This window comes from Ursus arctos, chromosome X (assembly GCF_023065955.2).
Source record: "Ursus arctos isolate Adak ecotype North America chromosome X, UrsArc2.0, whole genome shotgun sequence".
In the NCBI taxonomy this organism is placed as follows: Eukaryota; Metazoa; Chordata; class Mammalia; order Carnivora; family Ursidae; genus Ursus; species Ursus arctos.
The window spans coordinates 99974683-100046771 of record NC_079873.1 but is presented as its reverse complement, the minus strand read 5'-3'; positions in this window follow the sequence as shown (position 1 = coordinate 100046771).

Here is a 72089-nt window from a genome sequence, read left to right as displayed (position 1 = left end):
AGAAAACAAATAAGAAAATGGCAATAAGTACATAGCTATCAATAATTACTTGAAATACAAATGGTCTTGGGGCACCTGGGTGGCTCAATTGGTTAAACGTCCAACTGTAGGTTTCAGCTCAGGTCATGATCTCATGGGTCATGAGATCGAGCCCCACGTCAGGCTCTGGGCTCAGTGGGGAGTCAGCTTGAAGATTCTCTCCCTCTGCCCCTGCAATGACTCATGTGCACACTCTGTCTTTCTCTAAAATAGATATATACATCTTTAAAAATATGTAAATGACCTAAATGCTTCAATCAAAAGATATAGGGTGGTAGAATGAATTTAAAAAACAAACAAATGAACAAACAAAAACAAGACTCATCTCTGTGTTGCCTAAAGTAGACTCACAGCAGACCTGAAGATACATACAGACTGAAAGTGAAGGGATGGAAAAACATTTACCATGCAAATGGAAGTGAAAAAAAAAGAGTAGCAATACTTATATAAAACAAAATAGACTTTAAAACAAAGACTGTGGCAAGAGACAAAGAAGGGCATTGCATAATGATTAATGGATCAATCCAAAAAGAGGATCTAACAATTGTAAAAATATACATACCAACACTGGAGTATCTAAATACAAGAAGCAAATATTAACAGACATAAAGAGAGAAATTGATGGCAATATAATAATAGTAGGGTACTTTAACACCCCATTTATATCAGTGGATAGATCATCTGGGCAGAAAATTAACCAGGAAACAATGTCTTTGAACAGCACATTGGACCAGATGGACATAATGGATATATACAGAAAATTTCATCTAAAAAGAACAGAGTATACATTCTTTTCAAGTGTACATAGAACGTTCTCCAGAATAGATCACGTATCAGGCCACAAAACAAGCCTCAATACATTTAACAATATTGAAACCATACCTTGCATCCTTTTTTATCCCAACTACATGAAATTAGAAACAAATCCCAAGAAAATAAGTGGAAAAAAGCAAGAAAACATATGGGGTCTAACCACCATGCTACTTAACAACTAATGGATCATGAAGCAATCAAAGAAGAAATTTTTAAAAATACATGGAGACAAATGAAAATGAAAACACATTGGTCCAAAACCCTTGGGAAACTGAAACCAGTTCTAAGAGGGAAAAATATAGCACTAGAAGCCTACCTTAAGAAACAAGGAAAAAGCTAAAATAATCTGACCTTATACATAAAGGAACTAGAAAAAAAGAAAACAAACCCTAAAGGAAGACTCAGCATAGTGTTATAAGTTCTAGTCATGGCAATCAGACAAGAAAAATAAATAAGAGGTATAAAAAATGGTAAAAAAAAAAGAAGTTAAACTTCACTATTTGCAGATAACGTGATACTATATTTAGAAAATCATAAAGACTCTGCCAAAAAAAACCTACCAGACTAAATAAATTTAGTAAAGTTGCAGGATAAAAAATTAATACCCAGAAATCAGTAGCATTTCTATACACTAATAATCAAGTAGCAGAAAGAAAATTTTAAAAAATCAATTTACAGTTACATGGAAAAGAATAAAATAGGGACACCTGGGTGGCTCAGTCAGTTAAGCGTCTGCCTTCAGCTTATGTCATGATCCCAGGGTCCTGTGACAGAGCCCCGTTTCAGGCTCCTGCTCAGAAGGGAGTCTACTTCTCTCTCTCCCTCTGCCCGTCCCTCCTGTTCATGTACTCACTCTCTCTCTCTCTCTCAAATAAATAAAATATGTAAATAAATAAATAAAAATAAATAATTGAGGAATAAACTTAACCAAGAGGGTGGAAGACTTATATTTCAAAAACTATAAAACATTAATGAATGAAATTGAAGATGACATAGACAAGTGGAAAGATCATCCATCCATGCTCATGGATGGATATAATTTATATTGTTAAGATGTCCATACTATGTAAAGTGATCTACAGATTCAGTGCACTCTCTATCAAAATACAGAATTTTTCACAGAAGTAGAAGAAATATCTGAAAATCTGTATGGAACCACAAAAGACCCTGAATAGCCAAACTCATCTTGAGAAAGAGAAGAAAGCTAGAGGTATCACAATTTCAGATTTTAAGATATATACTACAAACCCATAGTAACCAAAACAGCATAATGCTGGCACAAAAATAGATACATAGATCAATAGAACAGAATCCAGAAATAGACCACCACTTATATGGTCAATTAATGTATGACAAAGGAGACAAGAATATACAATGGGGGAAAAGACTCTCTTCAACAAATGGTGCTAGGAAAACTGGACAGCCACATGTAAAATAATGAAATTGGGCCACTTTCTTATACCACACAAAAAAAATAAACTCAGAAATGAATTGAAGACATAACTGTGAGACCTGAAACCATGAAAATCCTAGAAAATAACACAGACAGTAATTTCTCTGACATTGGCCATAGCAACATTTTTCTAGGTATGTCTCTTAAGGCAAGGAAACAAAAGCAAAAATAAACTACTGGTACTACACCAAAATAAAAACTATTTGCAGAGTGAAAATGAAAAGGCAGCCTAATGAATGGGAGAAGATATTTAAAAATGATATATCTGATAAAGGGTAAGTGTCCAAAATATATTAAGAATTCATACAACTCAACACCAAAAGAACCCCAATCCAATTAAAAAGTGGGCAAAGGGCCTGAACAGACATTTTCCCAAAGAAAATATACGGTTAGACAACAGATGCATGAAAAGATGCTCAACAGCACTAATTATCAGGGAAATGCAAATCAAAACCACAGTGAGAAATCACCTTATATCTATTAGAATAGCTAAAATCAGAAAGACAACAAATAACCAGTGTTGACTAGGATGTGGGGAAAAAGGAAACCCTCATGCGCTGTTAGTAGGAATGTAAAGTGGTATAGTCACAGTGGAAAACAGTGTGGAAGTTCCTCATAAAATAAAAATAATAGAAATATCATATGATCTAGTAATTCCACTGCTAGATGTTTACCCAAAGAAAATGAAAACATTAATTCAAAAAGATATATGTACCTTTATGTTTATTGCAGCATTACAGTAGCCAAGATATGAAAGCAACCTAAGTGTTCACTGATAGATGAATAGATAAGGAAGTTTTGGTATATAAATATAATGGGATATTACTCAGTAATGAGAAAGAATGAGATTGTGCTATTTGACACAACATGGATGGACCTAGTGGGTATTATGCTAAGTGAAATAAGTGAGATTGAGGAAGACAAATACCATGATTTCACTCATGTCGGGAATTTAAACACACACACACACACACACACACACACACAACAACAAATGAATAAACAAACAAAAAGCAGAATCAGCCCTATAAATACAGAGAACAAACTGAGGTTGCCAGAGCAGGGATGTGGGGTGGTGGGCAAAATAAATGAAAGGGAGTGGGAGATACAGGCTTCCAGTTGTGGAGTGAATAACTCATGGAAATAAAAGGCACAGTGTAAGGAATATAGTCAGTGATACCATGATAGCATTGTGTGGTGTCTGATGGTAACTACACTTGTGGTGAAAATAGCGTAAGTATAGAGAAGTTGAATCACTATGCTTTATGGTTGAAACTAAGGTAACATTCTCTGTCAAGTATTCACAAATAAAATAATTAAAAAAAATTAAAACTACAGAAAATCAGAAGAGATGGGAAGTGTCCAAATACTCACTCATGAATGTAACTTGTGTGTTGTAACTAAAATGATCATAGGTGGGATGTATCCAAATAAACACCCCTGAAAGTGACTTATATGTTGGAAGAAGGCTGGAAAAGGAAAGGAGTAAGTATGCTCTGAATATTGCACTTATGAGTTTGTTTAGATGTCATCCAAAATCATTGAAAAGAATGAACAGACCTATACACCAAATCCCAGAACCATGTTTGAGTTGTTCAGCATATTTTCCAGACTGAGAATCAATGTTACAAACAGTTACAACTGCCAGCAGCTTTGAGAATAACTTGAAAACATGACATTTTGGATTTTAGAAATACTTTTCATGGCAATAGAGATGGGTAAAACATACAAACGTTATATAGCACACCGCTTTGCCTTGTGTCAGTAATTTCGCTTGGGTTTCTGAGATGTCTCTATCAATCGTTTTACAATAAAGTTAGAAGTGAACATTCTATGGGTGAACAAAATTTTTGTATTTAAAATATCTAAATGTTTGAAGTGCATTATTTCTGACTCATTTACCCTGACTTTTAAAAATTATTTTATTTTGAGATAATTGTAGACTCACATGCAGTTGTAAGAAATAATACAAAGAGATACAATGTATCATTTAACTAGTTTCTTCCAATGGTAACATTTTTGCACATCTAGAATACAATATTACAAAGATACTAACATTGATCCAATGAAGATGCAAGATACTTTCATCACTGTAAAGAGTTTTTAGTTGCCTGTTACAGTGTTGTTACTTTTCCCCCATATTACCTTACTCCTAACCTCTAGAAACCTCTAATCTGTTCTCCATTTCTATAAATTTGTCATTCCCAGTTTCTTTGAAGAGATAATTTCTATTGGTTCCTACTTTCCTATTTTTCTGCCCTTTTTTGGTGACTTTTATCAAGTAACTTTCCACTAAAGCACTTTAGGTTCAATGTAAGCTCCCCCTTTTCTGAAAGAAATAATTGCCCAGGAAATGTAAGCCAAGTTTAGGTAGAAATATCAAAAGTTTAATTCATTAATTCAACAATTATTTATTGAGTGTTATATGCAGGATACTGTTCTACACATTAGGGGATGTGGTGAATAAGACCCGAAAGTTTCTAGTCCACATGGATCTTTAATTCTAATGGGGAGAAATACACAATGAACAAATTTTAAAATATTAAAAGTACAGAATTTAAAGGCAGATATCTTATTTGTGTTGTTCACTTTTTTATTTTTAAAAAAGATGCTTGGAACATAGTAGTTAGTTACTTATCCAAGCACTATTTATAGAGTCCATATAATGGTCCCAGGGACTGAGAGTATGGCAGTAATCAGACAAGACTCCCAGCTCTCACAAAGCTTATGTGAACCCCAAAGATAGCTGGCGAAAATGTCTTCAGTAACCTGTTGCTGCCCCTTTTGCTATTGCCATTCCTTTTACAGTTGTTAATATTTACTTTAGCTTATTCATAAATGTAATTGCTATGATGACCCTTGGAACACAATAACAGATATATGAGAAAATCCAGTGCACAATGATATAAATGTTAAAGTTAATATAGTATAATCTTTCCTCTCATAACACAAAAGGTACTTGAATTTTATTCCTTGTGAGCAGTATTCTAGCCTTCTTTCATGCAATGGACATGCCTAGTCAACTATCAGGTCACTCTTTATTCCGAGCACACCATGGGCATGCTGGTGGTCATTTGAATGCAGAATACCTTTACTGACAATATTAAACAGTTAGTGCTGTAGAAAATAACAAAAAACAAACAAACAAAAACTGTTTTGTAATACATCATTGTTTTCAGCTAATTAAAGTTTCTATTTGCTTTTGGGAAATTATAATTATATATACATACCTTTCTTATATATATATACATATACATACACACACACACACACATATATATATATACATATATATATGTGTATATATATATATATATACACACACATACATTTCTTTGCATTTCTTAATATCTCCTAGGTTGATTTTGGCACAGTTCATTGTGTTGATTGGGTAAAGCACACAAGTGTATGTAGCACATCGCTTTGTTTTAGGTAATTGCTGACTTAGAATATACTAAATCAAATTATTATGACATAACTCAATTCCCAAAGTTTTCCATTCTTTGGGAAGAATGTTCAGGATTGGGCCAGGTACAAAGAGCACTCGCCAAGGATATCTGATTGAAAATGTATAATAGCAAGTTGCTACTCAATATCAACATGCTTAGACATACTTTCATGGGTGTTTTGGGGCTGCTTTTTCCTCTTGATGAAATGATAGTGCTTTCATCTAATATGGCTCCTATTCCAAGAGTAATGTGTAATATTATTTTGTACATAAATGGATGCGATGCTCTTATCTGAGATTTTTCTCTCCTGACCTTGCTTATCTTCTCCCCTCTGTTTGGGTGTTGGTTGTTTGCAGAAAGCATTTGTTGAGGATTTTTTTTTCTCTTTTTAACCTTATTTATTTATTTATTTATTGTAGAAACATAAAGATTTGAGGATCAAATATAATCTCTGGGAAGTCCAAGCTTTTCGTATACTGAAAGGCTCTTCAAAGCAGAATCTAGGCCAATAGGATGACATTTCTAAGTGTTAGAATTTCTGGTGGTTTATTCTATACAGATGTAAATTTAACATTATCTGGCCTTTAAAGGAAGAACACATGAGAGCAGAACAAAACCAAACCAATATAGCAGAGGGAAACACTTCTGTGGAAATGTCTGACATGAGTAACATGCTCTTTCATCACCATTGCCCCTATCCTAATCTTGGCACTCACCTTCATGCCTAAAACCATATTAAAAACCACTTACCCAGAATACCTGCTTCTACTGCTTCTCAATAGACTCATCTGTCCTCACTCTATCTTCACATCAGTGATTTTTGTACATTTACCTGGAATTGTCTTCTTAAAACACTTTTGCCCTTTCATCAAGTTACGATAAAAAATAAATCAAAGCAAAAAAAAATTGAATGGCTACCTTCGCTATTCAATCTGGGTTGGAGTCTTGGAATTTGTATTTTTAAAGCTCCCAGGTCACCCTGAAGTGTGGGAAAGATTAAAGAATTGCTGGACTGCAAGTTCAAAATCTTCAATTTGATATCTGAAGTCCAATTTAATCCGACATGGAAGTTGTTATATTTACCTGAAAATATATTTTGAAAAACAGTAAATTGTATCAATTTTAATATCTGCTAACTTGAATGTGAACAAGATTTCCTTTCACTTATCCAAAACAAGTGAAATTTTAATGCAGACCTGAATTTCACATGGGGAGGATATGAAATGCTAAACTATCAATTTCACAATAACCTAACTTGAAAAGGCAGATTTTTTTTCTCATTTTGTGGAGTGCTAGAAGGCTTTTGGCTATTGTTTTGTACATAACAGAAAGAAATGAAACAATGCAATAAATGATACGGCTAAAGTAAAACCTTCATTTTAGGGCTGCTTAAGACAGACTGCTAAAATTTGCGTCAACTTTGAGTATGTTTGATTGCTTATTCAAAATATACTTACAGGAACAACAGGCTTATGGTGAAAGCCTTGTTGCACTAAACAAACATATGGAACCCATTTCATTACCTGAGTAGTCTAAAGGAAGATTAAGGTATTGAGTGGAACAACTTACTGAAAATATTGATGGCTTAGAATGAGCAAGTTATCTTCATTTAAAATTGTCCTGATTGACGACAAAAAGGGATCAAAGGTATTCAAATCGGCAAAGAAGAAGTCAAAATGTCTCTCTTCGCAGATGACATGATACTCTATATGGAAAACCCAAAAGAAGTCACTCCCAAACTATTAGAAGTTATAGAGCAATTCAGTAACGTGGCGGGATACAAAATCAGTTGCATTTCTATACACGAATAACGAGACCGAAGAAAGAGAAATTCGGGAATCCATCCCATTTACAATAGCACCAAAAACCATACGTTACCTTGGAATTAACTTAACCAGAGATGTAAAGGACCTATATTCTAGAAACTATAAAGCACTCTTGAAAGACATTGAGGAAGACATAAAAAGATGGAAAGATATTCCATGCTCATGGATCGGAAGAATTAACATAGTTAAAATGTCCATGCTACCCAGAGCAATCTACACTTTCAATGCTATCCCGATCAAAATACCGAGGACATTTTTCAAAGAACAGGAACAAATAGTCTTTAAATTTGTATGGAAACAGAAAAGGCCCCGAATCTCCAAGGAACTGTTGAAAAGGAAAAACAAAGCTGGGGGCGTCACAATGCCGGATTTCGAGCTGTACTACAAAGCTGTGATCACAAAGACAGCATGGTACTGGCACAAAAACAGACACATAGACCAATGGAACAGAATAGAGAGCCCAGAAATGGACCCTCGGCTCTTTGGGCAACTAATATTTGATAAAGCAGGAAAAAACATCCGGTGGGAAAAAGACAGTCTCTTCAATAAATGGTGCTGGGAAAATTGGACAGCTACATGCAAAAGAATGAAACTTGACCACGATCTCACACCATACACAAAAATAAACTCCAAATGGATGAAAGACCTCAATGTGAGGCAGGAATCCATCAAAATCCTAGAGGAGAACATAGGCAGCAACCTCTACATCGGCCAAAGCAACCTTTTTCATGATACATCCCCAAAGGCAAGAGAAACAAAAGATAAAATGAATTTATGGGACTTCATCAAGATTAAAAGTTTCTGCACAGCCAAGGAAACAGTCAGAAAAACTAAGAGGCAGCCCACGGAATGGGAGAATATATTTGCAAATGACACTACAGATAAAGGACTGGTATCCAAGATCTACAAAGAACTTCTCAAACTCAATACACAAGAAACAAATAAACAAATCAAAAAATGGGCAGAAGATATGAACAGACACTTTTCCAATGAAGACATACAAATGGCTAACAGACACATGAAAAAATGTTCAAAATCATTAGCCATCAGGGAAATTCAAATCAAAACCACACTGAGATACCACCTTACACCAGTTAGAATGGCAAAAATAGACAAGGCAAGAAACAATTGTTGGAGAGGATGTGGAGAAAGGGGATCCCTCCTACATTGTTGGTGGGAATGCAAGTTGGTACAGCCACTCTGGAAAACAGTGTGGAGGTCCCTTAAAAAGGTAAAAATTGAGCTACCCTATGATCCAGCCATTGCACTACTGGGTGTTTACCCCAAAGATACAGACATAGTGAAGAGAAGGGCCATATGCACCCCAATGTTCATAGCAGCAATGTCCACAATAGCTAAATCGTGGAAGGAGCCGAGATGCCCTTCAACAGATGACTGGATTAAGAAGTTGTGGTCCATATATACAATGGAATATTACTCAGCAATCAGAAAGAACGAGTTCTCAACATTTGCTGCAACATGGACGGCACTGGAGGAGATAATGCTAAGTGAAATAAGTCAAGCAGAGAAAGACAACTATCATATGATTTCTCTCATCTATGGAACATAAGAACTAGGATGATCGGTAGGGGAAGAAAGGGATAAAGAAAGGGGGGGGTAATCAGAGGGGGAATGAAACATGAGAGCCTGTGGACTATGAGAAACAAACTGAGGGCCTCAGAGGGGAGGGGGGCAGGGGAATGGGATAGACCGATGATGGGTAGTAAGGAGGGCACGTATTGCATGGTGCACTGGGTGTTATACACAACTAATGAATCATCGAGCCTTACATCGGAAACCGGGGATGTACTGTATGGTGACTAACATAATATAATAAAAAATCATAAAAAATAATAAAATAAAATAAAATAAAATAAAATTGTCCTGATTAATCAATTTCTTCAGCAGTAAATTCTGAAGGTGTCAGAAGATTTTGGTGTTTATCTGACCAATAATGTTTATTTGTTCTCTTTTAAATCCTAAGCCTTTGTTGAAAACTTCATTATTGATGTTTTATATTTTTAAAATTTCATAGAACTTTGGCACATGTAACTTACTGGTAATTATGGTCCACAATCACATTGAGTATATTTTCATACTAAGTACTTGGGCTGAACAACTACATAAAAGGGAGTTTTTATGAAATGGGAGTGTCTTCCTCCATTTCTTCAACTGTAAAATGGATAATGTATTAGTTATTTGTTGCTGTGTAAAACTTATCTCAAAGTAGTGTTTAAAACAATCAGTATGTATTATTATCACAGTATTTGTGAGCTAATAACTTGGGAAAAGCTAAACTGGGTGATTCTGGCTCAATGTTCTGAATGAGGAGGTGACCAATAGTCCTGTTTTCCTTAGAACTGGGGGAATTCTCAAGATATGGGATTTTAGTTTTAAAATTGGGACAGTTTCTGGATAACTGACACAACTTGGTCATGAATATTGGAGGCCTGGGATGTAAGATTTTCATGCTAAGACCCAACAAGGTCCTGAATAAACTGGAATAATTTAGTGATAACACTCATGAGACTGCAATCAAGATGAAGCCTGGGGCTGCAGTCTTCTGCAGGATTAACTGGGCCTGGAGGATCTACTTCCAAACACACCCACATAATTGTTGGTGGGAGGCCTCAGGTTCATTGATGGCCATTTACAGGAGTCCTCAGTACTTCATCACATGAACCCTTCTATAGGGTGGCTTGAGTGTCCTCATGATATGGCTGCTGAATTACTGCAAGATGACTGCTATGGGGAGAGATAACAGAAGAAAACTTTTTGACCAAATCTCAGAAATATACACTGTCATTTCTGTCTTACTTTATTATTAGGTAGTTACTAAGTCCAGATCACACACAGGGGAGAATGAAACTTCACCTCTTGAATGGAAGAATATTAAAGTGTTTGTGGCCATATTTGAAAACTACCACAGAAATTATGATAATGATACCTATTTCATGGATTGTTGTCAGTATCCAATGAACTAATAAAGAATTTAATACTATTTGGCACACAGAAAACATTATTTTAGTGTTTGATATTTTTCCCTTCCATCAAATAACAGAGTATTACAAAAATTAGCTTTGTCTAAATTATGAGAACCACATTGATATTATTTTTTATAATACTTTTTTTATTATGTTACATTAGTCACCATACAGTATATCCTTAGTTTTTGATGTAGTGTTCCATGATTCATTATTTGTGTGCAACACCCAGTGCACCATGCAATATGTGCCCTCCCTAATACCCATCACCGGCCTATCCCAGTCCCCCACCCCTCTCCCGTCTGAAGCCCTCAGTTTGTTTCCCAGGGTCCATAGTCTCTCATAGTTCATCCCCCCTCCTGTTTACCCCCTCTTCATTCTTCCCTTCCTTCTACTACTGATCTTCCTGCTATTTCTTATGTTCCATAAATGAGTGAAATCATATGATAATTGTCTTTCACTTACCATAATCTCCTCCAGTCCTGTCCATGTTGCTGCAAATGTTGGGTAATCATTCTTTCTGATGGCTGAGTAATATTCCATTGTATATATGGACCACATTTTCTTAACACAGTCATCTGTTGAAGGGCATCTTGGCTCCTTCCACAATTCAGCTAGTGTGGACAATGCTGCTATGAACATTGGGGGGCATATGGCCCTTCTCTTCACTATGTCTGTATCATTGGGGTAAATACCCAGTAGTGAAATGGCTGGATCATAGGGTAGCTCTATTTTTAATTTTTTAAGGGAACTCCACGCTGTTTTCCAAAGTGGCTGTACCACTTTTGAGATCTAAATAAAGTTTTATAATTCCTGAGAATGAGCTAATTACTGTAAAATCTAGCCATCCACTTAAATGGATGGCCATTTATTTAGAAATACAGATAGTCATCAATATTTCAAATAAGAATAGCTCCCAGTGAGCTTATTATATAATTTGAACGTGCATTTATACTTCATCTAGTAATCCTGGATGTCCTGATATATAAGTATATCCTGAATAAATCCTGCATTTATTTTTTAAATGAATCACCCAGAAATCTGTCTTTAAAAATCTACTAGGGGCCAGGATTACTTGAAACGTTTTTCATGACACATTTCCAAAGGCAAGAGAAATAAAAGAAATATGAACTTGTGGGACTTCATCAAGATAAAAAGCTTCTGCACAGCCAAGGAAACAGTCAAAAATCTAAGGGGCAGCCCACAGAATGGGAGAAGATATTTGTAAATGACACTACAGCTAAAAGATTAGTATCCAAGATCTACAAAGAACTTCGCAAACTCAAACGTGAAACAAATAATCAAATCAAAAAATGGGCAGAAGATATGAACACTTTTCCAACGAAGACATACAAATGGCTAACAGACACATGAAAAAATGTTCAACATCGTTAGCCATCAGGGAAATTCAAATCAAAACCACACTAAGATACCACCTTATGCCAGTTAGAATGGCAAAAATTGACAAGTCAAGAGAAACAAAAGAAAACATGAACTTGTGGGACTTCATCAAGATAAAAAGCTTCTGCACAGCCAAGGAAACAGTCAAAAAAAACTAAGAGGCAGCCCACAGAATGGGAGAAGATATTTGCAAATGACACTACAGATGAAAGACTTGTATCCAAGATCTACAAAGAACTTCTCAAACTCAATACACGTGAAACAAATAATCAAATTAATAAATGGGCAGAAGATACGAACAAAGACTTTTCCAATGAAGCCATACAAATGGCTAACAGACACATGAAAAAAATGTTCAAAATCATTAGCCATCAGGGAAATTAAAATCAAAACCACACTGAGATACCACCTTATGCCAGTTAGAATGGCAAAAATTGACAAGACAGGAAAAAACAAATGTTGGAGAGGATTTGGAGAAAGGGGATCCCTCTTACACTGTTGGTGGGAATGCAAGTTGGTGCAGCCACTTTGGAAAACAGTGTGGAGGTCCCTTAAAAAGTTAAAAATAGAGCTACCCTATGATCCATCAATTACACTACTGGGTATTTACCCCAAAGATACAGACGTAGTGAAGAGAAGGGCCATATGCACCCCAATGTTCACAACAGCTTTGTCCACAATAGCTAAATCATGGAAGGAGCCGAGATGCCCTTCAACAGATGACTGGATTAAGAAGATGTGGTCCATATATACAATGGAATATTACTCAGCTGTCAAAAAGAACAATTTCTCAACATTTGCAGCAACATGGATGGGACTGGAGGAGATAATGCTAAGTGAAATAAGTCAAGCAGAGAAAGACAATTATCATATGGTTTCTCTCATCTATGGAACATAAGAACTAGGAAGATCAGAAGGGGAAGAAAGGGATAAAGAAAGGGGGGGTAATCAGAAGGGGAATGAAGCATGAGAGACTATGGACTATGAGAAACAAACTGTGGGCCTCAGAGGGGAGAGGGGTGGGGGAATGGGATAGGCTGGTGATGTGTATTAAGGAGGGCACGTATTGCATGGTGCATTGGGTGTTATATGCAAGTAATGAATCATGGAACTTTACATCAAAAACTAGGGATGTAGTGTATGGTGACTAACATAACATAATAAAGAATTATTACAAAAAAATACAAGAAATGTTCATCAGTATCAAAATACTATAGTCAATGTATAATACTATTCTTAGACAACTGCATTTGTTTGTTAATGATTTATCATTAGTTTTAGTGTTCTCTCTCATGCATTGGCTGTAGTGACTTACTTTTGATACTATATCTCATTGAAACCATCTCTGCTGTCCTAAAGTTAGGAATGTTCTAGGTGTCAATCCTTTCTTTGAAAACAACAGTATATCGGCTGAGTGTGAAGGAAACTGTCTAGTAGTTAATCCCTATCAGATAGCAGTTTATCAACATATTCAGATTCTCCATTTGGGCAACTGTGTTAGAGTTACAAATGAAAGATAGTTATAAATAGAAGACAGAGTTACAAATATGCCGGGAAAAGGCACACTGAGCAAAATTTCCAGTTTTCATAAAGTTTCATACTTATTTTTTTAAAGATTTATTTATTCATGTTAGAGAGAGAGAGAGGAGAGGGGCAGAGTGAGAAAGTGGAATGAATCCCAGACTAGAAGGTTGATGAAGTGGCCTTTCATAATAAATTATTCTTGAATATTGTTACAACAAATCTCCAAAGCTAAAAGTAAGCTAGTTTATCTCTTCCGTGCAACCTCAAAAAGTTTGACTACCATATCTTTCCACTAGATCCTATATATCCTTCTTATTTTCTGCATCATTATCTTTAAAAAGTAGTTTATGTACCTAGTCAAATGATCAAATATGTTTTCTGGAGTGACCTAAATTAAAATGTAGGTATTGGGGCGCCTGGGTGGCACAGTGGTTAAGCGTCTGCCTTCGGCTCAGGGCGTGATCCTGGCATTATGGGATCGAGCCCCACATCAGGCTCCTCCGCTATGAGCCTGCTTCTTCCTCTCCCACTCCCCCTGCTTGTGTTCCCTCTCTCGCTAGCTGTCTCTATCTCTGTCGAATAAATAAATAAAATCTTTAAAAAAATAAATAAATAAATAAATAAATAAATAAATAAATAAAAAAATAAAATGTAGGTATTAATGTTACCTTCATTATATTCATAAGTTAAATGACTTGCCCACTACTGGCAAATATAGGGACTGAAAAGTAAACCTAACTGGCTCCAAATTCTGAGTTTTGCTTATCGCTACTGTATTACCAGAGTATATGTTATATTTTAATAATCTTCAAAGATTAACTCACAACAAGCCCTCTGAAAATCAAGAAATAGTACTCCTTTAAAGGGACTAATGGTTCTTTATTAATATGTGGGTGTGAATGCCAGAAGAGATGTATTACTCTTGAGAGAGTGTTACTTTCATGTCTTCTCAATAATTCTGAAGCTCAACATTATTACCTTAAATTATAGAAGGGATACAGCAAAGGATAAATGCATTCACTATATACAGAATGAAGAAATATTAACATTAATATTGTATCCCTGGTCCTGAAGGGCATTGTAGAATTAATACATAATAGGGAAAGAAAATAATCCATTAAAGGAATTAGAAAAGGGAAAAAAAGAATGCATTTTCAATAATATTACCATGGGGATGATCTTCACGTAGCCTCTATTACTTTTTTTTTTTTTACTTAATAAGCAAAATAAGAATCCTGAATGTATTCTCAAACATTCTTGTCTTTCAACACATTGATTCCATCATTAAAAGGAATCACAGGTCTACAGTACCTTCTTATATCACTTTTGGTTGTCTGAGAATTTCCCATTTGGCTCTCTTTCAAAGGGAATAGGTTCTTGACCAGTTAGAGATTGTCTTCTTGGAAAAGATGTTTCCAAAGTCCTCAGCATGGCACATAATGACACAGTGAGCTACAAACATTTACTTATTTTTTTAAAGATTTATTTATTCACGTTAGAGAGAGAGAGAGGAGAGGGGCAGAGGGAGAAGGAAAGAGAAATTTCAGCATACTCCTCACTGAGCTCAAAGCACAATGTGGGGCTTGATCTCAAGACCCTGAGATCATGAGTTGAGCCAAAACCAAGAGTTGGATGCTCAACCAACAGTGCCACCCAAGAGTCCCTACAAGCATTCATTTAAATAGAAATATGATTGAGGCACTTGGGTGGCACAGTCAGTTAAACGTCAGACTCTTGGTTTCCGCTCAGGTTGTGATCTCAGGGTCATGCGTGGGGCTCCATGCTCACATGGAGTCTGCTTAGGTTTCTCTCTCCATCTCCCTCTACCTCTCCCTCCCCCTCTCAGTTGTGCTCTCTCCCTTTCTCTCTGTTTCTTTCTCTCTCTCTCAAATAAATAAATAAATATTTTTAAAAATATAGTATATAGATGAGTTGGCAAGAAACTCCCATACCAAATGAAGGATTTCTAGTAAAAACATTACTGCTGAGAAGAAATATTAACTTTGCCATATTTTATATTCATCTGCCTCCTCTTAATTGTCAAAGAATTAAACAAAAAACCTAATGTGGCAAACACTATCTTCTCTCTCCTCTGAATTATCTCTGGTAAGATATAAAGGATGAAAGATGTTAACATTCTCATCCATTAGTCATGGCTTGATCCAGGAGGACAGATATGTCACCCAACCTAAAACAGAAAGATTGCTGAGGCTGTCAGAGAGAACTTGATAAGCTCGATCTGAAACTTGCTCAATTTGTATGTTCATGAGATATACTGTCAGATTAAAGACAGATGCCCCATTTGAGTACACAAGCAAAGATAATATACACACAAATGTACCATCAATCCAGATAGATTCATATTTTTTCAAAGTTTAAAATCTATTTCAAAAGTACATGAACTGCCTTCTTCCTGCTGTATGTGTTGTATATTACCAGGAAAGGGATAAAGCCCTTCTCTTGGGTACTGTACCAAGGACATAATACCATTCCAAATAACATATTGGAAAGGTAAACTTGTTTCTGGATATGTCAAAAACTAGCCAGAAGTCCTATCTGTTATCAAAGATTTTGGTTTGGAAAAATAAGAAAACTAACCTATTTTGAGTTGTCTTTCTCTCTCTGACTGATTCTCTGTCTTTGCTACACCTAGGAGCAAATATAGTATTATTGATGATAAATAAAATTGTGCAAGGACCACTATGCATGAAGGCTAGACTCAATTTTCTGATATATTCAAAGCTTATACATTAACTGTAATACTTAATTGAAAAATATTTATTTTTATAGTGTATGGGATAGAATACAAAAATAGAATATGTCAAACAGATACAATTCCCTTCAAAAAGTATGTCATATATTAGGAAAGAAGTGGAAAACCTTTAAAAATAAGTTTGGATTTTAGATGAATAGAGTGAGAGAGTTTGCTATCTTTAGCATAAACTTTTTTAAAAAGTCAATAACATCTCTATTTTTTTTGAAAATTCCAAGGCTATGATATTGTAATCCAGAGGAAAATATTATAATAAGAAATAATAGGTATTCTTTATCATGTTTATTACTGTGTATATGTTTAAGACACTGCCACAGTCACACCGGCTGATTTCAGCTGACCTTTTAAAGTAAGTTTATGCATTTGCTTGCTTATCCACCATTGTGTATTGAAGGGAAAATTGATCCTATTCATTTCCTTGAACCTCAGTGTATAAAGGGGGCTATCTAATCACCCATGAGATATGACTTTAATCCTGTTCAAAAAGGAGAACATTTGTAAGTTGCACAGCATAAGAAGTACATGAGTTATGGAAAATTACTGTGGTGGTATGGAGTTGTCTTTTCCAATTAGAATTTTTCTATAAAAGTGTAATGCATAAAGTACACTTATGATGTTCCTTAAAATAGATATCTAAGAAGCAGATATCATTAGGTTGCTTGATTTTTGAATGATGATATACTCACAGTGAGTTAAAAACAACAACAACAACAACAAAAACTATGCCCCTTCCAGTTTTCCTTCTTTGGCACCCATTAACAGGTGGGACTGTAATGCACCCTCATGAGATATTATAACATTTATACCCACTAAATTTTTAAATAACTTCTGTTAATGTAATTACAAAAAATATGCACCTGTATTAAATGAATTTCCAATAAGTCAGTTTTCAGCCCCGCTATCAGAGTTTTTTTTTTTAATCTTGACATACATTTTTTACAGAGACCTTGGTAAGAAAGTGGCATTTAGAAATGTTTACAAGCTATATTTGGACAGCTCCTACCCTCTTGTTAGAATATAATTTTACTTAGCCTATGGTGAAAGTTGAGATTATCTTTTTGTTTACTTGTGAAACCATATTATGTTTTATCTGAAACCAAGTTGAGCAGAATGTTTTGAAATGTTTTAAATGAAGATATTTTAAATAAATCCTAACTAAGGGAGTCAGTAAAACTTAACTTTTACAAAAATGTTATATGTTAAAATATGTAATAAAGACCTATACTATGGACTGAATTGTCCTCCCTGAAATACATATGTTGAAGACATAAAGATGGGGCCTTTGGGAAGTAATTATTGTTAGATGAGGTCGTGAAGGTAGAGCCTTCATGGTGGGATTAGTAGCTTAATAAGAGGAAGAGAGAGAGATTGTTTTCTCCTTGCCATGTGAGGACACAGTGAGAAGACAGTTGTAGCAAGCCAGAAACAGGAACCTCTCACAAAGCAAGCACTTTGTTATTGGAATTTTGGCCCCCAGAACTGTGAGAAATCAATGTCTGTTGAGTCAGAGAAAGACAAATACCATATGATTTCATTCATATGTGGAATTTAAGAAACAAAACAGATGAGCATAGGGGAAGGGAAGGAAAAAATAAAATAAGATAAAAACAGAGAGGGAGGCAAGCCATAAGAGATTCTTAACTATAGAGAACAAACAGGGTTACCAGAGGAGAGGTGGATGGGGGGGATGGGCTAAATGGGTGATGGGTATTAAGGAGGGCGTTTGATGTAATGAGCACTGGGTGTTATATGCAACTGATAAATCACTAAATTCTACCCCTGAAACTAATAATACACTATATGTTAACTAAATTCAATTTAAATTAAAATAAATAAATAAATAAATAAATAAATAAATAAATAAATATCTGTTGCTTAATCCACCCAGCTTATGATATTATGTTATAGCAGCCCTAGTAGACTAATACACAGCCTTAAATGAATAGTGATAGAAATGACTTACCAGGTCTTATCAAGTATGTCTCTTATAAATATGTATATGTATTGAGAGAGTTAGACTATCACTACCTCTAATGATAAGTCCCATGATTAATAACCACTCTGAACAGTAATTGTCACAAAGCTGCCATCTTGGAAGAGTTTTCTTCTGTATTGTTTTAGCATTTATAAAGTCTCAGTATTTCTGCTATTTCACTTGCACTTTTGATATGTTACTAGAAAATGACAGTACGGGGCCTCAATTATAAGAAGATAAATTGCACCATGAAAATGTTTTCTTCTTTTTAATGCTGTTCATTAGCTAACTAAATTTTTATATATTCACTTCTAATAATTTTCAATTGTTATTGATTTATATTTCTGAAGATTCCAAGAGGAAAGCTAAAGTAGAAAGCTTTTCACAAAAATCAACTTCAATTTATCTTTCCAGTCATTCTGACCCCAATACCTCCTCAAGCAGCTACATAGAATTACTGCTTTTCTAAGGATACTATGGTCTTTCACACCTCTATGACTTTGAATGTGCTTTCCCCTGTGTATGGAGTACCTTTTGGAATCTCATAAAATCCCACTAATCTTTTAAAGTTCAGGTCAAAATTCCATTCTAAAGACTTTCTAGGCCACCTAAAAAGCTTAGGTAATAATAATGTATCAATATTGGTTCATTAAATGTGAAAAATGTGCTATATTAATGTGTGACATTATTAATATGGAAAGTCTCTGTACAATCTTTGCAATGATGCTGTAATTTAAAACTGTTCTAAATTTTTAAAAATGCATTAAAGAACAATAATAATCACAAAGCAGTTTTCCTCCAACAGAACAACTACAGAGCTCTCTTTAGCGTTCACTGAAATGTGTTTTAGGTACTTGTTTCCTTTTGTTCCTCCCTATACTCAAGATCCTTTATATCCGGTATATAGTACATTTGACACACAGGTCTATGGAATGAGTTAGAAATATGTATTCAGATACACAAGTAGTGAAGGAATCATTGCAACATTCTGAGAGATTTTTTAACCAGAGAAGTAATATGAATTAGCAATATTATTTGTAATAAACTATACAAATCTCAATAATAAAAAGTGAATTTATTAAAGTCATGTTTCTTTTGATCTTTCATGCACACATACAGACATGAACTTGAATTTGGTTTCTCTAAAATCAAAATATTTTTAAATGGTGCTTGAATGCATTTGGAAAATAACCCTCAAGTTGTCATCTATGTAACTGTGTCCCAAATCCTCCGTAAGTGGTGAGCTGCAGAATGATTGAAGGCATTGACCCTTCAGCTAGTCTACTTAAATAGATCTGTTGCTTTACAGTCAAATGAGTCTGGATAACTTATTAACCTCTATAAACCTCAGTTTCCTCATTTGTAAAATGAAGAAAATCATAGTACATGCCTTCCAGGGTTATTGTGAGGATTAAATAAATTAATGCTTGTCAATGGTTTAGGGCGCTTTGTAGCAAGTGGTAGGTATCATTAAATATCAGCTATTATTATTATTACAATTAGCAGAATAATTATTCTTTTTTTAAATGATTTTTTATTTATTATGTTAGTCACCATACAGTACATCCCCGGTTTCCGATGTAAGGTTCGATGATTCATTAGTTGTGTATAACACCCAGTGCACCATGCAATATGTGCCCTCCTTACTACCATTCACCAGTCTATCCCATTCCCCCACCCCCCTCCCCTCTGGGGTATAGTGTCCTATATATATGTATGAGGTCCATCTGGTCTAGTATGTCATTCAAAGCTCTTGTTTCTTTGCTGATTTTCTGCTTAGGTGATCTGTCTATTGCTGAGAGCGGAGAGTTGAGGTCCCCTACTATTAACGTATTTTATCTATATGTCTTTTTATTCTGGTTAAGAGTTGGCTTGTGTATCTTGCTGCTCCCCTGTTGGGGGAATATATATTTATAATTGTCATATCCACTTGTTGGATACATCCTTTAAGAATAATATAGTGTCCTTCTGTATCTCTAACTACAGCCTTTAGTTTAAAATCTAATCTGTCTGATAGGAGAATTGCTACCCCAGCTTTCTTTTCAGGTCCTTTGGCATGAAAAATGGTTTTGCAACCCTTTCCTTTCAGTCTGGATGTATCTTTAGGTTCAAAATGAGTCTCTTGTAGACAGCAAATATATGGGTCATGTCTTTTTATCCAATCTGCCACCCTGTGGCATTTTATGGGACCATTAGGCCATTCACATTGAGAGTGATTATTGAGAGAGATGATTTTAATGATATCATGTTGCCTGTAAAGTCTTTCTTTCTATAGATTGTGACTTTCTGTTCTGTATCACTCTTGGACCTTTTAACTTTTATAGAACCCCCCCCCTTAATATCTACTGTAGGGCTGGTTTCCTGGTTATGTAATTGGTCAGTGACTGGTAATTTTGAAAGGTCCTTATCTCTCCATCAATTCTAATGACAGCCTTGCTGGATAAAGGATTCTTGGCTGCATGTTTTTCTCTGAAAGAGCTTTAAAAATGCCCCCCAACCCTTTCTCTCATTCCAGGTCTGTATAGACAGGTCTGACATAATCCTGATACTTTTGCCTTGGTACATGAGAAATTTCTTTGCCCTGGCCACTTTCAACACTGTATTCTTGGATCTAATATTTATAGATTTCACTGTGACGTAACGTGGCATAAGTTTGCCGTGATTGAACTTGGGAAGGGTCCTCTCTGCCTCTTTGACATGATTGCTCGTTTCTTTTGCTAGATTAGGGAAGTTTTCAGCTACAATTTGTTCAAATATCTCTTCTAGACCTCTGTTTTTCTCCATCCCCTTGGGGATGCCGATGATTCTGACATTGGAACATTTCATTGAGTCAGCAATCTCCCGTAACCTACATTCTTGAGATTGGATTTTTTTGAGCCAAGTTTCTGTTTTAGCTTTCTCTTCTACCATCCCATCCTCCAATTCGTTAATTCGTTCTTCTGACTCATTTACCCTGGCCGTCAGAGCATCTAGTTTAGACTGCATTTTGATTCATAGCATGTTTAATTTCTGCCAGCTTTGCTCTCATTTCTGCCCTTAGAGATTCTATATTCTCTTTAATATTTTCATTAATATTTTTTCAAGTCTACACATCATCTTGACCATTGTTACTCTGAACTGCATTTCTGATAATTTGGTTATATCTATATCCATCAGTTCTGTGGCAGAGGCCACAGACTCATTGTCTTTTCTTTGCTGGGGGTATTTCTCCTTCTCGTCATTCTGATGAGGAAAGGTTGTGGAAATGCACGGAGCCCAAATTATTGACCAGGACCCAGGCAGTGTGCACTTGTTTCATAGGGATCTTAGGGATGTGGGCTTCTTGATTTTTCAGCCTGCCTTCTGGGGGAGGGGCCAGCTGTGCTGAAACTCAGGCAACCCTGTTTGGGTAGAGTCTCCCTGTACCCTGTGAGGGGGGATGGGGATGGGCACAATGTGAGCAGGTATTTCCAGGCTTTTGTTCTCTGGTGGCTTTCCTTGGCAGTTTGCTGTGCTCTTCTGAGTGTCAGAGCAGCAGTGGCCAAATCCCACCCTCTGTCTCAGAACAGAGAGATCGCAGTCCGCTCTCCACTGAGCTCTTCTGGCCTCTTTAACACTATTTCTGTTGGTGCTGCTAAACCCTGCAGCATCCCGGGATGTGCGCCCCACAGCTGGCATCCCAGCCCTCACTTCCAGGGCCAGCATGTCTCCTTCCTTTGTGTTTCTTTTTTTTTTTTAATTTTTTTTATTATTTTTTTAAGATTTTATTTATTTATTCGACAGAGATAGAGACAGCCAGCGAGAGAGGGAACACAGGCAGGGGGAGTGGGAGAGGAAGAAGCAGGCTCATAGCGGAGGAGCCTGATGTGGGGCTTGATTCCATAACGCTGGGATCACGCCCTGAGCCGAAGGCAGACGCTTAACCGCTGTGCCACCCAGGTGCCCGCTTCCTTTGTGTTTCTAACACTGCCAGCCACCAGCTGCCCCCGCGCACTCCAGAGCTCCGTTTCAGTGTGGTTCGTGTACACTCTGGAGCTCCAGTTTTCAGACTGGTCGTGCACATTCCCAGGCTCACGGTCTCAGTCTGCTCTCTCACAGGTGCGGGTCTGTGAGCCTGCCGGCTCCCCAGTGCAGGTGACTTCCGCTTCCCGGCCCCCGAACGCAGAGGCTCCCTCCCCTTTCCGTTTATCTTCTGGTATCTTGTGCGGATTCACGGCTCCCCGCTTCGTACCTCAATACTCAGTGCTGGAGATGTTCATTTGTATAGGTCAAGGTGTATCTTTCTACATCTCAGGCTAATTCTGTGGGTGTTCAAGATGGTCTGGTATCTATCCAGCTCGACTCAGGGGACCAGCTGAAAAAGGGGTCCCCTACTCCTCCGCCATCTTAACTCCTCCTCCCTGCCATCGTAACTCCTCCTCCTGTATTACATGTGTTTTGATTTCCAAATACTGGATTTTCTGTAAGCTATGCCTCATAACACTTTCACTCAAGTCAGCACTGTCAGGTTGTAAATATGTAGAAGGCAAAAACCATGAATGGGAGGTCTGCTTTGTAATACCTCAAAGTTGTAGTACGCACAATTCTGTATTATAGCATAAAAGTTTAAATGATTTTTTCATTATAAAATTTAATACAGAGGGGAGAGAGTTAAGATGGCGGAGGAGTAGGGGACCCCTTTTTCAGCCGGTCCCCTGAGTTGAGCTGGATAGGTACCAGACCAGCCTAAATAACCACGGAATCAGCCTGAGACCCAGGATGATGCATCTGGATCTCTACAAATGAACATCTCCAGCGCTGAGTATTGAGGTACGAAGAGGGGAGCTGTAAACCGTGCACGGATTTCGGAGGATAAACGGAAGGGGGAGGGAGCCGCCGCATTTGGGCGCCGGGAAGCAGCAGCCACCTGCACGGGGGAGCGGGCGGACTCACAGAGGGCACCCGCGAGAGAGTGGACTGAGACCGGTGAGCCGTGAACACGCGCGCCACCAGGCATCTCCCGGAACACCGGAATCCCGGTGTGCTCACGGGATCCAGACTGAGACCGGGAACTCCCGGAGCGCGCGTGGGGCGGCTGGCGGCTGGCGGGCCACCTGCACGGGGGAGCGGGCGGACTCGCGGTCGGCACCCGCGAAACAGCAGACTGAGACCCTGAACCGGGTGCGCGCGCCACCAGGCTTCTCACGAAACTCCGGAATCGAGGTGTGCTCACCGGGCATAGACTGAGACCGGGAGACCCGGGAGCGCGCGGGGCGGCCGGTGGCTGGCGGCATTAGAAACACAAAGGACAGAGACGCGCCGGCCCTGGAAGTGAGGGCAGGGTCGCTGAGTTGGTGCACACATCCCGGGACGCTGCAGGGTTGAGCAGCACCAACAGTAATAGAGTTAAAGTGGCCAGAACATCAGTGGAGAACGGTCTGCAATCCCTCTGTTCTGAGACAATGCAGCCTCTGCTGCTCTGACCCTCAGAAGAGGCATAGCTGGCCGCCAGGGAAAGCCGCCAGAGAACAAAAGCCTGGAAATACCAGCTCAGAGAGTGCCCATCCCCATCCTCCCTCGCAGGGGACACGGAGACTCTACCCAAACAGGGTTGCCTGAGTATCGGCGCGGCAGGCCCCTCCCCCAGAACACAGAAGGCAGGCTGAAAAATCAAGAAGCCCACAACCGGAGGCGCCTGGGTGGCACAGTCATTGAGCGCCTGTCTCCGGCTTAGGGCGTGATCCCGGCATTATGGAAAGGAGTCCCTCATCGGGCTCCTCCGCTGGGAGCCTGCGTCTTCCTCTCTCACTCCCCTGCTTCTGTTCCGTTCTTGCTGACTGTCTGTCTCCCTCTCTCAGATAAGTAAATAAATAAAATCTTTAAAGAAGAAGCCCACATCTCTAAGATCCCTATAAAACAAGGGGCACGGCCTGGGACCCAGTCAATAATTTTGGGCTCTGGACAACCCCGCAAACTCCCCTCATTAAAATGACAAGAAGGAGAAGCCACCCCCAGCAAAGAAAAGACAGTGAGTCAGTGACCTCTGCCACAGAAGTAACGGATATGGATGTAACCAAATTATCAGAAATGGAATTCAGAGTAACAATGGTCAAGATAATGAGTAGACTTGAAAAAAGTATTCAGGAAAATATTACTGAGAATATAGAATCCCTAAGGGCGGAAATGAGAGCGAATTTGACAGAAATTAAAAATTCTATGAGCCAAATGCAGGCAAAACTAGAGGCTCTGACGGCCAGGGTCACCGAAGCGGAGGAAAGGGTTAGTGAATTGGAGGATGGGTTAATAGAGGAAAAAATAAAAATAGAAGATGGTCTTAAAAAAATCCACGCCCACGAATGTTGGCTACGGGAGATTACTGACTCAACGAAACGATCCAATGTTAGAATCATCGGCATCCCCGAGGGGGTGGAGAAAAACAGAGGTCTAGAAGAGATATTTGAACAAATTGTAGCTGAAAACTTCCCTAATCTAGCAAGGGAAACAAAAATTCGTGTCCAAGAGGCAGAGAGGACACCTCCCAAGCTCAACCATGACAGACCTACACCACGTCACGTCATAGTGCAATTCGCAAATATGAGATCCAAGGATACAGTATTGAAAGCGGCCAGGGCAAAGAAATTTCTCACGTACCAAGGCAAAGGCATCAGAATTACGTCAGACCTGTCTACACAGACCTGGAATGAGAGAAAGGGTTGGGGGAGCATTTTTAAAGCTCTTTCAGAGAAAAACATGCAGCCAAGGATCCTTTATCCAGCAAGGCTGTCATTCAGAATTGATGGAGAAATAAAGACATTTCAGAATCGACAGTCACTAGCCAATTTCGTAACCACGAAACCAGCCCTACAGGAGGTATTACGGGGGGTTCTATAAAAGTAAAAAGGCCCCAAGAGTGATACAAAACAGAAAGTCACAGCCAATACAAACAAAGACTTTACTGACAACATGGCAGAATTAAAAGCATATCTCTCAGTACTCAGCCTTAACATTAATGGTTTAAATTCTTGCTTTAGACGCCACAGGGTTGCAGATTGGATAAAAAGAAATGACCCATCCATTTGCTGTCTACAAGAGACTCATTTCGAACCCAAAGATGCATTCAGACTGAGAGTAAGGGGATGGAGTACCATCTTTCACGCAAATGGACCTCAAAAGAAAGCTGGGGTAGCAATTCTCATATCAGATAAATTGGATTTTAAACTACAGACTATAGTTAGAGATGCAGAAGGGCACTATATTATTCTTAAAGGATGTATCCAACAAGTGGATATGACAATTATAAATATATATGCCCCCAACAGGGGAGCAGCAAGATACACAAGCCAACTCTTAACCAGAATAAAGAGACATATAGATAAAAATACATTAATAGTAGGGGACCTCAACACTCCACTCTCAGAAATAGACAGAACACCCTGGCAAAAACAAAGCAAAGAATCAAAGGCTTTGAATGCCATACTCGACGAGTTGGACCTCTTAGATATATATAGAACACTACACCCCAGAACCAAAGAATACTCATTCTATTCTAATGCCCATGGAACATTTTCAAGAATAGACCATGTTCTGGGACACAAAACAGGTCTCAACCGATACCAAAAGATTGAAATTATCCCCTGCATATTCTCAGACCACAACGCTCTGAAATTGGAACTCAACCACAAGGAAAAATTTGGAAGAAACTCAAACACTTGGAGACTAAGAACCATCCTGCTCAGGAATGACTCGATAAACCAGGAAATCAAAAATCAAATTAAACAACTTATGGAGACCAATGAGAATGAAAATACAACAGTCCAAACCCTATGGGATACTGCAAAGGCAGTCCTAAGGGGGAAATACATAGCCATCCAAGCCTCACTCAAAAGAATAGAAAAATCTAAAATGCAGTTTTTCTATTCTCACCTCAAGAAGCTGGAACAGCAACAGAGGGACAGGCCTAATCCACGCACGAGGAAGCAGTTGACCAAAATTAGAGCTGAAATCAATCAAGCAGAAACCAGAAGTACAGTAGAGCAGATCAACAGGACTAGAAGCTGGTTCTTTGAGAGAATCAATAAAATTGACAGACCACTGGCAAGACTTATCCAAAAGAAAAGAGAAAGGACCCAGATTATTAAAATTATGAATGAAAAAGGAGAGGTCACGACGAGCACCATTGAAATTGGAAGGATTATTAGAAATTTTTATCAACAGCTATATGCCAATAAACTAAGCAATCTGGAAGAGATGGAATCCTTCCTGGAAACCGATAAACTACCAAGATTGAAAAAGGAAGAAATTGATTTCTTAAACAGGCCAATTAATTATGAAGAAATTGAGTCAGTGATAAACAAGCTTCCAAATAACAAAACTCCAGGCCCGGACGGTTTTCCTGGGGAATTCTACCAAACATTCAAAGAAGAAATAATACCTATTCTCCTAAAGCTATTTCAAAAAATAGAAACAGAAGGAAAGCTACCAAACTCATTCTATGAGGCCAATATTACCTTGATCCCCAAACCAGGCAAAGACCCCCTCAAAAAGGAGAATTACAGACCGATTTCCCTAATGAATATGGACGCCAAAATCCTCAACAAGATACTTGCTAATAGAATCCAACAGTTCATTAAAAGGATTATCCACCATGATCAAGTGGGATTCATACCTGGGATGCAAGCGTGCTTCAATATTCGCAAATCAATCAGCGTGATACATCATATCAACAAGAAAAGACTCAAGAACCATATGATCCTCTCAATCGATGCCGAAAAAGCATTTGACAAAATACAGCATCCTTTCCTGATTAAAACCCTTCAGAGTGTAGGAATAGAAGGTACATTTCTCAATCTCATAAAAGCCATCTATGAAAAGCCTACTGCAAATATTATTCTCAATGGGGAAAAGCTGGAAGCCTTTCCCTTAAGATCAGGAACACGACAAGGATGCCCACTCTCGCCACTATTATTCAACATAGTACTAGAAGTCCTTGCAACAGCAATCAGACAACAAAAAGGGATCAAAGGTATTCAAATCGGCAAAGAAGAAGTCAAAATGTCTCTCTTCGCAGACGACATGATACTCTATATGGAAAACCCAAAAGAAGCCACTCCCAAACTATTAGAAGTTATAGAGCAATTCAGTAACGTGGCGGGATACAAAATCAATGCTCAGAAATCAGTTGCATTTCTGTACACGAATATCGAAAACGAAGAAAGAGAAATCAGGGAATCCATCCCATTTATAATAGCACCAAAAACCATACTTACCTTGGAATTAACTTAACCAGAGACGTAAAGGACCTTTATTCTAGAAACTATAAATCACTCTTAAAAGACATTGAGGAAGACATAAAAAGATGGAAAGATATTCCATGCTCATGGATCGGAAGAATTAACATAGTTAAAATGTCCATGCTACCCAGAGCAATCTACACTTTCAATGCTATCCCGATCAAAATACCGAGAACTTTTTTCAAAGAACTGGAACAAATAGTCCTTAAATTTTATGGAACCAGAAAAGACCCCGAATCTCCAAGGAACTGTTGAAAAGGAAAAACAAAGCTGGGGGCATCACAATGCCGGATTTCGAGCTGTACTACAAAGCTGTGATCACAAAGACAGCATGGTACTGGCACCAAAACAGACACATAGACCAATGGAACAGAATAGAGAGCCCAGAAATGGACCCTCAGCTCTTTGGGCAACTAATATTTGATAAAGCAGGAAAAAACATCCGGTGGGAAAAAGACAGTCTCTTCAATAAATGGTGCTGGGAAAATTGGACAGCTACATGCAAAAGAATGAAACTTGACCACTATCTCACACCATACACAAAAATAAACTCCAAATGGATGAAAGACCTCGATGTGAGACAGGAATCCATCAAAATTCTAGAGGAGAACATAGGCAGCAACCTCTATGACATCGGCCAAAGCAACCTTTTTCATGACACATCCCCAAAGGCAAGAGAAACAAAAGATAAAATGAATTTATGGGACTTCATCAAGATTAAAAGTTTCTGCACAGCCAAGGAAACAGTCAGAAAAACTAAGAGGCAGCCCACGGAATGGGAGAAGATATTTGCAAATGACACTACAGATAAAGGACTGGTATCCAAGATCTACAAAGAACTTCTCAAACTCAATACACGAGAAACAAATAAACAAATCAAAAAATGGGCAGAAGATATGAACAGACACTTTTCCAATGAAGACATACAAATGGCTAACAGACACATGAAAAAATGTTCAAAATCATTAGCCATCAAGGAAATTCAAATCAAAACCACACTGAGATACCACCTTACACCAGTTAGAATGGCAAAAATAGACAAGGCAAGAAACAATTGTTGGAGAGGATGTGGAGAAAGGGGATCCCTCCTACATTGTTGGTGGGAATGCAAGTTGGTACAGCCACTCTGGAAAACCGTGTGGAGGTCCCTTAAAAAGTTAAAAATTGAGCTACCCTATGATCCAGCCATTGCACTACTGGGTGTTTACCCCAAAGATACAGACGTAGTGAAGAGAAGGGCCATATGCACCCCAATGTTCATAGCAGCAATGTCCACAATAGCTAAATCGTGGAAGGAGCCGAGATGCCCTGCAACAGATGACTGGATTAAGAAGTTGTGGTCCATATATACAATGGAATATTACTCAGCAATCAGAAAGAATGAGTTCTCAACATTTGCTACAACATGGACGGCACTGGAAGAGATAATGCTTAGTGAAATAAGTCAAGCAGAGAAAGACAACTATCATATGATTTCTCTCATCTATGGAACATAAGAACTAGAATGATCAGTAGGGGAAGAAAGGGATAAAGAAAGGGGGGGTAATCAGAAGGGGGAATGAAACATGAGAGACTATGGACTATGAGAAACAAACTGAGGGCTACAGAGGGGAGGGGGGTGGGGGAATGGGATAGACCGGTGATGGGTAGTAAGGAGGGCACATATTGCATGGTGCACTGGGTGTTATACACAACTAATGAATCATCGAGCCTTACATCGAAATCCGGGGATGTACTGTATGGTGACTAACATAATATAATAAAAAATCATTATTAAAAAAAAAAAGAACATTACATAAACATGTTTGAATAGAAAAAAAATAATAAAATTTAATACAATACATAAATATGGACCCCAAATTATCTCTGCTTTCTAAATCAGAGCCAACTTGATAAAGTCTAATCTTCCTTCAAAAGTCAGCTAAAGTTATACCTACTCTTTATTTTTTAAAGATTTACTTGTTTATTATTTTAAAGAAAGAGAGAGGTGAGTGGGGGGAGGAGCAGAGGGAGAGGGAGAGGAGCCCGATGTGGGGCTCAATCCCAGGACCCTGAGATCATGACCTGAGCTGAAACCAAGAGTTGGCCATTTAACCAACTGAGACACCCAGGTACCCCATGCCTACTCTTTAGATATATATTTTTTCTTTTTTTTTTTCTAAGATGAGTGTATACTTTTTACCAAAAAATTTAATAGTTTCAAATAGAAAAAAAGTGTCAAAAACTTAAGATCTGTTTATTTCTATTCACAATGCATACTATACAGCTTATTTTTATTTTTGCAAATTTTGACTAGTATAAAATTATTTTTGCTTGTATATGCATTTCTGTAAGATTTGAAATTCCATGAGAATGGTAGTATTTTTGTTTCACCTATACATGCACATTGTTATTTAATAGTACTCACCATAATTATTGAATGAATGACTGAATAGATAAGAAAGAAACTTTTCATTATTCTGCATTCAAATGAATAATTCTGGCAAATGGCAGTTAAGATGGCGGAGGAGTAGGGGACCCCTTTTTCAGCTGGTCCCCTGAGTTGAGCTGGATAGGTACCAGACCATCCTGAACATTGACAGAATCAGCATGAGATGCAGGAAGATACATCTGGATCTCTACAAATGAACATCTCCAGTGATGAGTATTGAGGTACGAAGCAGGGAGCCGTGAAACCGCACACAGATATCAGAAGATAAACGGAAGGGGGAGGGAGCCGCCGTGTTCGGGCACCAGGAAGATGTAGCCACCTGCACAGGGGAGCGGGCAGACTCACAGACCAGCACCCGCGAGAGAGCAGACTGAGACCATGAGCCGGGGAACGCGCACAACCACTCAGAATACCAGAGCCCTGGAGCGCCCGCGAACCACACTAAAATGGAGCTCCGCAGCTCACGGGGGTGACTGGTGGCTGGCGGCCGGCAGTGTTAGAAACACAAAAGACAGAGACATGCCGGCCCTGGAAGTGAGGGCTGGGAAGCTGGCTGTGCGGCGCACATCCAGGGACGCTGCAGGGTTGAGGAGCACCAACAGAAACAGAGTTAAAGTGGCCAGAACATCAGTGGAGAATGGTCTGCGATCCCTCTGTTGGGAGACAGAGGCTGAGATTCGGCTACTGCTGCTCTGACTCTCAGAAGAGGCACAGCAAACCGCCAGGGAAAGCCACCAGAGAACAAAAGCCTGGAAATACCTGCTCACATTGTGCCCATCCCCATCCCCCCTCACAGGGTACAGGGAGACTCTACCCAAACAGGGTTGCCTGAGTATCAGCACAGCTGGCCCCTCCCCCAGAAGGCAGGCTGAAAAATCAAGAAGCCCACAACCCGGGCACCTGGGTGGCACAGTCATGGAGCGCCTGTCTTCGGCTTAGGGCGTGATCCCAGCATTCCGGAAAGGAGTCCCTCATTGGGCTCCTCCGCTGGGAGTCTGCTTCTTCTTCTCCCACTCCCCTGCTTCTGTTCCCTCTCTCGCTGGTTGGCTGCCACATAAATAAATAAATAAAATCTTTAAAGAAGAAGCCCACATCCCTAAGATCCCTATAAAACAAGGGGCACGGCCTGGACCCAGTCAATAATTTGGGCTCTGGACAACCCCGCAACCTCTCCTCATCAGAATGACAAGAAGGAGAAGCACCCCCCAGCAAAGAAAAGACAGTCAGTCTGTGGCCTCTGCCACAGAAATAATGGATATGGATGTAACCAAAGTATCAGAAATGGAATTTAGAGTAACGATGGTCAAAATGATGAGTAGAATTGAAAAAACTATTAACGAAAAGGTTACTGAGAATATAGAAACCCTAAGGACAGAAATGAGAGTGAATCTGACAGAAATTAAAAATTCTATGAGCCAAATGCAGGCAAAACTAGAGGCTCTGATGGCCAGGGTCACAGAAGCAGAGGAACGGGTTAGTGAATTGGAGGATGGGTTAATAGAGGAAAAAACCAAAATAGAAGCTGCTCTTAAAAACATCCAAGCCCACGAATGTAGATTACGGGAGATTACTGACTCAATGAAACGATCCAATGTTAAAATCATCGGTATCCCCGAGGGGGTGGAGAAAAACAGAGGTCTAGAAGAGATATTTGAACAAATTGTAGCTGAAAACTTCCCTAATCTAGCGAGGGAAACAAACATTTGTGTCCAAGAGGCAGAGAGGACCCCTCCCAAGCTCAACCACGACAAACCTACGCCACGTCACATCATAGTGCTTTTCGCAAATATTAGATCCAAGGATACAGTATTGAAAGCGGCCAGGGCAAAGAAATTTCTCACGTACCAAGGCAAAGGCAACAGAATTACATCAGACCTGTCTACACAGACCTGGAAGGAGAGAAAGGGTTGGAGGAGCATATTTAAAGCTCTTTCAGAGAAAAACATACAGCCAAGGATCCTTTATCCAGCAAGGCTGTCATTCAGAAATTATGGAGAAATAAAGACATTTCAGAATCGCCAGTCACTAACCAATTTCGTAACCACAAAACCAGCCCTACAGGAGATATTACGGGGGGTTCTATAAAAGTAAAAAGGCCCCAAGAGGGATACAGAACCGAAAGTCACAGCCAATACAAACAAAGACTTTACTGGCAACATGGCATCATTAAAATCATATCTCTCAGTACTCAGTCTTAATGTGAATGGCTTAAATGCACCCATAAAGTGCCACAGGGTTGCAGATTGGATAAAAAGAAATGACCCATCCCTTTGCTGTCTACAAGAGACTCATTTCGAACCCAAAGATGCATTCAGACTGAGAGTAAGGGGATGGAGTACCATCTTTCACGCAAATGGACCTCAAAAGAAAGCTGGGGTAGCAATTCTCATATCAGATAAATTGGATTTTAAACTACAGACTATAGTTAGAGACGCAGAAGGGCACTATATTATTCTTAAGGGAAGTATTCAACAAGAGGATATCACAATTATAAATATATATGCCCCCAACAGGGGAACAGCAAGATACACAAGCCAACTCTTAACCAGAATAAAGAGACATATAAATAAAAATACATTAATAGTAGGGGACCTCAACACTTCACTATCAGAAATAGACAGAACACCCTGGCAAAAACAAAGCAAAGAATCAAAGGCTTTGAATGCCATACTCGACGAGTTGGACCTCATAGATATATATAGAACACTACACCAAGGACCAAAGAATACTCATTCTATTCTAATGCCCATGGAACATTCTCAAGAATAGACCATGTTCTGGGACACAAAACAGGTCTCAACTGATACCAAAAGATTGAAATTATCCCCTGCATATTCTCAGACCACAACGCTCTGAAATTGGAACTCAACCACAAGGAAAAATTTGGAAGAAACTCAAACACTTGGAGACTAAGAACCATCCTGCTCAGGAATGACTCGATAAACCAGGAAATCAAAAATCAAATTAAACAACTTATGGAGACCAATGAGAATGAAAATACAATAGTCCAAACCCTATGGGATACTGCAAAGGCAGTCCTAAGGGGGAAATACATAGCCATCCAAGCCTCACTCAAAAGAATAGAAAAATCTAAAATGCAGTTTTTCTATTCTCACCTCAAGAAGCTGGAACAGCAACAGAGGGACAGGCCTAATCCACGCACGAGGAAGCAGTTGACCAAAATTAGAGCTGAAATCAATCAAGCAGAAACCAGAAGTACAGTAGAGCAGATCAACAGGACTAGAAGCTGGTTCTTTGAGAGAATCAATAAAATTGACAGACCACTGGCAAGACTTATCCAAAAGAGAAAGGACCCAGATTATTAAAATTATGAATGAAAAAGGAGAGGTCACGACGAACACCATTGAAATTGGAAGGATTATTAGAAATTTTTATCAATAGCTATATGCCAATAAACTAAGCAATCTGGAAGAGATGGAATCCTTCTTGGAAACCTATAAACTACCAAGATTGAAACCGGAAGAAATTGATTTCTTAAACAGGCCAATTAATTATGAAGAAATTGAGACAGTGATAAACAACCTTCAAATAACAAAACTCCAGGCCCGGACGGTTTTCCTGGGGAATTCTACCAAACATTCAAAAAAGAAATAATACCTAGTCTCCTAAAGCTATTTCAAAAAACAGAAACAGAAGGAAAGCTACCAAACTCATTCTATGAGGCCAATATTACCTTGATCCCCAAACCAGGCAAAGACCCCCTCAAAAAGGAGAATTACAGACCGATCTCCCTAATGAATATGGACGCCAAAATCCTCAACAAAATACTTGCTAATAGAACCCAACAGTACATTAAAAGGATTATCCATCACGATCAAGTGGGATTCATACCTGGGATGCAAACGTGGTTCAATATTCGCAAATCAATCAGCGTGATACATCATATCAACAAGAAAAGACTCAGGAACCATATGATCCTCTCAATCGATGCCGAAAAAGCATTTGACAAAATACAGCATCCTTTCCTGATTAAAACCCTTCAGAGTGTAGCAATAGAAGGTACATTTCTCAATCTCATAAAAGCCATCTATGAAAAGCCTACTGCAAATATTATTCTCAATGGGGAAAAGCTGGAAGCCTTTCCCTTAAGATCAGGAACTCAACAAGGATGCGCACTCTCGCCACTATTATTCAACATAGTACTAGAAGTCCTTGCAACAGCAATCAAACGACAAAAAGGGATCAAAGGTATTCAAATAGGCAAAGAAGAAGTCAAAATGTCTCTCTTCGCAGATGACATGATACTCTATATGGAAAACCCAAAAGAAGCCACTCCCAAACTATTAGAAGTTATAGAGCAATTCAGTAACGTGGCGGGATACAAAATCAATGCTCAGAAATCAGTTGCATTTCTATACATGAATAACGAGACTGAAGAAAGAGAAATTAGGGAATCCATCCCATTTACAGTAGCACCAAAAACCATACTTACCTTGGAATTAACTTTACCAGAGACGTAAAGGACCTATATTCTAGAAACTATAAATCACTCTTGAGTGTCATTGAGGAAGACATAAAAAGATGGAAAGATATTCCATGCTCATGGATCGGAAGAATTAACATAGTTAAAATGTCCATGCTACCCAGAGCAATCTACACTTTCAATGCTATCCCGGTCAAAATACCGAGGACATTTTTCAAAGAACAGGAACAAATAATCCTTAAATTTGTATGGAAACAGAAAAGACCCCGAATCTCCAAGGAACTGTTGAAAAGGAAAAACAAAGCTGGGGGCGTCACAATGCCGGATTTCGAGATGTACTAAAAAGCTGTGATCACAAAGACAGCATGGTACTGGCACAAAAACAGACACATAGACCAATGGAACAGAATAGAGAGCCCAGAAATAGACCCTCGGCTCTTTGGGCAACTAATATTTGATAAAGCAGGAAAAAACATCCGGTGGGAAAAAGACAGTGTCTTTAATAAATGGTGCTGGGAAAATTGGACAGCTACATGCAAAAGAATGAAACTTGACCACTATCTCACACCATACACAAAAATAAACTCCAAATGGATGAAAGGCCTTGATGTGACACAGGAATCCATCAAAATCCTAGAGGAGAACATAGGCAGCAACCTCTACGACATCAGCCAAAGCAACCTTTTTCATGACACATCACCAAAAGCAAGAGAAACAAAAGATAACATGAATTTATGGGACTTCATCAAGATTAAAAGTTTCTGCACAGCCAAGGAAACAGAAAAACTAAGAGGCAGTCCACGGAATGGGAGAATATATTTGCAAATGATACTACAGATAAAGGACTGGTATCCAAGATCTACAAAGAACTTCTCAAACTCAATACACAAGAAACAAATAAATAAATCAAAACATGGGCAGAAGATATGAACAGACACTTTTCCAATGAAGACATACAAATGGCTAACAGACACATGAAAAAATGTTCAAAATCATTAGCCATCAGGGAAATTCAAATCAAAACCACACTGAGATACCACCTTACGCCAGTTAGAATGGCAAAAATAGACAAGGCAAGAAACAATTGTTGGAGAGGATGTGGAGAAAGGGGATCCCTCCTACATTGTTGGTGGGAATGCAAGTTGGTACAGCCACTCTGGAAAACAGTGTGGAAGTCCCTTAAAAAGTTCAAAATTGAGCTACCCTATGATCCAGCCATTGCACTACTGGGTGTTTACCCCAAAGATACAGACATAGTGAAGAGAAGGGCCATATGCACCCCAATGTTCATAGCAGCCATGTCCACAATAGCTAAATCGTGGAAGGAGCCGAGATGCCCTTCAACTGATGACTGGATTAAGAAGTTGTGGTCCATATACACAATGGAATATTACTCAGCTATGAGAAAGAACGAGTTCTCAACATTTGCTGCAACATGGACGGCACTGGAGGAGATAATGCTAAGTGAAATAAGTCAAGCAGAGAAAGACAACTATCATATGATTTCTCTCATCTATGGAACATAAGAACTAGGATGATCGGTAGGGGAAGAAAGGGATAAAGAAAGGGGGGGTAGTCAGAAGGCGGAATGAAACATGAGAGACTGTGTACTATGAGAAACAAACTGAGGGCCTCAGAGGGGAGGGGGGTGGGAGAATGGGATAGACCGGTGATGGATAGTGAGGAGGGCACGTATTGCATGGTGCACTGGGTGGTATACACAACTAATGAATCATCGAGCCTTACATCGGAAACCGGGGATGTACTGTATGGTGACTAACATAATATAGTAAAAAATCATTTAAAAAAAATAAAATAAAATAAGTATGCATGAGTCCAGAAATTAAAATAAATAAATAAATAAATAAATAAATAAATAAATAAATACCTTACAGAAGAATTTCAAAGAATTTGTGAAGATATAACTCCTCTAAGAGGTAGAGATTAACTGTCTCTTTGAGAGTGGGCTGTATTGAGTATCTTCTATAGAATAAAGAAGACTTTCAAGTATCACTTTAAATGTGAGATGAATGTTAAAGAACCACCAATGTCATGGAGATATCATATATCCTCTTACAAGGTATGATAAGGCTAATTTACTTCTGTGGTATTCTTCCCCAAATCCATAACCTCAGTCTTATCATGAGTAAAACACCAAATTGTAGACATTATACAAAATACCTGACCAGTACTCCTCAAAATTGTCAAGCTCATCAAAAACAAGAAAAAAATTATGAGAAAGAGTCACAATCAAGAGGCCTAAGCAGACTAAACTTAATTTGGTATCCTGAATAGGATCCTTAGATTACAAACAAAAAAGATAGTATTCTAGAGAGTAAAGTTAATAATGGGGGAGACTATGCATGTGTGGGGAAGGGGGTATATGGGAAATCTTTGTACCTTCATCTCAATTTGGCTGTAAACCCAAAACTGCTCTTTAAAAAAAAGTCTTTTATAAAAAAGGGCCATAAGAAAAGAGTAGTGAAACCCCAAAATGTGTAATTTTTAATTAATATGCCAATGCCACTTTTTCTTAGTTTTGACAAATGAATCATGGTAATATAAGATGTTAACATTAAGAGAAACTGGATGAAGAATATGTTAAATTTTCTGTACTAGATTTGCAGCTTCTCTATAAATCTATTTTTTAAAGATTTTATTTTATTTATTTATTTGACAGAGAGAGAAAGACAGCCAGTGAGAGAGGGTACACAAGCAGGGGGAGTGGGAGAGGAAGAAGCAGGCTCCCTGCAGAGCAGGGAGCCCAATGCAGGGCTGGATCCCAGGACTCTGGGATCATGCCCTGAGCCGAAGGTAGATGCTTAATGACTGAACCACCCAGGCGCCCCTGTATAATTCTATTTTGTTTTTAATGTTTATTAAAAGAAAAAACAAACATGACGTCAGCAATGACAAGGTACAGAATTCCAAGGACTAGTCCCTCCACAGATATATCAAAAATGGTAAGCAAAAACCATCAGAATGAAGTCATCAGAACTGTAGGAAGTAGTCAAAGTTTTATAGCATTCAAATGAATGCTCAACCAAGAAAAGGGTGACCTAAATATGTTAAGAGAGCTTTGTGACATTTTAACTTAGACTTGCCTCACCTCCATCACCAGGATGAGGATGAGAGTTCATGTTCTTGGTGTGGTTACCTGGCACTCACAGTAGCAGAATAGACCATGTTCCAAAAAATTGTGTTTATGTGTTGTCCTGTCTGGAGGTTTCATGAAGGACTAAAACAGGACACTTGCATTTGTTGCTACTAACTTGGAACTCTCTCAAGGCAGAAAAGTGGCTAAGCATAAATCATGCCTCAAGACACTGAAAGGCAAATAAGCAAGCTGCTGCTTCCAGTGGCAAAAGTTTACAGTTGGCACAAACAAGAGGTCAAAAAGCCAGAGAGAGAGAGTTACTTTGGAGAAAGAGGGCTTTGAGGAACACCTGCATATAATGGGGAATCTAGAAAGCCTGGACTCAAGTCCAGGGAAGGACACATGTTTAGAAAAGACCTGAGAAAACCCTAGCCTTTACCTCCAGCAGAACTTAAGTTAGGTTCTAACAGAAAGTGAAGTTTAAGGAAGTGTTGCAAAGGACCTAACTAAGCTTTGAAACACTGCCCTAACACAGAGTTAATCTGAAAAGACTGGTAGTGCATTTTCTTTTCTTTTCTCTATTTTGTTCTATTTTACTATTTGGCTTCATGTATTTAAAGATATCTCTGTCAAACCACTAACTGACTACAAACTAACATAAGAGAAACTGCAAAGACCACATACACAAAAAAAGAGTTTTGAAAAATTACTAAATGAACAACTATAACTCACAGTAAGCAAGAACAATAACCCTGAGGAAAGAAAGAACTGTATTTCCAGAGTGACCATATTAAAATATCCAAAATGTCCAGTTTTGAACAAAGAAACAAGAAAGTATGGTCCATTCCCAGGGAAGAAAAAAATAGAACCTGACCCTTTCAATGTAGAAACATTGTAATTACTAGGAAATGACTGTAAACCAACTATTGCAAGTATGCTCAAGGAGCTAAAGTAAACCTTAGATAAAGAATTAAAGTAAACCGGGAGGGGCGCCTGGGTGGCACAGCGGTTAAGCGTCTGCCTTGCCTTCGGCTCAGGGCGTGATCCCGGCATTATGGGATCGAGCCCCACATCAGGCTCCTCCGCTATGAGCCTGCTTCTTCCTCTCGCACTCCCCCTGCTTGTGTTCCCTCTCTCGCTGGCTGTCTATCTCTGTCAAATAAATAAATAAAATCTTAAAAAAAAAAAGTAAACCGGGAGAATGATTCCTCAATAAAAAGAGAATAATGATAAATACAGAGAAATTATAAAACAGAAGCAAACAGAAATTCTGACACTGAAAAGTATGATAACTGTAATGAAATATAAATCACTAAATGGTTTCAACAGATCAAAAGAAAAAAATCAATGAACTTGAAGGTAGGTCAATTTAAATTATCTAGTCTGAGGAACAGAAGAAAAATATAATGCAGAAAAATGAATGAATCCCAAGAAACATGTGGGAAGACTATCAAGGATACCAACATATGCTTAACAAGATTCCTGGAAGGAGAAAAGAGACAGAAAGGAACAAAAAGAATACTTAAAAAATTACTGACCATATACTTCATAGATTTTATAAAGGTATAAACCTACACATTCAAGAATCTCAACATACTTCAAGTAGGAAAACATAAAGAGATCCCCACTGAGACACATTATAACCAAATGGTCAAAAGACAGAGAATCTTGGAAGTCGAGAGAGAAGCAACTTCTTACGTACAAGGGATGCTCAATTAGATTACAATTTCTCATTAGACATTGGGTGCCAGAAACCAGTGTGATGACATATTTAAACTGCTATAAGAAAAATATATTTCACCAAAGGATTCCATTTCTGGCAAAAACTATCCTTCAATCATGAAGGCAAAATTAAGGCATTCCCACATAAACAAAAGCTGAGAACATTTGTGGCCAGGAAAACTTCCCTACAGGAATTACCTCAGGCCACAATGAACAGACATTAGACAGCAACTGAAAATCATATGAAAAAAAATTATAAAAGTAACTACAAAGGTAAAATAAAACACAGTATCATTGTATTTCTGGTTTGTAACTCCTTATTTTTCTATTTGATTTAAAATTCCGATGAATTAAATAATAATTATATATCTACGTTAATGGGCAGACATTCTGTGAAGATGCAACTTGTGACAACAACATAATGAGGATAAATGAAGCTGTATGAGTTTTTGTATACTATTAAAGCTAAATTAGTATTAATTCCAACTAGATTATCATAAGTGTAATATGTTAATTGTAATCCCCACAGTCATGACTAAAAAAAAATTAACTAAAAGTATATGGAAAAGGAACTGAGAACAGTGTCAAAATGGTACACAGCAAAAACTCAAACAAACACAAAAGAATTCAGCTACACAGGAAATAGGAACTAAAAATTGTAAAATGTATAAAACACAAATAGCAAAATGGCAGAAGTCTTTCCTTATCAGAAATCACTTTAAATATAAATGACTTAAATATTCTGGTTAAAAAAACAGATTGGGGGGCACCTGGGTGGCTCAGTTGGTTAAGCTTCCAATTCTTTTTTTTTTTTTTTAAAGATTTTATTTATTTATTCGACAGAGAGAGAGACAGCCAGCGAGAGAGGGAACACAAGCAGGGGGAGTGGGAGAGAAAGAAGCAGGCTCATAGCGGAAGAGCCTGATGTGGGGCTCGATCCCGTAACGCCGGGATCACACCCTGAGCCGAAGGCAGATGCTTAACCGCTGTGCCACCCAGGCGCCCCTAAGCTTCCAATTCTTGATTTTGGCTCAGGTCATGATCTCAGGGTCATCAGATTGAGCCCCACATCAGGCTCCATGTTCAGCGAGGAGTGTGCTTGAGATTCTCTCCCACTCCCTTTGCCCCTTCCCCCACTTGTACACGCACATTCTCTCTCTCTCTCTCGATCAAATAAAAAAATAAATCTTTAAAAAAACAGATTGGCAGAATGGTTAAAATAACATGATCTAGCTATATGCTGTGTGTTAGACATTCTATATACAAAGGCACAAATAAGTTGAAAATGAAAAATAAATAAATAAATAAATTCCATGCAAATTATAATTAAGAGAGCAGAGATGGTTAAACTAGTATTACTTAAGAAAGGCTTAAATCAAAAAGTGTTACCAGGGACAAAGAGGGACATTTTATATTGATAAAAAGGTCAACTTATCAAAAAGATATCACAATTATAAACATGTACATCTAACCAGAGTGCTCCAAAAAGTACGAGAGAATTGAAGTGAAAAAAAATGAACAGTTCTACAATGATAATTGGAGATTTCAATAACCCACTTACAATAATTGATAGTACAATGAAATATATGATCAGTAAAAAAAAATAGGAGACTTGGAAAAACTAGAGGACTTGAATAACATTGTACAACAAGACCTAGTGAACATAGACAGAACCACTCTCCCTGGAAAGAGTAAGAAAAGCATTCTTCTTAAGCACACATGGAACATTATCCATGAAGGATCTTGTGTTAGTCTACAAAACAAATCTAAGTAAATTTTAAAAGATTAAAATGATACAAATTATTTTCTCTGACAACAATGAATTTTGTTGAATGAAAATAAAGTCGATATCAGACAAAACCTGTAAAATTTACAAATATATAAAAATTAAACAAAATAAGCAATGAGTTGAAGAAATCACAAGGGAAATTAGAAAATATTTAAAGGCCAATCAAAACAAAAGCACAATATACCAAAACATATTGGATGCAGCAGAGGAAGTGCTCATATGGAAATACATACTGTAAATAACTGAATTAAGAAAGGTGAAAGATCTCAAACCAAAAACCTAACTTTATACCTTGATGAACTAGAAAAAGCAAACTAAACCAAAACTGGCAGAGGGAAAAAAAATTATAAAAGATAGAGAAGAGACAAGGAATTAAAAAAAAAAACTAATCAATGAAACCAGAAGTTTGTTCTTTGAAAATATCAGCAAAATTGATAACTCTTCAGCTAGAATGTTGAAGAAAAAGGAGAGAAAATATAAATAATTGAAATTAGAAATTAAAAAGGAGACATTACCACTGACCATATAGAAAGAAAAAGAATTATAAGAGAATACAAAGAACAATTGTACACCAGCAAATTATATAACCGAGATGAAATGGACAAACTTCAAGAAATACACAACTTACCAAAACCAACTTAAAAAATAAAGAATCTGAACATGTCTAAAAGTATGGAGATTAACTCAGCAAACAAAAACTTCCCAACAACAAAAAGCCCAAGAGCAGATGGCTTCACTTGTGATAGTTAAGGAAGAATTAACACAAACCCTACTAAAAATTTTTTCCCAAAAAATAGAAAAGGAGGTAACTTTCCCTGTTTATTCTATGAAGCCAGCATCACCCTGATATCAAAGCCAGACAAGGACAAAACAAGAAAGTACAGAGCAATATCTCTCATGAAAAAATATGTAAAATCCTCTACTAAACACTAGCAAATGGAGTCCAGCAGCATACTAAAAGAACTATGTATCATGACTAAGTGGGTTATCCCAAAATACAAGGGTAATGCAACATGGGAAGATCAATTAATATAATATACCACAATAATAGAATGAAGGGAAAAAATTATGATCTCAATTGATGAAAAAAACTCATTTGAAAAAAATCCAATACTCTTTCATGATAAAAATACTTAAAAAACTAGAAATGGAAGGGACCTTTTTCAATAAGATAAAGGTAACCATGAAAAAACCCACAGCTAACATTATACTAAGTAGTGAAAGACTGGAAGTCTTTCCTCTACAATCAAGAACAAGACTAGGAAGCCCACTTCTACCCTGTTATTCAACATAGTACTGGAAGTTCTAGCTAGAGAAGTTGAGCAAGAGTAAGAAATAGAATTATCTAAATTGGAAAGAAGTAAAACTAAATCTGTTCACCTTCCCTCCCCCACCCAAAATAATGATAAAGACATGCTGGAGCTAGATTGCTGATGGTTTCTTCCTAAGTGCCTAGGTAACAAAGTAAAATTCACAGCAGACTCTTATTAATGAAGGATATTAAATGTTTCACTTATCCACTTAAGTACTTTTTAAAGCCCTTTTAACTTTGACAAGCATAAAGGAAAAAAATATTGACAATGATCAAGAGTGAAAAAACATGCATGCAATTTGGTTGACTGCCAAATAAATGAAGTACACACTAAATAACCCCTTCATGTTAATAGAGATGATAAGACAGCTTGAAAAGGAGTCCAATAGTATCTGAGTTTAAATATATTTACTTCATAGAAAACAGATTGAATCTTCAGGTTTTAAAAGAAATAGAAAAAATAAAGATGTTTTGCTTAGTGTAAGGAAGATAGTCTTAGTGTAAGGAAGATAGTCTAATGGGATCAGCCCATTATTTTTGTACCTTGAACCCACCTTTCTCATACAGCAGGAGTCATTCTTTCTCTACCCATGTAATTTGCTGGTGTACAATTGTTCTTTGTATTCTTTTGTAATTCTTTTTCTTTCTATATGGTCAGTGGTAATGTCTCCTTTTCTCTAACCCCCAAAAACCTGCAACCCAGAAAACAACAAAAATCCTCTATGGTTAAGATAATTATCTTAAATCCCACTAAAGGAAAAACATAAAAACAACAGTTAATATGTATATAGATATAGATGATAGATATAGATATAGATAGATCGATCTAAAATCAACACAACTTGTCTTAATGTATAGGAATCCAACATTTTCCTTGATCATTTGCATTTAAATAGCATGGTGTGGTTTCCAATGCACTTTTAAATAAACTCATCTTGCCCTAACATAGAAGCTCTTTGAAGTTGGGCAGGGGGCTGGAAATGTTAGCATTCTCATTTCACAAGAGAAGACTTAAAGAGGTGAGACAACTCACTCAAGATAACACATCTAGGAAGTGGCAAAGCTAGAACCATAATTAAGGTCTCCTGACTCTAAATCCTGTCTTTTCCCCCCATTGTGAACCATCACCTGCTTCATAGTAACATCTTATATTTGTATAGAATTTTTAGTTTCTAATGTGCTTTCACATATATTAGGTGGAATCACATGGAATTGTCTATATCCACCTATTTTTTTTTTACCAACTAAAATGACAATTTCATATGGTTCAAACTTTTTCAATTTCACAAGGCTTCTTGCTATCCTCCTACCTTCCTGTAGTCACCATTTCTCACATCACCCTCATCTGCAAACACTTACACTAACATAACCAGGGACTACTGTTGCCAGGGGCTCTCAATTTAGGAAGAGACACATACTGTGAATTTTTTAACTACTCCCTCCTTCCTAATTTATTCACTCCTTGCCCTCTTCCACTTAGATCCTCTAAGTGACTGATAAACAAGTCTACACAAAGAGTTCTAATAACTAAGATGAGCAACATGTTACCTCTCCAAAAGGCATTTGCCCTAGTCATTGTAGGCCATTAATTCAACAGAATAAATCTATAATGAATCTCCAAACTGGTATTCCAGTACAATGGTAGTACTCCTTACAATGCTGTCACTCATTTCCACCAACTAAGCTAATGTTAATTCAGCCTGTGAAAGACTTCCTAATAGATTACTCCCACTTTTCTCTCTCCATGCTTTCCATTCTTCCCCCTTTCCTCTCTCTCCTTTCTTTCTCATTCTCTCTTCCACCTTTTTCTCTACTGTCATTCTCCTCAATAGCTTTCCTTCCCTTCTTTCCTCTCCTCCTTATCCAGAGTACCCTCTTCCTACTTCAGGCCTTCTTTCTCCCTACCTATAAAAAGTTGACGTGTCAGTAGCCAAAGGGCAACACTTTAACATCTAATTTTCCTCTGTCCTAAAGAAATGACTGGCTTTAAATTAAAAACTATTCAGTGTGCTCCTGGCAATACGTGCATCTGTCTCTTGCTTCAACAGTGTTTGTAGGGAACAAACCCAGGAGGATGCCCCTTCTCCCAGCCTCCAACCACCCTCCAACCTCTTGCAACCTCCAGGACCATCATCTCAGCCATCTCCTACCTCCAGGACCGACCAACACCATTTTTTGCTTAGCTCCTTATTGCTGACCAATGATGGGCTCCCAGATTTGTCAGAATTGTTCCACAAAGTGGGTAGAGACCACCAATGAATGGCCTAGTCAACTTGCATCTGCAGGCCTCTGATACCTACCCCTCTCTTGGCTTCTATTTCCACCCTGACAATGTAGCTCTGGAGAGCATAGGCCACTTCCTCAGCAGCCACTTCTTCTAGGAGTTGGCCCAGTGTTTTTGAAGATGCAAAACCAGTGTGGCAACCATGCCCTCTTTCAGGATGTGCAGCAGTTGTCCCTAAGTGACTGGGGCAAAACCCTAGATGCCACAGAAGCCACCATGGCCCTGGAAAAGAACCTGAACCAGGCCTTTTTGGATCTGCATGCCCTGGGTTCAGCCTGTACAGACTCCTGCCTGTGCAGATCTCTGTGAATTGCTGGAGAGCCACTTCCTGGTTGAAGAGGTAAAATACATCAAGAAAATGGGAACCATCTCACTAATCTCCATAGGTTGGCCGGCCCCTAGGCTCAGCTGGGTGAGTAGCTCTTCCAAAGGCTCACCCTCAAACACAACTAAAGCTTCTGGAGTCCAGGAGCCTCTGAAGGGTCTCTCTGCCTCCCCCTGATGTCAGGGCTTCTGCCTGAACCTCTCCTTAGAGCCACTAGGTGGCTTTTTAACTCCCCTGGGTCTCTTGCTCAAGCTGTAAACCAAATGGAAATGAAGCTTTTTACAGGCAGGTGCCTGGGTGGCTCAGTTGGTTGAGAATCTGCCTTTGGCTCAGGTCATGATCCCAGGATCCTGGGATCAAGTCCCATGGGATCAAGTCCCATATCAAGCTCCCTGATCTGTAGGTGGCCTGCTTCTCCCTCTCCCTCTGCCTGCAGCTCTCCCTGCTTGTGTGCTCTCTTGCTCTGTCAAATAAATACAATCTTTTTTTTTAAAAAAAGCTTTTTACAGAAAAACAGAGAACTATTCAACTACCTCCTCTGTGTAGTAAATATTGACAATGTTCTATACGCAGGCACTGAGTTGGTTACTGTGCCAAGACATTCACTTAGCACTTTCTGGTTGTTAGTCATGGTACTAATCATTCCACATGTATTTGTTTTACTTAATTTACTTTTAGATGATTGAAGATTCACATGCACCTATAATAGGGTTCCCGTGTGTATGCTTTACACATTTTCCCCAATGGTAACATCTACCAAAACTGTAGTATAATACCACAACCAAGATACTGAGATTAATTTGGTCAAGATGCAGAACATTTTGATCACCACAGGGATTCCTTATTTTGCCCTTTTATAGTCACACCCACACTCTTCCCTGACCTCTGGTAATCATTAATCAGTTCTCCATCTGTAATTTTGCAATTTCAAGAATGTTATATAAATCGAATCATATACTATGTAAGGTTTTAGCATCAGTTTTTTTTTCCCCACAAAGCATAATTATCTGAAGATTCATTTAGGTTGTTACTTGTATAAATATTCCATACCTTTTATTGCTAAGTAGTATTCCAAGGTATCGTTGTACTGTAGTTTGTTTAACCATTCATCCATTGCAGGACATTTGGGTTATTTCCAATTAGGGGCTATTACAAATAAGTCTGCTGTAAATATCCATGTACAAGTTTTTGTTAGAACCTAAGTTTTCATTTTCTGAGATAAATGTCTAAGTACAATTGCTGAACTATACACTCATCACACAAATATTTGCTTGTTCTTTTGAAAGAAACCGTTTTTCAGTGTTGCTATAACATTCCACATTTCACTATCAATATATGAGCAATCCAACTTCTTTGCATTCTTGCCAGCATTTGATGTTGTCACTATTTTTATAGTTTATATATTTTATATAGTATATATTTAACCATTCTGATTAAGTGTAATATCTTATTGTAGTTTTCATTTGCATTTGCCTAATGGCTAATATGTTGAACACTTTTTTCATGTGCTTACTGGTCATCTGTGTGTCTTATTTTGTGAATTGTGTCTTCATGTCTTTTGTCCATTTTCTTTTTTTTTTTTAACTGATGCATTTTGAGAGTTCTTTATATATCCTAGATATGAATCCTTTGTCAGATATGTGGTTTGAAAACATTTTCTTTTAATCTATAACTTATATTTTTATCCTTTCAAGTAGGTTTTTCACAGAGCTAAAATTTTTAATTCTATGAATTTCAATTTATTAAGAGTTTCTTTTAACAAAGTTTCTTGGAGGATGCTATTTTAATTTCTATAAAGCTAAAAATACACATGTATCTGTATGGAGTATAGCATACATATACAAAATATACTGATTATTTATATGTGGAACTGTTCTTGCATTCCTGGGATAAATCCCAGTTGAGCATGGTGTATAATCCTTTTAATATGCTATTGGATTTAGTATTTCATTAAGGATTTTGCATACATATTCATAAAAGATATTAGTACAGTTTTTTACATTATCTTTGTCTAGTTTTAGTATCAGAGTAACAGTAGCTTCATAAAATAAATTGGCAAGTGTTCTTTCCTTATATTTTTTAGAAGAGATTGTGTGGAATTGGTATTAATTCTATTTGAACACATGGTGCAATTCTCCAGTAAAACCATCTGGTCCTGAAGACTTCTTTTGGGAGAATTTTTAACTTATGAATTCAATTTCCTTAATATTTATGTGGCTCTTCCAGCTACACATTCAAGCTTATATATATTAAGTCTTGAAATTTTTTTTCAAAGAATTAATCCATTTTGTGAAATTGCCAAATTTATTTTTGAATAGTTGTTCTTAGTGTTCCCTTATCTTTTTCATGTCTTTAGTAACATCCTGCTTAACTCCTGATAATTATAAATTTACATCTTATTACTTCTTTTTGTAAGTATTGCTAGAAATTTGAAATTGTTGTTGGTCTTTTCAAAAAATCATCTCACTTATTTTCTCTATTGTTTTCCCATTTTCAATTGTATTGATTTCAGCTCTTTATTATTTTCCTCTTTTAGCTGGTTTTGGGATTATTTTGCTCTTCTTTTTTTCTAGGTCCTTAAAATAAAAGATTAGCTTATTGCTTTGAAATGTTTCTTCTTTTCTAAAGTATGCTTAAGTGGTATAAATTTCCCTCCCAACACTGCTTTAGTGGTGTAACACAAATTTAAATATGTTGTATTTTAAACTTTATTAAATTCAACATGTTATTTTTTATTAGTTCCTCTTTGACCCATGGATTTATTTAGAAGTGTATTGTCTGTTTTCCAAGTATCTTGGGATTTTCTTGATATCCTTCTGTTATTGATTTCCAGTTTAATTCCATAGAAGTCAGAAAACATATTTTTTATGAGTTCGATTATTTTAAAAATCGTGAGGTTTGGGGGTGCCTGAGTAGTGCAGTCGGTTAAGCATCTGACTCTTGGTTTCAGCTAAGGTTGTGATCTCAAGGTTGTGAGATCCAGCCCGGCTTCATGCTCCACTCTCTGCATGGAGTCTGCTTGAGATTCTTTCTTTCCCTCTCCCTATGCCACTCCCCAGTTAAAATACATAAATCTTTTTTTTTAATTTTTCTGATGTGTGTTTTATGGTTCAAGTATGGTCTGTCTTGGTATATCTTCTACGGGAACTTGAAAATAATGTGTTTTCTGCTTTGGGAGAATGAAGTGCTCTATAAATATTAATTACATCTGCTTATTTGATGTTACTATTGAGTTCTATATACTTGAGAATTTTCTGTGCAGTTGTTCTGTCACTTGTTGAGAAGAGATGTTGAAGTTTTTTTTATTATAATTATGGAATTGTCTACTTCTTTCAGCTCCATCAGTTTTTGCCTAATATATATTGCTGTTTAGTTTTTTGATGCATACACATCTAAGATTGCTATATATTTTTGAATTGACGATTTTATATAATGTCTCTGTCTCTGGAAATTTTCTTGGCTCTGAAATTTACTTTATCTAATATTAATATGCTCACCCTGGCTCTTCTTTTTTAAAAAGATTTTATTTATTTATTTGAGAGTGAGCGAGAGAGAGAGCACAGGAGCAGGGGCAGAGGGAGAAGCAGACTTCCCTGCTAAGCAGGGAGCCAGATGCAGGGCTGGATCCCAGGACCCTGAGATCATGACCTGAGCCGAAGGCAGATGCTTAACTGACTGAGCCACCCAGGTACCCCCCCACACACACACTGTTCTCCTTTGATTAATGTTTGCATTATAATTTTTTTCCATCCTCTTACTTTTAACCTGCCTATACTATTACATTTGTAGTGAGTTTCTCGTAGACAGTGTATAATTGGATTGTTTCTTAATCCAATGTGCCATCTTCTGTCTTTTAATTGTCTTTTAACTCAGCCATTTATTTTTCTGTTTGTTCTGCTTTTAATTTTTCTGTTTGCTTTTTCTTGCCTTCCTGTGGGTTAAACATTTCTTTAAATTTCCTTTTTATTTAATTATAGTGTTTTTGAGTGTATCTATTTCTTTAGCTTTTTTAATGGTTGTTCTAGGTATTGCATTATGTACATAACTTATTCTGGTCCCTGTTAAACAGGGTGGGTGTTCTAGCTACAAGGTGGTAAAAGTCCTGACTCTTTACTAGGCCTTCTCTGATGCTACGCAAATGGGGTAGGGAGAGGGTACATCATTATTGCCAGGCTGAAGTAGCAGAACTGTCTCCCCAGACAGTTTCTACTGGCACCACTGTGTGGAGGAGGTTGCTTGTTGCCACCATTTGGGGGTAAAAGTCTTAGCACTTTATTTGGCCTTCATTAACACCACCACAAAGTGGACAGGAAGGATTGGGATACCCCATGACAGTTTAGCAAGCCTTCCAAATTTGCTGGTGGAAGTGGGTCCACAATTTGTTCTGTGGTGGCTGGCTAGAGTTGAGTGGTTATTATCTGAAAGTTTTCTGTCTTGCTAGGCTGACCCTTTCCTGGTCTTTTGGCTGTAGAAAGCAGCCTTTTTATTTTTTGTCTATGCCTCTTGATGTGTGTGGGTTGCAGATTTCTTCAGGAGTGAGTCTAAAAGGTAAAGCAAAAATAAAACCAAGGTATCTCACTATTACGTCATTCTTCGAGTTCACAGCTCACTAGCTCATATGCCTTTTATCCATCTTTCAAATTCTTCTTATGTTTGTTTCATATATTAAATTCAAGGCTTTTTGTTGTACTTAGCAGGAAAAATAGGGAAAAGCATGTCTACTCCTTCTTGGAAGTGAAAGTTGTCCAGTAATATTATTTTAACTCTAACCCAAAATGTTGATGCTTATTTTCATTGTATACTTAAAAAAATGTGAGACCCATAGAAGTTAAGTAAATTCCCTAAGGCTACCAGCTAACAAATGGTGATGATTCCAAAGCTCACATAATTAACTGATGTATTGGGTCACATAAGAATTGTTGTTTTTCCCCACCAGGAACTGATGGTTTACTATTTAATATGGTAACCACTATCCATGTATGAATAACTAAATTTATATTAATTAAAATTAAATAAAATTTAAAATTCAGTTCCTCAGTCACATTAGATACATCTCAAGTGTTTAATAGCCACATGTTGTTAATGGCTACTATATTAGACATTACATTATAGAATATTTCCATCATCATAGAATGTTCTATGAATAGTATTGGTCTAAGGAGTAAGCATATAATCAAATACAAACTATGATGGATGATATAATAGATGAGCAAAGTTGTATGCAGCTGAATACTGATGAATGATTCTAGCTAGTATAATCTAAGATGTTCATGGAAGATATTTAGAGATCTATAGACATATTTAGGGCAATTGGACAATGGGTTTTGTTTGTTTTGTTCCAAATGATACATCACTAACATCGAGAACAGAACCTGGCATATAGTAGATGCTCAACAAATATTTCTAGTAAATGCCTGAATTAATAAATAAATTATAGGGCACTGTTAATAAGAAAAACTACTACTTCTGGTCAAAAACAGAAAAGGAAATGAGCAGGTTTTTCTCAGAGAACAATAAGTATCAAGCACAGGGGCACCTGTGTATCTCAGTGGGTTAAGGGTCTGCCTTCAGCTCAGGTCATGGTCCCAGGGTCCTGGGATTGAGCCCTGCATCAGGCTCCCTGCTCAGTGGAGAGCCTGCTTCTCCCTCTCCCTCTGCTGCTCCCCCTGCTTGTGCTCACTCTCCCCCCACACATCAAAATAACAAAATCTTTAAAAAAATATATGACCAATATATTTGGGGAATGATGTAGTAGGAGATGAGGCTGGAAAGGAGAGTGGGAGCCAGATCATGGAGGACCTTATTGGCATCAGTAAAAAATCATCTCCAAACTTCAAATGTACAAATTCGAAGTAGTCCTCTCCCCCCCACCAATGCATTCCTTTATCTATATTTCCTATACCTCTTACTTAGTGTTATCAGAATCAGAAATGAGAAGATCATCTTAGAGACTTATCCTTTCAATACATCCTGCCTCCAGTCAGCCCCAACAGCTTTTCATTTCTACTTTCCAAATCTATAATAAACCATTTCCACCACTGCTACCAAAGTTCATGCCTTTAGCTTCTTGACTGAAACACTGCAATTTCTTTTCTTGCCTCTACTTTCTTCTAGTCCTAAGACTTACCAATTTGAAAAAAACAAGTCTATTCATATAAGGACCCTGCTTAAACCCCTGGCATCATATTTAAGTCCCTTCATGACCTAGACCTTGCTTAACCAGATTTACCACCAGTCACCTCCATTGCATCCTGTTTCCTTTGAGATAACAAAACTAATTCCATTTCTCAAATGTCTCAAGTTTTAATACAAGTATAACTTGTTGTTTCATAGACTGGTTCCATTACCAGTAATAAATAAACTCTCCAATTTGTCTTAAGAATACCTATTGAGGGGCACCTGGGTGGCACAGTCGTTAAGTGTCTGCCTTCAGCTCAGGGCGTGATCCCGGTGCTCTGGGATCGAGCCCCACATCAGGCTCCTCTGCTAGGAGCCTACTTCTTCCTCTCGCACTCCCCCTGCTTGTGTTCCCTCTCTCGCTGGCTGTCTCTCTCTGTCAAATAAATAAATAAAATCTTTAAAAAAAAAAGAATACCTACTGAGTTAATATGACCCAGCTCTACTATCATCAATTTTGTGAAGATCTATCTTATCCCTGATTCATATTTTTCCCATTCCTAACCATGGATTCTATTAAATTACTCTATCCTCTATGGTCACATAGTATCTCAAGTGTATTTCCTCACTTAATGACACTAAATTTACATTACTTTTTATACAACTGTGAGTCATGAAAGGGTTTGAACAGGGGTGTGACATCATACTGTGTTTCAAGGATATTGTCTTGGTAGCAGTGTGGAGAATGGGTTAGATATCTAAGAATAAATGTACTAACAGCCCCTTAAATGAGCGTTAAAACAAATTTGCTTCAAATTGAGGTTTTCCATTGTCAATAGCAGTTTTGTTTTTTTTTACTCAGCTTTTAATGATAATATACAATCACCCACGTAAAGACCAGGAGAGCTAAAATCATGCTCTTATACTGGGTGATGGGCCTTAAGAAGGGCACTTGCACAGTTTGTTTCTAAAAAGGAGTACTTTATTGTTGTAAAGGCAGATCTCCTAGGGGTCAGAGAGAAAGATCAAAAGGGATACCACCACCTTTAAGGTTTGGAAGTAATAGGTTACTAATTAGCATTTCCCAAACACATACCCCAGATATAGACACACGGATAGAAATAAAGAAAATAATAGAATCTACTAAGCTATGGTTCCCAAGAGAATAATTAACCTGTAGAATTTGTGACACTTCTGTATCCTATGAATTCCTGACACTGGTCTGTGTAAGAAAGATGTGAAAATTACAGAGATCACAGCAGCTCAATGTGAATCACTGTGCTTGGAAAAGTGGTTTTAGTGTTAATGTTCATTCAGGGGAAAGGAAGAGAGTGATACTGTTGACATTGTTATTTTTGTTTGTATATAAATAAAGTTTGCTCCCTGGGTCTTTTGACAAGTTAAGCTTCTGTGAGCAAATCTATTAGGTATGCAAAGAAAAGGACATAAACTGGAATTAAGGGCTAATATCTGTAATATGCTAATTTTGTATTCAGGAAGAAGAATTGCTTTAAAAAGCTTATATATAGGGATACATTTTGTATATGTGTGCCATACCCCATACTGATAAATGTACGCTTTTAGTTTTATAGAAGTTAAAATTATTTACTCCAAGAATTTTTCTTATATTATTATTAATTCACAATATAAATACAGGGTGTTAAAGTTTGCTAATATGGAATGTGATTCCTTTGCCCCATACTACTTCTGGGATCTTTTTTGATTAAAGCACTAGTTTTCTTGTACCACATAGTAGTAGGTTAACTGGAAAAGCTAGGCTCTTGAAGAAAGATTTGAAGAAAATGTCTCTTTATATTTAGCTAACCAAAATTAAAGCCACTTCCAAGTGTTATTTTAATTCTTCAACTTTAGGGGTGATAATTCTTCTAATGGGAGAAAAAAGTAGGACAGCTGACAGAACCCATTTTCTACCTTCTTGACTCTCCTCACACTACATTCTCTTTGTACTAGCCTCCTACAGCACAGAGCACTGCAAGAAACAGATCCTCAACAAAGGAAACACTTGGTCTCAGCCAGTGAGTACTCTCAAAGTTTTAATTGAAGTGAGTACTTTATGTTTAAGCTGAGTTTTATGAACTTTTGACAAATTCCCTGATCACAATTTAATCCTTTTTTTGCCATCCAGACTGACTCCTTTGTGCCTCAATCTGACAAATGCTGCTGTTTCAAAGCAAAAGTTGTGGCAATGTGTCTAGGACAAACCTCTTTATTTGTCCTTGCCTCAGTTTTCTCAGCTACAAAATGGCACTGATAATTCCTGGTTGGCTCTGAAAAAAGTTGTTTAAAAATAGATAAGTCATGACTCATTTAAAAACATGTGTACCCTTGTAACTATACACCGCTATAATGATTTTTTTTAAGATTTTATTTATTTATTTGACAGAGATAGAGACAGCCAGCAAGAGAGGGAACACAAGCAGGGGGAGTGGGAGAGGAAGAAGCAGGCTCATAGCGGAGGAGCCTGATGTGGGGCTCGATCCCAGAATGCCGGGATCACGCCCTGAGCCCAAGGCAGACGCTTAACCACTGTGCCACCCAGGCGCCCCCGCTATAATGATTCTTATTAATATAAACTGGTTAGTGTGTGTGAGTATAATATGTGGTACAGACAATTTTGAATTATGTTAATAATTTAGAATTTCAGCACAGAATTACTTCAACTCTAGAACCATCTGTCCATTCTGCACAACCCGCTGACCTAGCCTCTGGAATCCAGCAGAGCTGTGAACCTGTATTCACAACAAATGGGAGCTATGTGTTTGTAGCTTGCCATACTCTGTTTTGAATCTTCTTCCCCAAATCTAATTGTTCCAAAGATATTGTCAGAGACCTAAATTGCCTTATTTTTCTTCCCTCCTCCCTGCTTTATGAGGTGCTGAGCAGTAATTCTGAGTCTAAGGGTAGGCAGCCTGAGATAAGCTATAGCCATATATAGGTAAAAACTTGTTAATTGGACCTCAGATAATCAACAGTTGATAGAAAATTTAATATATTGATATCCACTGAGTTTTACTATAACTACACAATTCTTGTTTTGCAGTCATCAATCCATAAAGAAAAGAAATTAGCTTTCAGAGTGCAGAACTAAATGGAAGGACAGCTTTGCTTAGGGGGATATTTTCTTATTCTCTTCTAATATAATGTTTATTGAAAGTATCCTCAAATGAAATGGAATCCCTTAAAACATTATGAAAATTAATGATGAATTAAATGAAAGATCAAATAAAAATTGTAATGCTTTATAAGAAAATACTATACAGTATAAATATGAAGCTTTGTAGCCATCCATTTAAAAAGCAACACTAATATTAGTTTCAGGTGTAGGATTTACTGATTGATCACTTGCATACAGTGCCAGGTGCTCATCACAACAACTGCCCTCCTAAATACACATCATTCATTTAACCAATCCACCACCCCCCTCCCACCCATTTCCCTTCCAGCAACCCTTATTTGTTCTTTAGAGTTAAGAGTCTGTTTTATGGTTTGTTTCTTCTCTCATTCCTATGTTCATCTGTTATGTTTCTTAAAGTCCACATATGAGTGAAATCATATGGTATTTGTCTTTCTCTGACTAACTTATTTCAGTTAGCATAATAGTCTCTAGGTCCATCTGCATCATCGCAGATGGCAAGATTTCATTCTCTTTTATGGCTGAGTAATATTACATTGTGTATATATACCATCTCTTCTTTTTTTTCAAATGTTTATTTAAATTCTAGTTAATTAACATACAGTGTAATATTAGTTTCAGGAGTAGAATTTAGTGGTTCATCACTTACATATAACACCTAGTGTTCATCACAGCAAATGTCCTCCTTAATACCCATCAGCCATTTAGCCCATCCCCCAACCACCTCCCTCCATCAACCCTCAGTTTGTTCTCTACTGTTAAGAAACTCTTATGGTTTGTTTCCCTCTCTTTTTTTCATCTGGGTTTTTTTTTCCCTTAAATTCCACATATGAGTGAAATCATACGGTATTTGTCTTTCTCTGACTAATGTATTTCACTTAGCATGATGTACTCTACCTCTATCCACATCATTGCAAATGGCAAGATTTCATTCTTTTTGATGGCTGAGTAATATTCTGTTGTATATTTATACCACCTCTTCTTTATCCATTCATCAGGCAGTGGACATTTGGGCTCTTTCCATAGTTTGGCTATTGTTGATAATGCTGTTATAAACATAGGGATGATGTACCCCTTAAAATCTGTATTTTTGTATCTTTCGGGTAAATACCTAGTAGTGTAATTGCTGGGTCATGAGGTAGCTCTACTTTTAACTTTTTGAGGAACCTTCATACTATTTTACAGAGTGGCTGCCCCAGTTTGCATTCTCACCAACAGCGTGAGAAGGTTCCCCTTTCTCTGCAACTTCTCAACATCTGTTGTTTCTTGTGTTGTTGATTTTAGCCATTTTGACAGGTGTGAGGTGATATTTCATTGTGTTTTTTATTTGTATTTTCCTGATGAGTGATGTTGAGCATCTTTTCATGTGTCTATTAGCCATCCGGATGTCTTCTGTGGAAAAATGTCTATTCATGTCTTCTTTATTTTAAAAAATTTTTTATTATGTTATGTTAGTCACCATACAGTACATGATTAGTTTTTGATGTAGTGTTCCATGATTCATTGTTTGTGTATAACACCCAGTGCTCCATGCGATACGTGCCCTCTTTAATACCCATCACCAGCCTAGCCCAATCCCCCACCCCCCTCCCCTCTGAAACCCTCAGTTTTTTTCCCAGAGTCCATAGTCTCTCATGGTTCATTCCCCCTTCTGTTTCCCCCCCTTCATTCTTCCCTTCCTTCTCCTACTGCTCTCCCTGCTATTCCTTATGTTCCACAAATGAGTGAAACCATGTAATAATTGTCTTTCTCTGTTTGACTTATTTCACTTAGCATAATCTCCTCGAGACCCGTCCATATTGCTGCAAATGTTGGGTAATCGTTCTTTCTGATGGCTGAGTAATATTCCATTGTTCTTCTGCCCATTATTTAACTGGATTATTTGTTTTTTGGGTGTTAAGTTTGATAAATTCTTCATAGATTTTGGATACTAACCCTTTATCAGATATGTCATTTGCAAATATCTTCTCCCATTCCATAAATTGTCTTTTAGTTCAGTTGGTTGTTTTCTTTGCTCTGTAGATTTTTATCTTGATGAAGTCCCAATAGTTTATTTTTGGTTTTGTTTCCCTTGCCTCCGATGACATGTCTAGTAAGAAGTTACTGCAGCCAATGTCAAAGAGGTTGCTTCCTGTGTTCTCTTCTGGGATTTTGATGGTTTCCTGTCTCACATTTAGTTCTTTCATCCATTTGGAATTTATTTTTGTGTGTAGTGTAAGAAAGTGGTCCACTTTCTTTTTTTTTTAATATTTTTTTATTATATTATGTTAGTCACCATACAGTACATCCCTGGTTCTTGACGCAAAGTTCGATGATTCATTAGTTGCATATAACACACAGTGCACCATGCAATACGTGCCCTCCCTACCACCCGTCACCAGCCTATCCCATTCCCCCACCCCCCTCCCCTCTGAAGCCCTCAGTTTGTTTCTCAGAGTCCATAGTCTCTCATGCTTCATTCCCCCTTCTGATTACCCCCCCTTTCTTTATCATATATGTTTTCTCTCATCTATGGAACATAAGAACTAGGAAGATCAGTAGGAGAAGAAAGGGATATTGAAAGTGATCCACTTTCATTCTTCCACATGTTGTTCTCCAGTTTTCCCAGAACCATTTGTTAAAGAGACTTTTTTCCACTGGACCATCTTTCCTGCTTTGTTGAAGAATAGTTGACCATATAGTTGTGAGTCCATTTCTGGGTTTTCTATTCTGTTTCACCAATCTATATGTCTGTTTTTGTCCCAGGACCATACTGCCTTGGTCACTACAGCTTTGTAATACAGCTTGGAGTCTAGAATTGTGATACCTCCAGCTTTGCTTTGCTTTTTCAGGATTTCTTTGTCTATTCGGGGTCTTTTGTGATTCCATATAAACTTTAGGAGTGTTTGTTCTAGCTCTGTGAAAAATGCTGGTGGTATTTTGATAGGAATTGCATTAAATGTGTAGATTGCTTTGAGTTGTATAGACATTTTAATGGTATTTGTTCTTCCAATCCATGAGCATGGAATGTCTTTCCATTTCTTTGTGTCATCTTCAATTTTTTTCATCATTGTTTTTATAGTTTTCAGAGTACAGATCTCTTACCTCTTTGTTTAGGTTCCTAGGTATCTAATGGTTTTTGGTGCAATTGTAAATGGGATTTATTCCTCGATTTCTCTTACTGCTGCTTCATTATTGGTGTATGGAAATGCAACAGATTTCTGTGTGTTGATCTTATACCCTGTGACTTTGCTGAAGTTATTATATACCACATCTTCTTTAGCCATCACAGTTCTTGACTCACAGCTCCCCAAACCCTCGGGATTTCTGTAGTAATAAGAACAATGGGAACATCTTCTAATATTTGTTCTCTTCTCCTCAGTTCCTAAAATTGCTTTGGAGCCATAAAGGAAAAAAGTGTTTTGTTCTTCATAACAAGTCCCTTTCCACAGCAACTGGGTTTATGTTAATGAGGTAACTTCTGGAAAGCACCTGAGAATAGGGGCTCACTGCCAGGGGAACCAAACAAGAATAGAGGGTTGGAGCTTTCAGTCCTATCCCCTCATCTCCAGGGAGAAAAAGAGTCTGAAGGTTGATTTGATAGCCAACAGCCAATGATTAATCAATCATGCCTATGTAATGAAGCCTCCATAAAGCTCAAAAGAACTGGGTTCAGAGAGCTTCCTGGTTGGTGAAAATGGGGAAATTTGAGGATAGTGGGGCACAGGAGAGTACATGAAAGCTCTGTGCCCTTTTCCCATACCTTGCCCTGTGTATCTCTTCAATCTGATGGTTCTGAGTTATATTGTTTTATAATAAACTGAGAATCTAGTAAGTAAAATGTTTCTCTGAGTTCTGTGAGATGGTCTAGCAAATTAAACCCAAGGGGGGGGGTCATGGGAACCTCCAATCTGTAGTAGGTCAGTAGAAGTACAAGTAACAACCTGGGCTTTTGGTTGCTATCCAAACTAGAGGGCGGTCTTGTGGAACTGAGTCCTTAACTTGTGGAATCTGATTCTATCTCTGGGTAGATAGTGGTGTTTGGAGACTTGGTGGTGTGGAGAAATCACACTATCACCCACCACACACATTGGGATTGGTTCTAGAACTTTTATTATCAATACATTACTTAAATGTAAACTATCAATATATAAATACATATTTCATAATATTGAAGAAAATAATAGTGTTGCTTTTATTTTCTTCCAAGGTTTTGTTTAAATTCCAGTCAACATACAGTGTAACATTAGTTACAAATCAAAACTACAGTGAGATATCATCTTATACCTGTCAGAGGGCTAAAATTAACAATAGGAAACAGCAGATGTTGGCAAGGATGCAGAGAAAGGAGAACACTCTTCCACTGCTGGTGGGAATGGAAACTGGTGCAGCCACTCTGGAAATTAGTATTGAGGTTCCTCAAACACTTAAAAACAGAACTACCCTACAATCCAGCAATTGCACTCTTAGGTATTTACACAAAGGTTACAAAATTACTGAACATATAAAGGTTGTATGTGCCTAAATGTATAGTAATACATGATGAGTTTATATGAAACTTAATGATAATTAAATGTTTTCTTAAAATATATCATTGAATAAAGAGGACAGTTTAGTATTATGGAAGCCAAAGAATTGAATGTTCCCTGATTTTCTGAATTCGGAACAATTTCATACTAAATTGAGATCCATATTCAATTTACATTCAAAAACCTGTACAAAACCCAAAAATAACTTTCAACCTTATTTTTTAAATAAATCTAGTTCAACTTAAGAAAAAGAAACCTAGCTCAACTTCGATTAAGTTTATTCTCTGATTATTTATTTTATTCAACAGATATGCATTAAGATTTTCCTAGATATCAAGCACCATGCTAGACACTTGGAATCAAAATATAATTAGACAGATATCTGGCTATCAAAGACTCTAAGTTCTAGAGGGACAAAGGAACGTAGAATCTCTTAAGAACAAAAAAACAATGTGGCAGTGCAGCATTTGAGAGATGTGCAGAATATTAGGAAATTACAGAAAGTGTGAAATAAGGGGCGCCTGGGTGGCACAGCGGTTAAACATCTGCCTTCGGCTCAGGGCGTGATCCCGGCGATCTGGGATCGAGTCCCACGTCAGGCTCCTCTGCTGTGAGCCTGCTTCTTCCTCTCCCACTCCCCCTGCTTGTGTTCCCTCTCTCGCTGGCTGTCTCTATCTCTGTCAAATAAATAAATAAAATCTTTAAAAAAAAAAAAGAGAAAGTGTGAAATAAAACATGATCTGTGGATTGGGAGGGATTTCAAGAAAGGATTTTTGAAGGAAGTGACCTTTGAGCGAAACCTTTAAAGATAAATGAGACTTATCTTAGTTAATAGAGTTATGGACTAGAGGGGGAGGGCAAACTAGGCAAAGAAACAGGAGCAGAAGCATAGAAATGAGTAGTAGTGTGATGTGGACAAAGGACTATAAATAGTTTGATAATGCTGAAACATAAAGCATGAAGTATGAAACAGGGAATGATAGGAAATAAGGCTAGAAAATTAAAGAGGCTAAATCATGAAAGATACATTATATATTTTATGTTGTTGGTAGGCTTTGAAATGTTAGGTAAAGGTTTTAAACAAAGCAATTTGTATTTTATATTCATGTTAATGGGCATAAAATAAATATCCACTGAATGAAGAAATGAACTGTGATAGATTTGTAAACAATTTAATGATTAAAAGATCAAAAGCAGAGAAATTCATTAGGAAGATAGTGCAATAGTTTACAAATGAGAATATGAAGGCTGAAACTATTCCAATCATTATCATGAAGAGGGAGATGGCCGCAAGAAACATTTGACAAAGTACTGTCAAAACACATGGATAATTGAGTTTGGGCATGAACTTCCATTTGCAGGGATAAAGCCGACTATAGATAATGTGAAAAACCTACTACTATAAATTTCAAGAAAGGTTAATAAAATATAACATATATGAAAATACATCATAAGAGAATTCTGTGAATGATTTTATGCCAATAAATTACATAAAATAGACTATTTCTTTAAAAAATTACTTTCTATAACACAATATAAAATGGAAAAGTGAATAGAATTTTAACCAATACAAACCTAAATAAGGAGTTTACAGCCTAATATATACGTGTGTGTGTATGTGTGTGCAGGTAGTTTTATAGTCAAGATCTGTGAAACCCATATCTTAAATATTTTTCCTTTTTTTGTGTGTGATGTAATTTACATACCATAAAATCTACCATTTTAAACTATGGAACTCACCATTTAGTAGTATACTCACAGAGCTGTGCAACCATTACCTATATTTAATTCCAGAATTTTTTATCACTCTAAAAGAAACCCCATACTTATTAGCAATTACTCTTCATATTCTCTTATCCCCAGTTTCCAGAAAACACTAATCTGTTTTCTGTCTCTATGGATTTGCCTATTCTGGACATTTAATATGAATGGAATTGTATCCAGAGCACAGGAGTGCAAGAGAACCTGGCTCTGGGAGTCCCAAACAGACAAGGTTTGGCTGCTCACTACAATAAAATCCAAAGGTAGAGAGTCAGGTGGTGGTGATGAAAGGAAAATTGACCAGAGCAGGCCCAGGCCAGGAGGCCCCAGAAGATGGAAAGTTACTAACAATAAGCTAGAGATAACCAGAAGCCCTACTGGGAGCAAAAGAAATAACCAGCCCTTTCTGCTTCTGTAAACAGGCTTCCTGCCACAGGCTCCCTGCACTACTGTTCCCATCTAAAGCAGCCCCCACTCCCCCAGTTTAAACCCACCTACCAACAGTCAGCATAGCCCTTGGAACCTGACTGCCTGTAGTCCCCTATAAAAGCCCTATAACCCCATTGCCCGAAGCCCAGAATTTGGAGCAAGAGCTCATCTGGGTCCACCAGTATAAAATAAACCCGTGTTCTCCTACCTCTCCGAGTGTCACTTGGTCTCTCACCAGTCTGATTCTTACTTTTCCACAACAGTGAAACAACAAAGGAATTTATTTCAGTCAGGCCAACACTGGGAAGACAGCAGACTAATGTCTCAAAAACTCTCCAAAGTGCTAAAAGTACTTCTAGATTTGTATAAGGAAAATGTTGGACAAGGGCCAGTGGGTACATGCAAGTGAAGAGTAAAAATCAGGTCAATCATTGTCTTGGGGTCAATCATGCAGGGTCTTGCTGGCTCAGGGAAGAACTTATTACTTGAGGGGGTAGTTTTAGTTCCCATCATGGGGGTGCCTTGCCTACAGAGTCTTTTGCCTGAGTTAAGAGATAACCTGGAGGGCTTCCTCAGTGGCTCAGTCAATTAAGTGTCTGCCTTCGCTCAGGTCATGATCTCAGTCCTGCATCAGGGATCCCTGCTCAGAGGAGGGTCAGCTTCTCCCTCTCCCTCTGCCTGGGCTCTGTCTCTTGCTTTCTCTTTCTCTCTCAAATAAATAAAATCTTTTTAAAAAGAGAGAGAGAATTTGGGAAAAAAAAGAACTTAATTAGAAAGTACAGATGAGGTCAAAATGGAGGTAGTCAAACTCCTCTTTCAGAATCATACAATACATGGCTTTTTTTGACTGACTCCTTTCACTTAGCAAAATGTTTCCAAGGTTTATACATGCTGAAGTATGCATCAGTACTCCATTCCTTTTGATAGCTGAATAATATTCCATTGTACAGATACACCATTTTTGCTCTACCACAATAACAACGTGAGGGATACAAAGATCAATGCAAAAAACATGTTATTTGTGTTCCTATTCACTGTAGGGGAGGAGCAACAATTTTCCCTCTACCATTCTACTTTCTTGACTGAGACTCCTGTGTAATAAAAATATAGATTAACAGGAGAAAAACAAAGAGAAGTTTAATAACATGTACACCTGCTCTATACATGGGAGATACCCAGGAAAACTGAGTAACTCCCCAAAGTGGCCCAATCCAACACCTTAAATACCATCTCCACCTAAAGACAAAAGAGGGGTGCCTGGGTGAATCAGTCAGTTAAGGGTCTGACTTTAGATTTTGGCTCAGTTCATGATCTCAGGGTTGTGAGATCGAGCAACTTGTCAGGCTCTGCACCGGGCATGGAGTCTGCTTAGGATTTCCTCTCTCCCTCTCCCTCTGCCCCTTGCCCCCCCCCCCAAAAAAAAAGACATAAGAGAGATTTGGGGGTCAGGGAGACAGTTATTAGAGGTTATCAGGCAAAGCACAGTAAAAACAATGTTAAGGATGTTATGCAGATTTAATACGTGCATTCTCCGTTATCAAGAGGAATAATGAGTTTCTAGATTTTTAGTCACCCTCTTCTTCCTGTTACAGAGAGGGAGGACACCATTATAAATAGAAATTTCCCTTATAAATACAAATAAATATCTCTTACAAAAGGGCAACTTCTACTTGGTTTTCAGAGCTTTTTCTGTGCCCGTTTTTTCTTAAAAATAATCAGCTCAAAATAATCCTTATGGCAAAGAGGAATATTTTGAGATGGCATATTCTGGTCCCCTTAATCACCTGTATATAATACAATAAAAAATTAAAATTTTAATTTCCCATTTATAATGGCAACAACTGGTGCTTGGGAATTAAACTAATAAAATTGAACAAAATATTTTTATAGAGGGGCCCCTGGTGGCTCAGTCAGTTAAGTACCTGACTCTTGATTTGGGCCCAGGTCATGATCTCGGGGTCATGAGACCAAGCCCTATGACGGGCTCCATGCTTAGTGGGGAGTGTGCTTAAGATTCTCTTCCTCTCCCTCTGCTTTCTCTATCTCTAAAACAAATAAATAAATCTTTAAAAAATATTTTTGTAGAAATTATAAAAATGTAATGAAAATTATAAAATAAACTTAGTTAAATGAAGTGATATATTATTGTCTTCAAAGGGCAAACAATATGGCATATAAGACAGCAATCACTTAATTAATCCATAAATTAAATGCAATTCCCCTCAAAATTCTAAAAAGATCTTTTGTCACGAAAATTGACACACAGATCCTAAAATTTATATAAATATACAAGGTATAAAGAAGAGATAATACAATTTCTAAAAACAAGGGGAAAGCATTCTGTACAATACAATTAGATATTATAAATATTTGGCAAGAAATGCATTATTATTACAAAGATAGACATTCTCCAGCAGATACAATATGAATGTAATACATATAGAAGAACTGATACATAAAAATAAGGGGGTACTAGAAATAAGTACAGAAAAATATGGACTTTTAAATAAATGGTACTGGAACAGTTAGTTATGCTTATGAAAATATATTCATTTCTTCCATATTTTACACTATAAATAAATGTAAATCTCAGATTGAGTAAAGGTTTAAACATGAAAAACAAAACTCCAAAATTTTACAAAGAAAAAATGAGGAAATATCTTTGACTTAAGGGTAGGAATAGATTTTCTATCTAATATGTACACCAAAAAAAACCCTTAAATCTTAAAAAAAGTAATCCATTTAGTTGAATGAAAATTAAGTACTTTTGTACAATAAAGTACTATGAACAAAATTAGAAAAATACCTCTTATATTGGGAGAATTCTTTGTAATGCATCTATCTGACAAAGGGTTATATCAAGAATGATAAAAAATATGTATCATAAAGGAATAAGAAAAGTACAAAAAATTAAAATGAAAAACTAAAGAATGTGCACAGGTAATTTACAATCAAAGAAACTGGATGTCTAATGTACATATAAAAATATGTTCAAATACACTAGAAATCAGAAAAATGTGCAATTATTTATTATTTATTTATTTTTTAAAGATTTTATTTATTTATTTATTTGACAGAGAGACAGCCAGCGAGAGAACACAAGCAGGGGGAGTGGGAGAGGAAGAAGCAGGCTACCAGCGGAGGAGCCTGATGTGGGGCTCGATCCCAGAACACCGGGATCATGCCCTGAGCCGAAGGCAAACGCTTAACGACTGAGCCACCCAGGCACCCCTGGATCATGATATTCTTCTACAATGAATACTATAAAGCAATAAAAATGAATCAAAGCATATGGATAAATACCACAATTATAAGGTTGAACAAACACATAAAATTGTAGATGTATATATGCAGGATCATTTTATTTATATAAAGTTTAATTCAGTATAGGTATATGGAGACATATGTTTATGATACATCAATCTGTCATGAAAGTACAAAGCATTCCTAGAAATCATGAATACCAAACTGAAAATTGTAGTCACTTCTAGAGAAAAAAGGAGAGGAGGTGTGTGCCTACACATATATCTCCATATATACCTACATATTATTTATAACAAGGATCTAAAATAAATATGTCAAAAATTTAAGTCATGATAAAGCTGTTTAATAGATACATAAGAGTTTTTTATATTATACTTTAAGCTTTTAAATTAATTTAAATTATTTATAACATTAGGGGGATAGAATGCAATTCAAGAATAATGTCAGATTCTACTGAGGACTGGGTAGTGTGGTTGCGACATTAGGCAGGAGAGCAAATAAAGCAGAACATGATTTGGAGGTAAGATGAATTTAGTTTTTGGTCATGTTTGATTTGAGAAGCCTTGGAAAATGACTCCAGCAAGCATTTAATAAATATGTCTGAGGCTAGAGATAGAGACTTGATGTTCATAGCTATACAGCCTTTATGAAACTATAAAAGTTTTAATGAGAGTCCTGGAGAGATTGAGTCAAGTGGGGCAGTCTTTTGAAGGCAGAGCCATAGACAAATTAATTTTTAAGGAATAGATAGAAGGTAGGTAGATAGATAACCCCTAGGAATCACTGATCAGTCTCCATATCTATAGTTTTGTCATTTCAAAAAATTTTATCAGAAATGGAATTATACAGTATATAAATGTCTGGATTTTTTTTAACTCAGTATAATTCCCTGGAGATCCATTCAAGCTGTTGTGTATATCAATATATTTTTTTATTATTGCTGAGTAGTATTCTAACTTCATAGCATTTTACAATGTTTGTAAATATTAATTTATGTGATTGCTTGATTAATGGCTCTCTCTCTAACTAGACTTCATACTCCATTAAGGAAGATATAATTTCTCTTAGATTCCCCTTGTAACTTCTATACCGAGTACACTGTAGTAATTTATTAAATATTTATTGAATAAATGACTTATTGAGATTCCTGGTAGGTACCTAGTGTATGTCAAACCAGAATTAGTTGTCACTGCTATGTATTAAGGTCTAAATAGTATATATTTTGCTTATTTTTAAATTATTTTGTTCAATAATTTTTCATTGTTTACTATGATCTGGTACTTTTCTTATCACAGGGGATGCAGCAGCAATAAACAAACAAACAAAAAAAAGCCAAAACAAACCCCTACCCTCTAAAACTTACTTTCTAGTCTATAGATCTAAGCAATCTTTAAGAAGTAGATGATATTCAATATCAAAATATTAATAAGTTCCATGCAGATGAATAAATCTTGTAAGGTGGATAGACTGTCCAGGGGCACAAAAATTATACATAATTAGTCAGAGAAGGCCTCATTGAGAAAGTACCATTTGACCAAACACCTATAGGAGGTGAGGGGATTAATCATCAATTGGGTATCAGGGATAGGAACGTTCTAAGTAGAAGGAACAGCAAGTGTAGGGTCTTTCCAGACGGTTTGAGTATGGGAGTATTAGAGCTGAATGAGTGAGAGGGAAAATATTAGATGAGGTCGAAGGAGTAATGAAGGGACATGCACTGTGTGATACAATTGCCACTGGCTGAGTGTGGTTATGGAGGCCTTGAAATGTGAATAGTTCAAATTGAAAATGTGATGTCATTATAAAATACATGCCAATTTTGAAGATGTAGTATGAAAAAGAGAGTGTGTAGGGACACCTGGGTGGCTCAGTCAGTTAAGCATCTGTCTTCGGCTCAGGTCATGATCCCAGGGTCCTGGGATCAAGTCCCACACCGGGCTCTTGCTCAGTGGGGAACCTGCTTCTCCCTCTGCCTGCTGCTTCCCCTGCTTGTGTTCGTACTCTCCCTTTCTCTGACAAATAAATAAATAAAATCTTTTCAAAAGAGAGAAAGAGAATGTGAAATATTTCATTAATAATATTTTATATTGGTTACATGGTAAAGTGGTAATATTTCATGTATATAGCTTAGAATTTATTAAAATTAATTTCCCTGTTTATTTTTAATGTGGTTACTAGAAAATCTAAAATTGCATAAGTTGCTTACATTAGATTTTTTTTTATTTAAATTCAATTAGCCAACATAAAGTACATCATTAGGTTTTGATATATTGGAAAGCACTGGAGTATATTTTACAGGTCCTGGTATGCAACTTTAAAGCTTTTGTCTTTTACTCTGAGGTAGGGAAACATTGGAAAGTGTTGATCAAAGAACTGAATTATCTAATTTCCACTTAAAAGATTACCTGGTCTTCTCTGTTGAAAATAAATTGTAAGGAAACGGATAAAATAGATCAGATTTAAGGCTATTACACTGTTCATATGAGAAATGATGGTGGCTTGCATCAATCTGGTAGTGGCGAATATGATGGAAAGTAGGCTATGAGTCTATTTTGAACATAGAACAGGTAGGATTTCATGACAGATTGGATGATGTGGAACATGAGAAAAAGTAAAAAATGACTCAGAAATTGTTGGCTTGAGCAGCTAGAAGGATTGAGTTACCATTAATGGACATCAGAAAAAGTGGAGGTGGAATAGATTTGAAGAAGGAGGTTAAGAGTTTGGATTTGGGCATATTACATTTGAGATCAAAATGTGGATACTGAGTAGGCAACTGGATATAAAAGACAGGCATTAAGAAAAAAGACCTAGGCTAGAGATAAAATTTGGGAGTCATATATAGACGGTATTCAAAGACTTTTGAAATTGGATGTGATGACCAAAAGAGTTAGTTTAGGGGCACCTGTGTGGCTCAGTTAAGTGTCTGCCTTCAGTTTGGGTCATGATCCCAGGGTCCTGGGATCAAGCCCTGCATCAGGCTTCCTGCTCAGTGGGGAATCTGCTTGTCCCTCTCCCTCTGCCTGCCTCTCCCCCGCTTTTGTTGTCTCTCTCTGTGTTAAATAAATAAATAAATAAATAAATAAATAAATAAATAAATAAAATCTTTTAAAAACGAGTTAGTTTAAATAGAGGAAAGAAAGATATATGAAATGGGACTTGGAACACTCTGACTTTATGAAATTAAAAAAGAAAGAAAGAAAGAAAACATGCAAAGAAACTGTTCCTTCTTCAAATGCATTTTACTGCTGAAAAAAATGTTTTTGTTATTGAACTTAATTATGTGAAATCATTAGTCATTCCCTTTTCAGTTATTAAAGCATGAATTCTGCTTTCCTTTAACCCCTCTGGTTTTCAAAGGTCCTTAGCCCTGGGTCATATTTTTCATGTCCTGAAATAGCTAGTGACTAATCTGAAAATCTGAGAAAATAATGTTAAGTGAATTATAATGATTTATTGCTTATCACATCCTGATAGCACACTGACCTTTTAAATGTGGATCTCAAATATTCTAATTCAAGGATTTGGTTATGGAGGACTATTATAGCTTATGAACTAGATCATTTTCTGCACTGGGTCAACCATATAAAGTATGTGATTAATGACAGAATGAGGTAGTGAAAAAAGCACTGAATCAGGGAGTGGAGAAGCCCAAGTCCTAGTCCCAGCTCTACCATTCATCAGCTGTCTCAGTGACTCCCCAAAGCTGGTCTGAATAGAGTACCAGCTTCTGTTAAACCTTCTACTGGTTAAAAATGAGGACAACTAGAAAGCTTTCCAAATAGCTAAATATATTTAATTTTACTAACTATTCTTATTACTGAGAGTATTTCCTAGTAGTAGCTTTAAAATTGGTGATAGTAGATGGCAATAGGTGTTGTAGGTATGATAGTAGATGTCATTTCAAAGATTTTCAGTTGGCTTATACATACACACCAGTTGGCAAACCCTATTTATAATTTACTTATAAATCTATTTATTTAGAAATGTTCCTATCCTATGAAGTCCAAAAGTCTGAGAATTACAAACAGATATGTCACTTCTGCTCTTTGGGCTTTGTTTCTGTATACATAATTACATAGTGAGAGTATATATAAATGCAAGGAAGTTAAACACACTGGCCTCAATACAAAGCAATCTTTCAGGTGGAGAAAGAGAAGAGAAATTGATGGGGATGGGCTTTGGCTGTATCTATAAGATTTTAAAAGAAAAAGATATGAAGCAAACATGGCAGTATGTTAATGTCTGTAAAAATGGGTCATGAGTACATGGGTGTTATTGTCTTTTCTATTTTGAGTAATTTCATAGTAAAAATGAAAAAGAGAACACTAAGAGTAATTGAAGGTAAGATGATGCGAATACATGCTTTGAAGCCAGAACAAGGTTCAAATCCTACCTCTGTCATTTACTAGCTGTTCGACCTGATTAAATCAATTAACTATTTTACCTACTCCTCAGTTACTTTTCAGTGATAATAATCCCTGTTTTGCAAAGTTGTTATAAATTAGACTCTTCAATTCAGGGAACAAAAATATCACTCACTTCAGCTGAACTAGCAAAGTTTTCAATATTAGACAGACGGTCAGTCCTCACCAGAATATCCATGCAGTAAAATGTCATCAGAACTTGAAGAGAGTTGAAGAATTAGATGACTACCAACCAACTCTACTGACTAAATTATTTTGTTACTTTCTAAGCAAGAATCAATTAATATTCTATCATAAGAGTTGCTTAGGTTTTCTTTTCCCTCACTTTTACCACTCCTACCATTATCATGCTACTGTCTAGTGTCCAACCTCTCTTCACTCGTAGCTTCTGACACTTCATGTTATTTGCATAGTACCTTTACTATGGGGTCATTTTGCTTTGGCACCTATAACCACCCAATAACCTCTCTTTCTATGGTGGCTCAGTTGGTTAAGCGTCTGCCTTTGGCTCAGGTCATGATCTCAGAGTACTGGGATCAAGCCCCTCATCAGGCTTCCTGCTCAGCTTCTCCCCCTGCCACTCTCCCTGCTTGTGCTCTCTCTCTCGCTGATAAATAAAAAAATGAAATCTTAAAAAAAAAACCAAACTCTTTCTATACCACAGTCAGCTTGATTTCATTAATCTCTATACTGTTTAGAATTTTCTGCAAAGCTTCCATGAAGCCTCCTTGGCCACTATAGATTTGCTGGGCTTGATGAGATGTCCTTTCAGTAAGCTGTGGTCAGAGGGCCAGGTCATATGATACAGAACATGGTCATTTTATTGATGAAGAATGAGAGCCTGTACAAATGAAAAAGGAGGGTAATGAAGGCTACTTCGACAACACCTGAATTGGTCCATCTAGGTAATGGATGTAAAGGGCCTAGCAGAGTACCTGGTGCAAATACACAGAAGGGTTTCCTTATGAAGAATTGGAGCACTAGGAAGTCATCCAAGATATGATCATGACTAAACTGAGCCCTAAAAGAAGAATGGGCCTCATATAGGCAAAGTTATAGAGGGATGGTGTCAGTGAGCCCTCTTGCTCAAATATAGACCCTAACAGTTAAAACCAGAAATAAACAAGACTGCTTAACTCATGTTCTAACTGAAACCCATTTTTCTTATTTCTTATCACACTTTCTTTTTTTTAGTATACAAATCTTTTTAAAGTTTTTATTCTAATTCCATTTAGTTAATATGCAGTGATATATTAGCTTTGGGTATACAACATAGTAATTTAACCTTTCCATACATCAGCCTATGCTTAGCACAACAAGCGCACTCCTTAATCCCCATCACCTGTTTAACCCCCTTCCCCTCATAACCATCAGTTTTTTCTCTTTAGTTTAGAGTCCGTTTATTGGTTTGCCTCTCTCTTCCCCCCCCCTTTGTTTATCTGTTTTGTTTCCTAAATTCCACATATGAGTGAAATCATGGTATTTGTCTTTCTTTGACTGACTTCTTTTGCTTAGCATAATATTCCCTAACTCCATCCATGCCATTGTAAATGGCAAGATTTCATTCTTTTTATGGCTGAGTAATATTCCATTGTATGTATATACCACATCTTCTTTATTATTCATCAGTTGATGGACACTTGGGCTGTTTCCATAGTTTGGGTATTATAAATAATGTTGTTATAAACATGGGGGGAGGGGCATGTATCCCTTCAAATTAGTATTTTTGTATTCTTTGGGTAAATACCCAGAAGAATGATTGCTGAATCATAAGGTACTTCTATTTTTAACTTTTTGAGGAATGTCCATACTGTTCTCCACAGTAGCTACATCAATTTGCATTCCCATCAACAGTGGAAGCAGGTTCCCCTTCTTCCACATTTGCCAACACCTGTTGTTTCTTGTGTTGTTGATTTTAGCCATTCTGACAGGAGTGAGGTGATATCTCATTGTAGTTTTTATTTGTATTTCCCTGACAATGAGTGATGTTGAGCATCTTTTCATGTGTCTGTTGGTCATCTTTATGTCTTCTTTGGAAAAATGTCTATTCATGTCTTCTGCCCATTTTTTAAACTGAATTATTTGTTTTTTGGGAGTGGAGTTTAATAAGTTCTTTATAGATTTTGAATACTAATCCTTTATCAGATATGTCATTTGCAAATATCTTCTCCTATTCAGTAGGTTGCTTTTTAGTTTAGTTTACTGTTTCCTTTACTGTGCAGAAGTTTTTATTTTGATAAAGTCTCAATAGTTTATTTTTGCTTTTGTTTCACTTACCTCAGGAGACATATCTAGAAATAACAACCAACACCACAGAAATGCAAACAATTATATGAGAATATTATGAAAAACTATATGCCAACAAATTGGACAACCTGGAAGAATTGGTTATATTCCTAGAAACATACAAACTACCAAAACTGAAACAGGAAGACATAGAAAAGTTGAACAGACAAATAACCAGGAAAGTAATTGAATAATTAATCAAAAACTCCCAACAAACAAAAGTCCAAGGCCAGATGGCTTCGCAGGCGAATTCTACCAAACAGTTAAAGAAGAGTTAATACCTATTCTTCTCAAACTATTCCAAAAAATAGAAGAGGAAAGAAAACTTCCAAACTCATTCTATGAGGCCAGCATTATCCTGATATCAAAACCAAATAAAGACTCCAGTAAAAAAGAAAACTACAGGCCAATACCCCTGATAACCATGGATGCAAAAATTCTCAATAAAATGCTAGCAAACCAAATCCAACAATACATTAAAATGATCGTTCACCACAATCAAGTGAGATTTATTCTTGGTATGCAAGGGTGGTTCAATATTCTCAAATCAATCAATATGATGCATGACATTAAAAAAGAAAGGATAAGAACCATATAACCATTTCAATAGATGCAGAAAAAGCATTTGACAAAGTACAACATCCATTCATGATAAAAATCCTCAACAAAGTGGGTTTAGAGGGAACATACCTGAACATAATAAAGGCCATATATGAAAAACCCACACCTAACACCATCTTTGATGGGGAAATACTGAGAGCTTTTCCTCTATGATCAGGAACAAGACAGGGATGTCCACTCTCACCACTGTTATTTAACATAGTACTGGAAGTCCTAACCACAGCAATCAGAAAACAAAAAGAAATAAAAGGCATCCAATAGGCAAAGAGGAAGTAAAATTATCACTATTTGCAGGTGACATGATACTCTATACAGAAAACCCAAAAGACTCCACCCAAAAATTGGTAGAATTGATACATGCATTCAGTATAGTTGTAGGATACAAAATCAACATACAGAAATCTGTTGCACTTCTATACGCCAATAATGAAGCAGCAGTAAGAGATATCAAGGAATAAATCCCATTTACAATTACACCAAAAACCATAAGATACCTAGGAACCTAAGCAAAGAGGTAAGAGATCTGTACTCTGAAAACTATAAAAACAATGATGAAAGAAATTGAAGATGACACAAAGAAATGGAAAGACATTCCATGCTCATGGATTGGAAGAACAAATATCATTAAAATGA